Source organism: Dermochelys coriacea, chromosome 6 (genome assembly GCF_009764565.3).
Source record: "Dermochelys coriacea isolate rDerCor1 chromosome 6, rDerCor1.pri.v4, whole genome shotgun sequence".
In the NCBI taxonomy this organism is placed as follows: Eukaryota; Metazoa; Chordata; order Testudines; family Dermochelyidae; genus Dermochelys; species Dermochelys coriacea.
In genome coordinates, this window is record NC_050073.1 from 112,194,668 (window position 1) to 112,266,756 (window position 72,089).

The window sequence follows — 72,089 nt, forward strand, 5'->3', positions numbered from 1 at the left end:
CTCCTCTCCCCCCGTTGGCCCCACCCCCTGGCCTGGCCAGAAGCTGAGCTGTGGTAAGAGCTGCCCAGGAAGCGCTGACCACTGTGGGGAGCCCCATACCCTCCATCTGCCCGGGGAAGCATTCCCTGGGGGGGCAGGGATACAGGCTAGGGGCTACTCTCAAGCACCCTTGCCCAGGGCAGGTGGAGGGTTCAGGGCTCACCATCTCTGCCTGGGCGGCTCTTACTACAACCTAGGGTGACCATGTGTCCTGTTTTGCCTGAGAGGGTTCCCTTTTTAAGCCCTGCCCTGGATGTCCCGACTTTTTTGGCAAAACTGGGCATTTGTCCCAGTTGCTCTTGCCAACTGATGATCAGGTGGCAGAAGCAAATGGGACAAATGTCCAGTTTTGCCAAAAATGGGTTGGGAGGGATGAGCAGAGGGGCTTGGGTCAGCTTCACATGAGGGAGGGAGGAGGGAATATGCTCACCCTACCACAGCTGGGCTTCGGCTTCTGACCTGGCCACGGGCCAGAGCCTCAGGGAAAGAGGAAGAGCAAGGCAGCAGAGCCTGGGGGGAGAGAAGGAACAGGGGGCAGTACCAGGGTTCCAGCTCTCCTGCATGGGCCCCCAAATTGTCCAGGGGCCCTGGGCACAGACACTGTGGGCCTGTGCAGTAATCAGCCACTGCAAGGGCCGGGCACAAACTAGCCCTATAACACACAGATTTAAAAAGAAACTGACAGGAGTCGTAAAAAAGAAAGCTTAGCTGAAATATTATTTGACACTTTAACTGGAGCAGCTGCTCTCATCACCAGCAAGGACAAGAACCTTTAACTAGGATTTTAAACTAATCATTTATGTCTCATCCATCTCAGTTAGTTCATTGAGAACTGTTGGGGGTTGTAGGCAGATTTTTAGCCCTTCCAGAGAGCTTCACAGATATGAAGCAAAAACCAAAAAAAACAAAAAATGGTTCTGCAGAAAGGCTAAATGTTTGCTGAGCGATGAAGGTCTAAGATATGAAATGTGGTAAAAATATGTCACGGAACATCATGTGAAACCCAAATGCTATTCACAAGCGGTCAGAGGCAGCTGCCTTTTTAGTAGCGGAAAAATGCATCTCTTTTGGAAGCCTCGCTACATAACATGGCCCAGAGTGGGTCTATAACCAGAAAAGACCAAATCTAGCAAATCACAAGGTCTTACCCTAACATTTTCTTGAGAAAGGGACGGCATTTGAGCGTGCAAGGCACAGGACAGCCATGTACACACTGGTGAAGACCCTAACCCTGCAACCACTAATGCATATGCTTAACATTACACACGTACATAAAGTTGCTCACAATCTAAATCAGTCTGTGCTTCAGCTCCCCATTTGTAAAATGGGGATAATAAGCCTTCCTGTCTCCCACCCTTTGTCTGTCTTGTCTAGTTAGACTTTAACTCTCTTTTGGACAATATGTCACTTAATATGTGTTTGTACAGTATCTAGCACACTACAGCTCTGCTCTTAGTTGTGGCCTCAATAAGTTACTGAAATGCAAATACTAATGTTTCAGCATTTGCTGGGTCAGGACCAGAGCAAATTGTTTACATCAATTTTTCTGGAACAGTTTTGGAAACTTTTAACTTTTCTGGAACTTTGGGAGCTTATTGACCTTCCGAAGGCGATTTTGGGCCTGTTTCTGAGCCTTTGGGGAATTTTCTGAGATGGTTTTAAACCACTTTATAAACGTTTTCTGAACCTTTCTGGGATACTTTTAAGGCAGTTCTTGGCCCTAATATGCTCCCACAATCAAAAGAGTAAATTAATAATGGCAGTATGTATGTAATGTCTGCATCTAGAGTATAAGCCCTCTGGGACAAGTGCCTGTGTTCAATGAGACAAACAGGACACCATTGGCTGTAACACAGATAATGACCAGAAACCTACCATTATAACTCCTGTTCACTTGTGGGGGAAGCTCAGGGTGTTGGCAACTTCAGAATGTGGCCCCTGTTGCACACTAAAAACTCTCACCCTCTTTAGTGGGAAGCGAGGGTGTGCAGGGAATGGAGGATTGGACCTCTGAAGACCAGTTACAGGGAAATCCAGGTTTCTTCAGGAACACAGTCAAAACTGATGCTATATCCTCACCAACTTGTCTCCAAACTCAGGCTTAGTCTAGCAGTCTGAAGGTGCACTTGGGGGTCACATCCAAGTAGCTGTGCTGAGTGCTGGGTGTGTGTGTATGTGTATGTGGAAGTGGGAGTAGAATCTTCCTCCCTATGATGAAATGGGACCTGTAGGCTTTTAGGCAATACCCCTGTAGCAGGAAAGGCTGGAAAAATGCACATCGCCACAAATTTCCAGTGTTCCTCTTTCCTGAATGTTGCCATGCTGGGGACTTGCATGGAACAGAGCCCTGTACTGAGTTCCCCTTTTTGTCTAGGTCATGGAGTCCAGAAGGCATAGTTAGAAACTTGTGATAAATAGCGAGGTCACATCCTTGCATTTATATTAAAAGATCCAGCAATTCATCAAACTTGATATTTTTAGTCATTTGGAGATAAAATGTCTTAGTGCTGATGCATACAGTACCCCTTTTGTGCCTATAAAGAGAAGTGGAGGTTTGAATTACCCATGTAGTGCCTGATGCAATGCCCACTGACGTCAATGGATGTTGGATCAGACCCTTGTAACATCCATGCCCCTAAATTTATGACATTAAGCCAACTCCAATGTTAGTAACTGGAAGTCAGCTTTTAATTTCAGTTCAATGCAGCTTTACCATCAGAAATACAACATCAGACTGACATTTCCAAAACGAGCAGATGATGCAGATGCCCAATTCCCATTGATTTTAATCAAATTTGGGAGGCCAAATCCCTTCAGTGGATGAGAATCTCAGCCTTAATGTCTTAAGCTTAAACAACAAGGAGTCTGGTGGCACCTTAAAGACTAACAGATTTATTTGGGCATAAGCTTTCGTGGGTAAAAAATCCACTTCTTCAAATGCATGGAGTGAAAATTACAGATGCAGGCATAAATATACTGACACATGAAGACAAGGGAGTTACCTTACAAGTGGAGAACCAATGCTGACAGGGCCAATTCAATCAGGGCGGATGTGGTCCACTCCCAATAATTGATGAGGAGGTGTCAATACCAAGAGAGGAAAAGTTGATTTTGTAGTGAGCCAGCCACTCCTCTCTTGGTATTGGTCCCTCCCCAGTAACATTATACCTGTTTGTTAATAATGGAAGGCCTGATTTTCCAAAGACTTCATGAGAAATTTTAGGTATTCAGCACTTTCTAAAAAATCAAATCATAAATCTGCGGAAGATTTAGTCTCTTGTGTCTATATTCAAGCACTGGAAAATAACATTGCTAATAAGAAACACATTAGAATTCATTCTGTTACCCAGCAGCTCTCTATTCTTGGGGAACCAGGGTGCAGTACCCAGCCTATCTGACTCACGAAAGACCTTTTCACCCCCAGCCTCTGCTTGAACCAAAACCAATCAGAAGACTTACAAAAATCAATGAAAAGGCAGTGGGAGACACACCTAAATGCCTAGGACAAGGGTGACAGGATTAAGGAAACTCCCCTAGCCTCATTTGCATCGAAGATGGGACAGGGAGGCATCTCCATTAGCATACAGAATAGAGAACAGAGATTCCAAGGCAAGAACCGGAAGAAACTCTGAGACCAGAAAAGCAGTGAAGCACTGCATGATGGGGGATCTCTGCTCCAGATGTTAATGAACCCACGCCTGCACACACCCTTCTCAGTAGTTATCAGACCAATTCTAGTAACAAATCCTTTCTTGGTATTCAAAATAGTGAAGCTCCCTAATTGCATTGTGAGCTCCCTCCAAGGAATACTGCCCATAGCCAGGAATGATCAGCTTCCATTGTCTAGCCTGAACAAAACAACTTTGATATACTCCTTTGAGCCATTGGTTTACCCATAAACAAATCTACTGTTCTCCCTTGAACCATTATTGTTTCTCTACAAAAACCCCTAGGCATGCTCAAGTAAGTGCTCTGATGCCTGGATCCAAAATCTGCCTCTGTTCCATTGGGATTTCATCTTCTGACTAATCATGCCGGGGGCTCTGCCTGTCTCTCAGCTACCACCACCACCACCACGGAACCACAATCAATTAGATTTAATATTATAACTGTTTTGTTTGTTTGGCTCCCCTATCGTTATTACCTGGAAAGAAATAATTTTCATGATTAAGCTGGTTGCTTCTCTCTCTCTCCCCCCCGCTCCCCTCATGAGTGTTTTTTAGTTTTCTCATTCGTTCCATAGCAGTGCTCCTCACCAAAGCTAAAAGATCCCCGCAGCACCCCAAAATCCTATGCTGATCAAGTGGGTTACTACCAGAACAATTGTAATGTGGAAGTGGGGATAGAGACGCGTTGAACCCAGGACATATGAGGGTGGCAGCTTGGAAGTGCTGCTCCACCCAGTCTGCTGAGTCCAGGGGCATATGAGGGTGGCAGATTGAAAGTGCTGCTCGACCCAGCTTGCTCAGGTGGGCTCTATTCCAGTGCGGTGCCTGTGGCATATGAGGGTGACACAAGGGTGACAGTAAGGGGGTACGGGCCAGTATGGCGTACCAGTAAAAGGTAGCCACCAGGACCGGCCCATACCACTGACTTTAAAGTGCTGCTTAAAGCGCTGCCCCTTTTGCGCCCCCACTGGGTCCTTACCAGCAGGGTTGCCAATGGGGGGGGGCCCAAAAGGGGAAGCGATGACCCAGCTGGGGGGCACAAAAAGGGCAGCAATGTTAAAAAGCTGCGCGGCAGTGCTTTAATATCGCTGCCCCTTTTCCGCCCCCCACACCCGGCCGCTGACGGTGGGAGGGCAAAAGAAGTAGCTGCCCCGGGGCCACGATTTAAAAAGGAACGGGGCTCTGGCCGCCTATGCTACTACCGTGGCTATGCCAGCTGGAGCCCCAGGCCCTTTAAATCGCCGCCGGAGCCACGGGCAGCGCGGGCTAGGGAGCACAGATGGACTGTCTGGGGGATACTGACCCCGAACCCCACCCCTTCCACCAGAGTCCTTGCCCCTTTCGGGGGGGCCAGAGCATCCCCTTACTGGTAAAATCTACATTTTACTTTCACCCCTGGGGTGACAGCTTGGAGGTGCTGTTCGACCCAGCCTGCTGAATCCAAGGGCACATGAGGGTAACAGCTTTGAAATGCTGCTCGACCCAGCCTACTGAGTCCAGGGACATATAAAGGGCCAGCTTGGGAGTGCTGATTAACCCAGTCCTCTCAGACGCGCTCTGTTAATGTGTGTGTATTCCTGTGATTCTGAGGCTGAAAGAACCCAGCCCTGGGGAATCTAGGTCCTGCAGGATAGCTCCACTGGGCAGGAACTTGCAACAGGGAGAACTAGAGCTCTATATGAAAACTCAAGTAACTCAAGCAGTACATTGACAGAAGTACAGAACCTCCCCCCATCCCTCCAGAAGAGTAACCCTAATAAATGAGCATACCCCAAAGTAATGGGCAAAGCTGGTAACAATTCCAGACTTCAAAGATATATTTATCTTCAGAAACAATCCCCAAACAGCACTCAGCCTTCGCCTAAATATTTTTGGGAGACAGACATTTTGAGGATAGACACCAGAAGATAAATGAAATAGATAATAGAAAGAATAAACATTAAAAAAATATACTAAATTCAGGTAAAGTCCTGCTGGCTCAAAGATATATTTTTCAAAATGTAAAAAAGCCTAGAGAATGATACATTTAAATGGCAATAAAAGTTACAATAAATGTTACAGCAGATATACAGTCATATCTGATTCAGGTTTAGTCCAGAAGGTAACATTAATTAAATAAAAGAAATACGGGAGCAACAGTTCAAATAAATTACAATGACATTACTGTATTTTAGAAGAACACTGAAAGTCTAATTTAAATAAAGAAATATGAAGAATGTTTCAAGATAAGATTTCATGTCATCTTTTGCCCACTTTACTTATGGACTGTAGGAGTCTGAAAGGCATGAGATCTTATTGCAGACCATGTGCTGCAATCTGACAATTATTTGTTTTAGTTTTTTGTTTGTTTTTAATTTGTCCTTATGAGATATACTGGGTTGAAGGCACTGGACACTATATATCTCCATTTATTCACAGGTACAGTGTAGCCAGCAGTAATGAAAGTTTCCCAGCACTGTCTCACCCATATACCACTATCATGTCCTGGGGAGCTCTTAACTAGTGCCAGAAGGTAGATCAGTCTCTGTTTCTCAATACCTTGCTGTTAATAAGGCAGCCAACTGTGCTGTGGACTCTTATCTGCTAGGATCTGGACCAAACACTAATACTGAAGGATCAGCTCCCAGCTTAGACCCTGCAGTTCTATTTGCAAGGGACTGATGGCAAGCCAAGCCCTGCAGATATAAGGTTCAAGTTTAAACTGTAGAGGAATCATCGAAAATAGTCATAAATGTACTAGATGCTACAATGTCTTGCAAGATTTATCAAGTACAGTACAAGATTAGAACAAACAAAGAAACATTTGAAATAGATGTTTCCATGAATTCCAGACCTGTACAGTAGCTTGATGGAGGGGTTTTGTCTGGATGCTCTAAGCTGGTCACTTATGGTAACTCTGAATGCAAGGAACTCTTCTTGATTTCTGCCTTCCCGCTGAGGATGTCAGGTAAATTAAATTCAAATGTTTAAACTTATAAGAAATATTTACAGGACTTTAATTTGGGTCTACCATTTCAAGTGTTTAACCCCAAATACTACTGCATGCATGCATGCAAATCCTGGGATGTTCCATCTCGATTAGAACCCACAGAGTCCCCTTCAAAGATGAAAGCATACGAGAAAAGGATTGAGCCTGAGAATAAATTTGTTAAGTTTTAGTTTGACTTGAAGGAAACCAGTCAGTTGACTGTAGCTGCTCGTTGCAAAGCGTGGTTTAGAATGAAAATACTAGCGGGCTGTGGTTTAAATAAGTTGGGAGGCAGACATCAGATCCCTCGTCTGATAGGATTCACACTCCTCTGACATAGCCTCCAGGAACTTAGTGCTGGGGCCATGCATTGTTACAAAGCCACATCAAAATGTTGGGTCAATATCCCCATGTTGTGATACCCCAACATCTCTTTTGGGGGGCACCTCAAACACTGCCAGCAGAACCCTCATTAAGGCACTGTTGATGGTTGACATCTCTATGGTTCCTTTCAAAGTGTGGCAATTATGGTAAATTTTGATTTTCCAATGTCTGTGCTACTTCCTGTGATTCTTTTGAATTTTTAAACTTGAGGCTGGTATTGATGGATGACTGATATCTCAATTTTGTCATACTCTTGTAGAAATCTTTTCTAACATGTTCACTAGCCAAGATATAGATGATTGGATCAGCAATGCTGTTAGCAGTGGATAAGCACAGAAAGACTGCAGAAGTAGAATATATGCGAAGTTCAAATGCATACGAATTGTTCTGATGCAAAAAAAAGTTTATGGATCTTATCAGGAGCACCAAATGGTAGGGACCAAAGCAGATCAGAAAAATGGTGATGATGGCCATAGCCAAGTACTTCACTTTGGCTTTTTGGCGTTTGCCCAAGCTGCTGCTTGTTTTGGTACTTTGGAAAATTTTGTAGTTTGTGAAAATGAGGATTGTGCAAGGACTGGCAAATCCAACTAGGAACCTAGCAAGGTTGAAATAAGCCAATTGTAAGTTGAGTGGTAAAGTCTCAAAGCAGGTTGTATGGTTTGAAGTCTGCTCGCCATCTGGTAAAATAAATACTGGGCAGTGGATTACTAAAACTGCAGAAAAGAGAATGAGTGTGATGAAGACTGCAGTTCTCTGATGCCTCACCCCCTTGGATTCCAAAGGATACACCACTGCTACATAGCGATCGATAGAAATGCAACACAAGAGCAGAATGCTGATATATATGTTGCAGAAAAAGATATATCCTGTTAGCTTGCAAACTTTTGGCCCCATCTCCCATTTGTGTTTGTTTTGTACATAGATAGTCCAGAGGGGCAGGGTACTCAAGTACAGCAGCTCGCACAGCGATAAGCCAAAAATGTAGATGGCAAGAATGTTCTTCCTTCGGATTTGTACAAATGTTAGCCACATAGTAAAGCAATTTGCTGGAAAACCTAAGACAAAAACAATACTGTAGCACATAATCAGCAGTATCCTGCTGTCCTCATAGGGCATTGATGGGCACTGGACTTCCAGCTCGGATTTATTCATTATGGGGACACAGTGGTGTGCAGAAACCCCAGGAAAGCTTTTCCCGATTTGTGTTCCCTGTGAATCAAAAGACACAATGCAAAGTTAGCAGCTGTAAAAGACTGTTAAAAATGTGACAGTAAAGGTAATGGTCTGATAACACAGGGCTAGATTGTGCAGCCCTTCCTCACCTTGATTTCACTGGCACTGCTTACCTGAAAAGGTGCTCACCAGGACAGTTGCACAAGCTAGCCCATAGGGAGTTTGTGGATGCTGCCATGTTGCAGGTGGTTTTAAAACAGAGCTACTCCATTGAAGACAAAACTGGTGTAACTAAGTGGAGGATCAGGCACATTGAGTTTGTGACTTCTTACTGTTTGTATTGCAGGGGTGCCTAGGAGCCTCAATCGTAGACCAGGGACGGCATTGTGCTAAGCACTGTACAAACACAGAACAAATGGACCGGCCCAGCCCCAAAGAGCTTACAGTCTAAATGAGTTTACATTTTCTTTCCACAGGGCCCACCTGAGAACTACTCTTTTGTGACTGACCTAGTACATAAATCAGAGAATCTGTGACATAAATGAGACTGCCTTTTTCTAATTGCCTGGTTTTGTGATCAGGTTTCTTTCCCCATTTCCCACAGATCTGCCACAGGCAGCAAGAGTAGTGCCAAATGCTTAACAGACTCCCCCGCCTCCCCCCCAACTCTTTGCCTATACACCTGACTTCTGATTTCAAACCCTAATGGATCTGTAGGTTAACAACCTGTTTAAGCTTTTCCGTTGCTGCCTGCTGTCCCAGTGCTTTGGCAGGGAGATACGGGAAAAAATGATACCCATGTCCTATGGAGGAAGAAGCAACAGAGAAAGCAGGAGATTTTGGGGACTGATTGCCAACACAGGGCCACACTGAGCACCAGTCATTTTCCCAGTTATGTATAACACAGGATTAATTTTCACACTGTTTCTCAATTAGCCACATTATTTTAAATAAATCCCTGAAGCGTGGTGTTCACTGCACATAGTACAACCTGGACCGTTTTAGTTCAATAAGGAATAGGAATGCTTCTCTCCATTGGAGGTGCTCCAAACACTTCACAAACTTTAGGGCTCCGTTGCACATTGGGCATGATGAGGAACTGCACTATCACATGAGAGACTGTGAGTTGGAGCTCCTGGGTGTGCATGGGTACCACACCCACTTCTAGACCTGTGATGGGATGCAGCCAGCTTCCTCCAGCATGCCAGGCCCACTCCAGAAGTTGGTATGTAAGGGGAAGAGCCACAGCTCCACCACTTCCCTACCCACCCCGTATCTTTTTGATGGTCCACGTTCAGAGAAGCAGTAGACTGCTAATCTGCTTGTGTGACATTATTAATACACACTGTGACCATATAGATCGTTGTTGCAACCAAGGTCCTATAGTGGCATCAAATCTTGTATGAAGGAGGCCAAGTAAGGTGTCTATGAAAAGGTTATGATTTGCTGGTTATGATTATGCTGTCTGTATGTGTGTATCATTTTTGTATTTGAAGTTATGAATATCGTCTATGTACTTGTTTCTCAATGTGTTTGATTCTAAGTAGCATTAGTGAAGCATTTAGTCAGCTTCTTGAGAAAGGAATCTTCAGATTAAGTGCCCAATCAAGAAACACTTAACTGACAATGGACCTTGGGAGGCTCCAATCCACATATGAGGAGCCTCCCTGGGAACAATCAAGGCAGCACGTGAGCAATGGCTGCTCTATCTGTAAAGAACTAAGTCATGCACATGTGACTTGTCCAGGTGACTCCAAACTCCACTTTGCTGCTGTGATTTTCCACAGTAAGAACAAAGGTGTCCTTCCACATGGCAGAGAATATAAAAGGCCCTGGAAACCCCTCCACTTTGTCTTCAATCCTGTTTCTTACCTCTGGAGGAACTTTTACTACATTGAAGCTCTGAACACAGGACTGAATAACCCATCCAAGCTGTGGATGTACTCCAGAGCCTTGATTTGAGCCTGCAGCTTATTCCATCACTGCTACGAGCCTGAACCAAGAACTTTGCCATTACTGTATGTAATTGATTCCTTTAACAAAGTTTAGCTCTCATCTATATTTATTTTTATGAATAAACCTTTAGATTTTAGATTCTAAAGGATTGGCAACAGCGCGATTTGTGAATAGGATCTGACTGGTATATTGACCTGGGTCTGGGGCTTGGTCCTTTGGGATCGAGAGAACCTTTTTTCTTTTACTGGGGTATTGGCTTTCATAACCATTCATCCCCATACGGAGCAGTGCTGGTGGTGGTACAAGGGAACTGGAGTATCTCAGGTAATTGCTTGTACGACTTCTGGTTAGCCAGTGGGGTAAAACCGAAGTCCTCTCTGTTTGGCTGATTTGGCGTGCCTTAAGAGTAAAGGAGCTCCAACTTTGGGCTGTAACTGCCCTGCTCTAAGCAATTTGTCCTGAATTGATACTCTCAGTAGTGTCCTGCCACATACAGCTTTGTTACAGCGGCGTAGTCATGCTAGGATCCACAGAACCAGGTCAATTAAGCTTTGGATCAGAACCCCATGCTAGCCAAATTGGAATTTTGGTATTGAGAGTTTTGTTGGTTAAAGATCAGTGATCATGAGCCAGAAAGCATCAGCAGAAGCAATGAAACTGCAAGCCCTGAAGGAAAGCCTGCAATTGGAACATAAACAAAAACTGGCAGAAATTCGAATGAGAGAGAAGCAAGCCTTGGCCCAGCTGGAAGAAGAAGCAACTGAAAGATAGAAGGAAGCTGCTGAAAGACAGAGAGAAGCTAAAGAAAGAATGGCTGAATTGGAAAGAGAAGCTTCTGAGAGAGAGGAAAGGGCTCATAGCAGGCACATGGAACAGCTGGCTGCTGAGGAGAGGGTTCGCCAGATGCAACAAAAAACTGCCAGACTAAAGCTCCAAGTCAAAAAAGCAATGGAAGAACAGCAGAAACTGTATCATCTTGAAAGTCCAGTTTATAACAAGGTTGGTATGCTATATTACTCTGAGCAGTTTTCTGTGTTTAACCCATGCTATGACCTGGTGGGAAATAGCTGTTTGTCGGTGCAAAAAAGCAATTTGTCCTGAATAGATACTCTCAGTAGTGTCCCACCAAAGGCAGCATCATTAGTTTGGCCTTTATGTGACCTATGCAAGGGGAGAGGAGGTTCCTTCTGCCCAGTCCTTGCCCTCCTCACAATGTGCCAAGCAGAACTTGATCCTAACTAATTAACTCTCATAACATCCCACTGAGGCAGGTAAGTATCAGAGATGGGAAAAATAAGGCACAGGGAGGTGAAGTGCCCCAAGTTGCACTGGAAGCCCGTGTCTGAGATGGGATAAAGCCCAGATCTTCTACCTGCCAGCCTTGTGCCCTGTTCGCTGGGAGCCAGATTCTGGTTCCCTCACTCCTGGGGAAGAGCACCATCCTCCACAAGAAATCTCACTGAGTTCAGCGCAGCCTAGCACGACTCACTGCGGGAGGTTATCATAAGCTGGCACTAAACCACGTTGCCTCTTTAATAAAACAAAGCCGCTGCTCAGTCCCAAAGCCACCACCATGAGGAATGCAGAAAACAGACACACGCAGCATCCCCCTTTCCACAGACTTGAGAGCATCAAATGCTCCCCATCAAACTGCAGAGCAAAGGCACAAGTTAAACTCCAGGTGCTAGTGGGGACTGCAGAGGCAGATTCCTGAAAGTAGTTATCATGTAGGGCCAGCCTGTGGTCCCCTGCTCACTGGAGCCAACAGCGATACTCATAGAGAAGATTCGACTCATCAGGAGGGGATCAGAATTTGACCCATTACAGATACTGCTGCCCTTTAATGCACTGTTGTTGCTCTCACTTAGGGCTTGGATTCTACCCTCCGTTCCCAGCTACTCACCTGGAGAAACCAATCATTTCAGTGAAGTGAGGTAGCACTTCAGGCGAGTAAGGGAGCTAGTCAGGCTTTTCATCAGAACGTGGGCAGCACCTGTCTGACACTTCTTGGAAACAACAGGAAGTCACGGTGCAAATGGCCCTCGCTTTTATAAATAAGTTAAAGACACGAGAACAAAGAGAAGAATGTAAACAAATGTCGGAAGCGGAGGCCAAGGAAAGGAAGAAAAGCCAAGTGCTCTGAACAGGAGGGCTAAGCACCCCCCGGGCAGCCACTAATGTCAAGAACTAGACATGGGGCACGTCATCAGCGTTAATCACCCTGGCCCACGCAAGTGAGGAAAGGCTGGCCTATAGCATTCCATCTGTCCACCTAGACACAGCCCAGTGTAAGGGGATGTGGAGAGGAGCCAAAGTGTGTCAGATTTGGCCACGTGGAGTTCGTGGGCATGTACAGGTAGCATACTTACCGCTCTGCTCCTTTACAGCTTGCAGCTAACTGCCCCCTGCTCAGTTGGCTTGCTCTGCAGCTCAGTGCACGAGGGCTTGTCAGGAACAGGGCTCCATCTCCTCCCTGCCATTCCTTTGGCCCTTTGGGGCATCCTGCCCCCCTAGGGTTTAGGCACAGAGAAGACCCTGCACTCCCCTCATGCAGGGACTGCTGTTTTGCCTGGCTCTAAAAGGTGATCATTTTTCAAATTTTTTCACTACATTTTTCATAAAATTATGATGAGGAGAAAAGAAACCATGGAAAGGACTGACAAAAATCTTCATCAGGATCTCTAGAGAAAATGCTGAGAGGTTTCAAAACGGTCAAAATTTACAAAAATTATAAACCCTCTCACCCCACCTAACCCAGTAAAATACTCATTTTTTGAACTATTTTGTTTTCTTTTAAGCAGCTCTATCCTGGCCTTTCTGTGGGATGCACAATTGGTTTGGGCAGGTTCCCTTTACTCCTGGATTTTCTCTGACTGTACCCCACTATAAGGACCAGGCACAATCTGGCCTATAGGTTTTTTCTCCAGGGATTTTTTTTAATTCATACAAACAAAAGCAAAGGCTGCTGTTGCAGGTGTCATTGTTTTGGGGAGGTTTAACAACCATCACTCATAATCAGGCGAGTGCAAAGGGCTATGGTTTAGCTCGGTAGGATCTCATGGTGTTTGATGCTAATCCACATCCCAAGACTCAGGTTCAAACTGAGCCAAAATCTCAAAGCAAAACAAAACCACAGCTACTGAGCGTCACTTGATTTTGTTTGATTAATGTCACATAGTTTCAAAACAAAACAACCAGGTCTTAGAACTGCGGCGCATTCACTCAGAAGGTTCGTGAATTTTAAGCCCTCTTCCAAAATACCTGCCATGAGCTTGAAATTACACTTAAACCAGGCAAATTTGGAGTAGTCTGACCTCCACTCCAGGCATGGGGCTCGATTCTGTGCTATGTCTCCAGAGAGAGAGCTGTAGCACAGAAAGCACAGCCCAAGAGAGCAAAGGTGGCTGAAGCATCCTTCAGGTTAAGTTAGAGCAGCCTCAAGGGCTGGTCTAACTATGGCAGCCTTCCCCAGGCTGCCTATTGACTACTCCACAGCCCAGAATCCCCCCATAATGTCAAGCACTACAAGCATGCCCCCACCAACTACACTGGGGCCTGAGAAGGGAAGCAGCACACCAGTATACTACTCATGTGTGGGAGGTAAGTTCTACGCTGGCTCCTTTGTGGCCCCTATATAACACTGGAATGATGTCTAAGAGGGCAGAATCCATCCCACTTTTGCAACATTTTAAAAAGATGAGATAAAAGCAAATGAGCATTTTTAAAAAAGGTATTTGGACAAGTTGCAGAAGTAACACAAGCTTCCCTAATGAGCTGGCATTGTTAGGTCACCTCCCATCTACTGTGTTGCATCTGGCTCCTAATCCTGTAAACACTTAAACACACAAAGAAGTTTACTTCACTGGGGCTATGTGTAAGTGCTGCTATAGAATATGGGTGGTCCAGCGGTTAGGGAGCTAGTCTGGGACTTGAGAGCCCAGAGTGCAATTCCTTGCTCTGCCACAGACTTTGTGTGTGAGCACGGGCAAGTCATTTAGTCTCTCTGTGCCACAGCCATAAAAGGGGGATAACAGCACTATCCTACCTTGTGGGATGTGGTGAGGACAAATACATTACAAGGGCTCCGAAACAATGGTAATGGGACCCATAGAAGCACTCTGGATAGATTAGGCCCGTAGACGGTAAGCTACTTGGGGTAGCAAAGCTCTACATGCATCTATAGCACTATATAAATAGTAATAGAGGTTTTACAGGAATGTAAGTCTGTGTGTGTATATATATAGCTCTGCGTTGCTCACCACAAGCAGAGGTTTGCTTGCTGTCAGGAGTGTCTGAGTGAAGACGAATTTCCAATCATGACAAATGAATGGGCAAAGTATCGGAAGGAACTTGTGTGCCAGGTTCTGACACCCTCACTCCTAAAAGCCTTGCTCCTAGAGTAGTCCTGGCATTGGTGGAGGGGTAAGGTGCTACTTAGTGTGAGCAAGGAGATCAGAATCTGGCTGTGTGTTTGCAGAGGAATTAAAGAATCAGCTCTATGCAAAGGAAACAAACTAACTGAGTTGGCTGAGCTCTCTGCATCTCCCTTTGTTGCACACCATGCTCCACAGAATAGGCATTAGGAGCCAGGAGCCACTACATGAATCAGATTGATTAACCTCTGCCCCTAGCAGGGGCCACAATGCTTCATGTTTCTTTGCTGGAGAATGGAACCTTCCTGTTCCCAGTGTGTTGATCCAGATACGCTCAAGGGGGATTTAAAATCCCCCCCCCCCGCTTTTTTTTTTTTTTTAAAAACATCAAGCATCAGAATGACTCGACAATGAAGCAATGGTGATTTCTGTGAGGGAATCTACTGACAACTAAGCAATTTTTTGAGGCTGTCAAAACTGTTCTATATAGGTTCTTATACTGTGCTAATCAGCATAATATCTGAGAACCTTCCAGTAGTGCATTAAGCACAATGTGACTCACATCTGTCATGTGTTATTTGTTCTCTCCCCCTCTCCCTGGGGGGCGAGATGTGCACAGTGGAGGGTCTTGTTTTGGTAGGGTTTCAGGGTATATTTTTAAAACTGTGGCTATATATTTATATTAAAGGAGGCAGGTCAAAGAAATGTGCCTTGCACTTGGAGTGAAAGGTGGTGAGGTTGGTGATGGGCCTTAGTTCCTGGGGGAGTACACTGCACAGTCTGGGAGTGCCTGCAGGAAAGCCCTGTCTCCTGCTCAGATGAGCTTTACCCTTATTCTAGAGAGCTCCATTGGGCACGAGGAGCAGAGCTGTTGACCATGGTCTTTATTCCCGAGCTTTATGTGGTCTTTTAGATACCTGGTCCCAGGCCATGGATCCCCTTGAAGATAAGGACCGAGATCATGACTTTGATTTAAAATTCTATGGGAAGCCAGTGCAGAGAGCGGGAGAGAGGTATGATGTGCTTGTGGTAGCCCATGTTGCTAAGGAGATGCACTGAAGCATTCTGTACTAGCTGGAGTTTCCTAGGTGCTGAATTCTTCATGCCCAGGTAAAATGTATGTTTAATTATTTAGATTTAATTTATGACTGTGGCATTGCTAGTGATTTATGACCAAGTCCCAAACATACACTTGCCTAGAAGTTGACATAGAAGGTCTCAACCTCAGAACAAATGCTGTATAATAAACTTATAAAAAAGAAAAGAGTCTATTATTGTTAGTATGGCAGCACGCAATGACCACAATCAAGTAGCAGGTCCCGGTGCAGTAGGCACTGTACAAACACCACAAAACCAGTTCTGTCCTAGAGAGCTCATAATCCAAGACAACATGTAGCCAATGCATAAACTATAAAGCATGGGACAAGCTAGCAGGAGAAACCAGTGTATCTGCATACTCACAGTGGTTACTAATCTAGTTATTGCCAGTCTGACCGTTTTAAAGTTATAACAATGCAAAAAGTAGCATTTTTTTTGCACATTTGTTGAAGTAACTGTTGTTTATTTAATGTCACCTTTCTGCACTGCCTACGCCCACCTGTTGCTAGTCACTGAAAGGATGCATTTCTGCCCAAGAATACCTGCAGTGTAGCAGAGAAATCAGCAGCAAGATATAAGCCAGAAGGAAGTGGTTATAGTATATGGTGCCCTTTTGACCTGATGGACAAGGTACTGCTGAAAATAAGCCATAAAGCAATAACCAGGGCTAGGTAAGCCTTCAGTAGAGGTCAGTGCAGAGTCATCCATCCTCTATGAGACCATCAGGAATCATTGTTCCTCAATGGCCCCTGGAGCAGCCTGACATTCCTCATAAGGGGTGAGCTGCTCTCTTCCCCTTCTTGGTCATCCAATGAGGGAGAATCACTGCCCTGGCTCCTTCCCGTACCTCCAAGCTGTTTTGGGGATGTTGTGGCTGGACCCTGGAAGGAGATGAGTACTATTTCTTTGAGTCTATTTAGGTCTCTGCAGAGAGCGATGTGCTTATTTTTTGGCCTCGGGCATAGTGTTGAAACAAAAAGGCGGATGTCAATAAACATTCTCCTTAAACAACTGTCAGATGTCCACGAGAAAATCTAAGGTGGTAAGAAAGAACTTTGGTGCTGGTATAGGAGCAGGCAAAGAAAAATGAGCCATTAAAAGCCTCTTCTGGAGACACAGGCCCAGATCCTCAAAGGCACTGGTTTCAATGGAGCCTAAATACCTTTATGTGGGCCATGATCTTTGATGTCATTTTGTAGTTTAGGTCCACCCTGGACATTCTTTTCACAAACAGTGCACCTTTAGAAATAAGCCTTTCAAAGCACTAGTGGTGTGTCACCAAATGGGTCTAAGGTGGCCATGTTTCAGAACCTTATAGTCAAGTCTGAAGGGGAAAGTGTTTCCCACAAGCAATCTTCTCCTCTGTCACTGTATAAATATAATTGTTATTCTGCACTTGTGCCATATCCAGCACTCACGTTTATATCACTGAGTACAGTAGGCAAATATCTCAAAAAAATGTTCCTAGACTATTCTTTCAAATAAAAAAAATGACCTATTTGAGTTGTGTTTGCACTTTTTTCATATTTACTTCCTGTGAATAGTCTAATGAGCAAGTTTACCAGCAGCAATGTTAATGCAATGGTTGAATTTGAGTAAATGGTAGAGATTTTTTCAGAGGCAGTGAACTTTAAACTTGTAAACATGAGTACTTGCATCAGAATCATGTTCCTAAGAGTGATGCCCATCCAATCAGGAAAACAAAAACATACCATGTGATCTAATTTTCAGAGTAGCAGCCATGTTAGTCTGTATCCGCAAAAAGAAAAGGAGTACTTGGGGCACCTTAGAGACTAACAAATTTATTTGAGCATAAGCTTTCACGAGCTACAGCTCACTTCATCGGATGCATGCAACCTAGGTAACCAATCAAAATGAACTAGACAGCTCAGATTTCAAAATATTCACACAAGCTGTAAACAAGATGGAGCACCAGAGTTATTTATAGAAGCGTTTGACAAATAATTCAGAATAATGAATAAATTCAAGAAAGTCAGCAGCAGCTCTGGGGTAACTCCTGCAGCTAAGAAAAGCCTACACGTGTTGACTAAATGATTGGCTATGAATTTTTCATTCTGTTCTCTCAGTGAGCATTCTGCATAAGGAACAAGTACAAAATAGCCAGTGGAGAGCCACACTGTAGTGCAGACCAGAGAGGCAGTTTGACTGCCCATCAACATTGTGATGCATTTATAAGGGTTACAGGTGAGCTGTGATGCGAAGGTGTTACAGGAAGGCACTTCAAGGTCCAGTGATAGGAAAGTGTGCTGTTACACAAGATCAATTGTTTACATGACATCTAGCAGCTTCCTCCGGTCTTTCATTTGAAATTTCTGGTCGTGACGTGTGAACCTCAGAAGCACTGGAAGCCTGGCTAAGCATCTAAAATCATCTTTGGTGAGGTAATCATTGCTCTTCCTCAGGAGATTCCCTTTCGACATCGATGGGCCACTACAGTAGTAGCCTGTCTGCTTTATTGTGCTTCAGCAGTTTCGCTTAAATGTAGGTGCACTTCTCTATTCCCTTGGGCCTACTGCACACAACTCAAATCAGAGGAGCACATGTAGGTTCCTGCCCTTTTGGTGAGACTTGCTAAGATGCTCACCTTGGCCATGATTCAACAGAGCATTTAAGAATGTGCTGGATTATGGATTTAATTCATAAATCAGACTCAGTAATCAACATTCACAGCTTTGTGCCGGTGTAGGGTGAGGGTGATACTTCAGATATGATACTCCAAGTACTTCACAATTGATTTCATTCGAGTTCATACTGAGACTCTCATTTTGAAATGTTGCTTTTTACAAAGAACAGAGAAGTTGTTCATGGTTTCATTTTGAGAGGTTGAGCAACCACAGCTCTGATTGACTTAACTGAGAGCGGCTGTTGCTCAGCCGATCTGTGAAGTTGCCACCAGTATTTCACAATTTATTCACTGCCAGAAGCATTTTGCATCAGCTCACATCTGATTAAGAAAGAGAACCTAAACCCAGAGGGAAATGGTTTAAAAAGATGATCTATTTTATTTGTATCTATCATTCATTAGATTTCCAAACCTCTCTCATGTGAAAGAACTGTCTTGATCTGTAGAGGAAAAGGGAGTGGGTTACAAAAATAGATCCTGTTACGAAAAGCAAAAGAAGTTGCAGGCACTGCATGCTACCGGAAGAGTTAGGAGGGTGTACCACAGTGGAACAAAGTACTGACCTGAAAGTCTTTGGATGGACTCATTTGGAGAGAAGGAAGGAGAGAAGAGAAAAAAAGACATAGTAAAGATGCATCTACACTTGGAGCTAGAGGGGTGATTCCCAGCTCCAATTGAGCTAGCACAAGAAAGCTAGAAGTGTAGCTGGGGTAGTACAGGCAACAGCGAGCAGCAACATGGGCTAGCCCCCTGGTTGAGTACAAACTGCCTGGATCCTGTGTGTACATACTTGGGGCGGATAGCCTGTGCCACAGCTTGCCATGTTACCATGGCTACCCTATTACTTTTAGCACACTAGCTTGATGAGAGCTAGTGCAAGTATGTCTGTGTGAACTGGGTATCACCCCCACCCCTACCCCTCCCGCTCCAAGTGTAGACACAGCCTGAGATCAGTACTGTGAGTGGAATCAAATCTGTATAAGAGTTAAGGGGAGAGACAGGGCGGGAGAGCTAAAATCCTGTATTGGAACTATTTCTGTTTTAGCAGATGTCACTGCTAAGTTTTGCTTCATGTTGGGAAGTAGACAGTTCAGATGGCAAAATTTGAGATCTTCCATTGCTGTATGCAGTGCTGTGGTAGCCGGGTTGGTCTCAGGATTTTAGAGAGACAAGGTGGGAGAGGTGATAGCTTTTATTGATCCAACTTCTGTTAACAGAGGTGGCAACCTTAGAGAGTAGCTGATTGGAACAACAACAAGTTGGTCCAATAAAAGGTATCACCCACCTTGTCTCTCTAATATCCGGGGAGTACCACAACACTGCATATGGTTAAGAGGGATGTATTTTATTTATTCCTGGCTTCCTAATCATCCCTACATGTGAAAGGCTGTCATTGGGAAAAGAGAATTTGGGATATTTATATGGCACATAAAATATCCACTGCTACAGTGGTTAGGATAAAAATCCATCCCCAAACATTTGGAAAGGATTTAAATCCTCAGGTTTCAAGACAAAAGCCAAACTAGCTAAAGGTAGAGAGGGGTAGTTTCCTCTTTGAGGTTTCTTGCATCTTCTTCTAAAGCAGCTGGTACCAACCAATGTCACAGACAGGACATCTAACTAGATAGACGAGTGGGCTGATGCAATGTAGCAATTCCTGAATTCCTGTGTTCTGTCTGGAATAATGACAGTGATGCTAGCAAAGCAGCGTCACTTGCAGTCTGTGCCTTTTCTGAATCCTGGTTCCAGCCCAATAGCGGATTTCAACCCTGCCTGGGGGAAGCCCCCTTCACTGGCTGCCTTTCCCACTTGCCCCACTCCTGGGGAAGAGCAGCCAATCTGGGCTGCTGTAAGAAGCAGACTGATCTCTCTCTCTCTCTCCTCAGGAGCCAACACTATTCCCATAGGAGGGGAGCGAGGAGACAGAAAGCAGCGAGCATCTCAGATTGTCTCTGCTCCCTCCTCCCCCTTCCCCTTCTATAGAGCAAAGGGACAGCTCCTCTGCTTCTGTCCCCTCCCTGCACCATCTTTCTTGGGATGGGGGTGAAGACCCTCTGGAGGAGCAGAAATGTGGCTGGGGGGAGGGGAAGACAGAACGGATATGGGGGAAAGAGCTGATGCGGGGCTAGGGGACAGGATTGATGTAGGAGTTGGAGCAGAATTCATTGCTGGGCAGGGGGACAAGCAAATGTAGGGATGAGACCTCCTACACTGGGGACCAAAATCACCTTGATAACTGTAGGAGAGTTGACAACATAATTGTTACACACTGGGGGTAGGCAGGGGTGGGATGTCAAAAATCAAAACAGATAAAAACCCCACAATAATTTTTTAAAAATCATGATTTGTCTAACATCATTTTATACCATTGTAGTTGGCAATACGGTGTCCTTCTTCGAGAACTCATAAAAGGCATCAGAGGACTTGGCAATTTTCTGGCTGTGGGACAGCAGGGGCTGATCTGATTGTTTGTGCCTAAAAGGTTGTCAAGAGCAGAGGTTCCCAAACTGGGGGTCGTGAGGTTATTACATGGGGGGGTCGCGAGCTGTCAGTCTCCGCCCCAAACCCTGCTTTGCCTCCAGCATTTATAATGGTGCTAAATAGATAAACAAGTGTTTTTAATTTCTAAGGGGGGGGCACACTCAGAGGCTTCCTATGTGAAAGGGGTCACCAGTATAATAGTTTGAAAACCGCTAGTCTAGAGAATGCATTGCAACATGAGGAGAGAGACTTTGCAGACAGGAAAGTAACCAGGAGTCCCTGCAATGTCATCCTTGGCTGCAGACTGAAGTTTGAAACCAGGGAAGTTAATGGGTTAAGGAAAGCAAAGCATCTGAATGGGTCAAAGTAGCAAAAGTGAGGATAACCTAACACTCTGTACCAAACATAGGCTCCTGTGGTTTGCCAACATCACACTGTTGAATCACACCCTCCTTAGCTGCAAAGAAATTCGCATATGAGAATACCTCTAATAAGAGTCTTGACAGTAGAGAATATGCTAATAATTTCCTGCAGATAAGACAAGATGTCTGTAAATGTATCAAGCAGGACTTGATAGCAAAATTCTAGGTGCCACCTCCTCAGCTCATTCTTGGACCACAAAGTTTTGCAAAGAACTCAACATGTGGTGTTCCATCAACGAAACATCTAGCATCTCTGAAAGACCTATCAGAGGTCATCAGGTCAAACACTGAGGCCCTGCTCCTGCAAAGCACTCATGATGGGTATGGGGGCACTAGGTAATGAATATTGCTCTGAAAATGGATTTTAGCTGTAGGGTTCCTGAGATGGAGGGTAGGAATGTCAAGGGGGCATGCAGTTTCAGCTAGGGTTGCTCCAGGTTTTCCCAGGATTGTCCCTTTTTTTGAGGTGGGCATCCTGGAAAATCTGTTCAGCTGCCAGCTGTTTTATGGGCTCAGGGTCATGCCACATATCCTTGTTTTTTGTACCTCAAAGGGGCAACCTTAGGGGATGACTGACTGAGACAAACCAGTCTCAGGCAAAAGGAAGACTTCACAGGTAGGCCTTCTAATAGAAGCTGTTGAGATAAATGACAATTTGGTTCTGACTTACACAGGGAGGGTGGGACTTTGAGACATGGGAGTCTCCCCTGAGAATAAATGTCTACACTGCAATTGGGAGGTGTGACTGCAGCATGTGCAGATGTACCCAAGGTAGCTCAAGTAACAATAGCAATGAATCCACAGAAGCATAAACAGTTGCATGGTTCACCCAGGACCCAAGGTGCATGCTTGAGTGGCCACCCGACCTGCTGCCACCACTTCACTGCTAGATGAAAGCTGGCTGGAGCATGCCTAAACAGGCTGCAGTCACACCTTCTGATTGCAGTATAGGTGTACATGGAGAAGGAAAAAAACCAGACTCTGGGGCAGGTGCTTTCTGGAAGCCAAACTGAGATCAGGCTGGTTCCAGGAGCTCCTGGGCTTCCTAGAAGAATGGGAAATTGGGCCAGTTCTGTTCCTGTAACTCCAGAGGGAAGTCGGTCTCACTGAGCTCATAGTGAAGAATAAAGTTAGCTGAATCGAAACATGCATATAGGCTCTTTTAAAATAATCTTTGCTGATGCTTTGTTCCATCTGCTAAATGAACCTACTTGTTCTTAGAAGGTTGTTTGTCACTGTGTATCACTGGCCCCAGACTCCCAGGGGGAAGAGACACAGATGTCCAGTCCGACCTGCATGGGAAAAAGCAATTGGCTTAGGTGGGGTGCTGTACCCAGATCAGGTGTAAGAGTGGGAGAATTGTGTAACTCTGTACTGGGATAAGTAAATGCATGAGACCTGACACCTGGGAAGAGGGGCACTCTGGGACAAGCAGGGCAGGCACCCCCGTAACCCTGATAGCACTTACGCACGTGTATCACTTTTCTCAAATGCACAATGCCATTGATTCCACAACATTTTCAGTTCCATTACACGTGTGCTGAAGTGCTTTACAGGAGCAGGGATTGAAAACATTTTTGAACCAGATTTGTCAGCCTCTGCTGTGTAATAAATATTCACGTTACCATTACCTTAAATGTACTCTGAGTCATAAGAACAGTAGGCCTCTGTTTTATGGTTTAAGGGCTTGATCCTAGGGAGTGCAGAGACCTCTCTACTCCCACTAAAGTGAACAGAAGAGGAGTCCAGTACTGTGAACTTTGGAGGATCAGGTTTCAGAGTAGCAGCCGTGTTAGTCTGTGTGCACAAAAAGAAAAGGAGGACTTGTGGCACCTTAGAGACTAAGAAATTTATTTGAGCATAAGCTTTTGTGAGCTACAGCTCACTTCATCGGATGCATTCAGTGGAAAATACAGTGGGGAGATTTACAGTGGAGGATCAGGAGCCAAAAGCCCAACCTTGCTTCCACTGAAGCTAACAATACCAGGGTTCTAAAACTGTCTCAGATTAGGGATCACATCTTAATACACAAATTGCCTCATGGACCATTGCTCCTCCCATTCAGAATCACGCAGACCATCTCACCTCCCAATGGCCATCAAGTAACATTCCCAGAGTAATGTTCCCTCTAATTTTTGACAGGCCGTTGTGCAAAAAATTTCTTCTGTGCAAATTGTTGTGCTTCTGTGCAAATTTTTGTGTGTGCGGTGTTTCGCCGTATGTGCAGGGTTTAGGATCTGTGTGCATGTGCAGACGCACACAGCTTAGAGGGAACAGTGCCCCAGAGGAGCTACAGCACTTGCTTCCATGGAAAAGTAATAGCAGGAAAGCACTCCGAACACAGAAGCTGTGAAACTCAAACTGCAGTCACCTCTGTCCACAAATCAGTTCTAACTTAACCTCCCTATTGCAAATCTTTTAGTTAACTCCCATGCATGCTGCCTTTGAACAGACGCCAAGAAACAGGCATTGTTCACCTTGCATGGGCTGTTTTCCCAGTTGCATTTGGCAGACAGACTCCCACGCACTCTGCTCTTACAGTTCTTACCCGTGCTTCAACGGGCCGGGCAGATCTTGTCCAGCCTGTGTTCTCCCTTGCACATCTGCCACATTTGTGCTTAGGGAATCCATTGCTCTGAAGAAGCTTCCCCCACCCCCTTTATTTTTCCCCATGAAACTTGTTTTCTTGACTATTTGTTGCCCCATCAGTCACTACTTCCTATCTGAGTGACTATGCAGTGTTGCTGTAGACATGTCGGGTTCCAAGATATTGCAGAGACAAAGTGGATGAGGTAATAGCTTTGATTAGATTTCGAGTTTACACAGAGTTCTTCCCCAGATCTGGTGACACAGCCAAACACAAGGTGCAACAGATTGTTTAGCATTAGTAGTTAACATGAATTCTAAGAGACCATTCAAGATTAAGGGGTCAGTTCTGGGGGGAAAGAAAGGGAGGGGGAAAGTGGGGATCAGGGTGGGGGAAGGATCATTGTTAGTGGGTTATACATTGTTATAATAAGCCATAAATCTAGCGTCCCTATGCAGTCCATGATTTTTAGTGTCTAACAAAGTTATGAATTTAAGCTTCCAGACTTGTCTTTTGAAAGTGTTGTGCAGGTTTTCTTTGAGGATGAGGACAGATAGGTCAGATATAGAGATCGCTTTGTGAAAAGTCTGGGATGTACACCTTAACACACAAAACCACCTTCACCACACAAGGACACTCTGCCAAAGGAGAAGATTGCATCCTGGAATGGACCACTCAAATACACTGAGAGAACTGGTTTCAATACAGAAATAAAATCTTCTCTGACCACACCCACCTAATTGTCACCTACCACCCCACACTAGAACCCATATGGGGCATCATCAAACAACTACCACCCATACTCAATGGGAACCCCATTCTGAAAGAAATATTTCCTGAACTCCTCTTCTGTCCTTCAAAACAACCCCCACAAGCTCATCATCAGATGCAAGCTCCCCACAGAACAACTCAGAGCAGCACCAGATGCTACAAGAACAACAGATGCAAAACATGCAGATATTTCTCTACTGCTACACTGATCAAAACACTCCACGATACACCCTTCAAGATCCATGGACCTTACCCACCCTTACTCATGCTGTGCACTAAATGCTCCAATAACAACTATGTAGGTGAAACCAGACTCTCTCGAATGAACTTACACAGGAAAATGATAAAAGGCAAAAATACCATTGTGATGCTCTGTACCTCAGAGGAACACCCTGTTCCCCCATGTTCATCCTTATAATATGATTGTGTGGTATCCAATGAAAAATTTGTCATGTTGGGTATCTTTGGAAGGCTCATGATGCACTGAGAATTGTTGTTATAGTGATGTTATAGGTTGGAATTTCATGTATATAGTTATGAGGTTGAAAGTGTGTCCTCATGGCTTAAAACAAGCCCAAGCAAAACTCTCCAGGAGCAGAGGGGCAGTTCACTCCTCATCAGGGCATGTATGGGACAAACCCAGCCCGCCTCACGGGAACAAAGGACGCTGGCCTAGGCAGCAACAAAAGGATCTGTTGGACTCTCAAGTGAGTCATCCCCATTCCCTAGGTCAGTTTGAGATTAAGATGAGGTAACGCTCACCTGCTTCTGAAGGGGGGGGTGGGAAGCCAAGATGGAAGAAAGAACATGATAAAAGGGAGAGACGTTTGCCATGCTCTCCATCTACAGATACCACCACCAAGCGACTGAAGTGCTGATCAAAGGGGAGAGCCTAGCTGAAGGGCAACCAGCCAGCCTGTAGTGAGAAGCATTTAAGTTTGCAAGGGCACTGAAAGTGTTAAGATCAGCTTAGAATGCGTTTTGCTTTTATTTCATTTGATCAAATCTGACTTCTTGTGCTTTGACTTATAATCACTTAAAATCTATCTTTTGTAGTTAATACATTTGTTTGTTTATTCTACCTGAAGCAGTGCGTTTGGTTTGAAGTGTGTCAGAGACTCCCCTTGGGATAACAAGCCTAGTAAATATCAATTTCTTTGTTAAATTGACAAACTCATATAAGGTTGCAGCATCCAGTGGGCATAGCTGGACACTGCAAGACGGAGGTTCCTAGGGTTGTGTCTAGGACCAGAGATATTGGCTAGTGTCATTTGGTTGCACAATCCAAGCAGCGGCTGGCCAAAGAGTGCTCACTCCTGTAGCTGGGAGCAGTTTACCTGCTAGAGGCTGTGCATAAACAGCCTGGGAGTGGGAGTTCTCACAGCAGAGCAGGGTAAGGCTGGCTCCCAGAGTCAAGGATTGGAGTGACCTAGAAGATAACTGGTCCAGGTAACACCAGGGGAATGTCACAACCGTCTGATCTGTGGGTGAACACTTTCCTCAAAGTGATCTCTCTGTACCTAACCTGTCAGTCCTTATTCTCAAAGGAAACCTGCATAACACTTTCAAAAGATGAGCCTCGGAGCCTAAATTCATGATTTTGCTAGACACTAAAATTCATGGACTGAACAGAGACATTATTTATGGCTTATTACAACAATCTATAACCTACTAACAGCACACCCTCCCCGCCCTTTCTCCCTATGACTGGACGGGTTAATGCAGGGGTTCTCAATCTTTTTCTTTCTGAGGCCCTCCCAACATGCTATAAAAATTCCATGGCTCACCTCTTCCACAACAACTGTTCTTTTGTATGTTCAGTAGCTTAAAAGTCAGGGCCAGGGTTAGGGGGTAGCATTCAGAGCAATTGCCTAGGGCCCCACACCATAGAGGGCCCAGCAAAGCTAAGTTGCTCAGGTGTCAGCTTCAGCTGTGTGCAGCTCAGGGTTCGGCTTCAGCAACTCTAATGATGGCCCTGCTGTTTGGTTTATTTTGGCGGACCCCTTGAAACCTACTCGCATCCTCCACCCGGGGTGCCTTTGATCCCTAGTTGAGAACCGCTGGGTCAACAGGCCACTTCACCTTGGATAGTCCTTTGAAATACATATTTCTACTAAACACTCCGTTCCACCTTGTATTTTGCTGTGACACTCTGTGTACATTTCCCAGACCTGATGAAGAGCTGTGTGTAAGGTCGAAAGCTTGTCTCTCTCACCAACAGAAGTTGGTCCAGTAAAAGATATTATCCCATCCACCATGCAGCTGAGTGACTGGCATTTTCACTGTCTCATGCTGCCCTGCCTTTTGCATCACCTGTTACTAATTCTAGTTTTTCCTTATTTGGCATTATTTAGACCAGCAACCACTTGCGCCTAAAGAGACCATTGATTCAAACACACCAGTCTCTGCTTAACCTTGTCCTCCCCCTTGTCCAGTCAGTCACTTGTCACCTTTTGTCCACATCCTAGACTGCAAGCTTGCTGGGGCAAGGACAGTCTTTGCAGGGCCGGATTAACCTTTTGTGGGCCCAGCGCCAAACATATTTGTGGGCCCCCATGGAGGCAATGGAGCATGGCGCAGGGAGGTCAGTCCCCGGAGCGAGGGGCTAGCCAGAGGCAATGTGGTATGGCATGGCAGGGGCGGTCCTGCTCTGCCCAATGCGAGGGCACTATTTACAAACCAGTAGTTGCCAGATGCACAGTGGCCCACTTGGCCCTGAGCTGCCAGCATGCCCCTTCCCTTCGGAGTTGGGCCTATGCCACACCACACAGCCCCCCGCTGCCCAACACCCTCTGACTCCCTATGGCCAGAGCCCCCCCGGACACACTATGCCCAGCGCCCTGCATGACACCACCCCTACCCTGCGCCCCTCTGCCCACAGCCCCACCACAACTTCCCAGCATCACCCACAGAACTCCCACTCCCTAGTTCCCCAACACACACAGAACCTCCCTGCCCCTTCACAGCCCAGCACACCCCCATACTCCCCACAGACCCACTCTTGAAAGCCCTGCCTCCTGGCTGTACTCACTGGCCCTGCTGGGAGGTGACTGTGTCTGCCAGACTAAGCTGGCAGCACAACCAGGGCTGGTCCCAGGGCCAGGAATCGCGCTGTCCCCTCAGGAGTGGCGCGATCAGCCAGGCCAGGACCTGCTCCGGCCAGGGTCCCCAAAGACACATTTGCCTGGAGGGACCCAGCCAGCCCTTGACACTGTTCACCCCCCCCCCCACACACACACACACCTGGCTGAGACAGGCCAGGCTTCTGCAGCCATCCCAGGCGGCTCAGCTGTGGGGAGACAGGTGGGGCCCCACAGGTGGCGGGAAGCAGAGACTGCCTGGAGCTGGAGGTGCACTGGGGTCCAGCCTGCGGGCTGAAAGGAGCACGAGGTGGGGGCAGGGGGCGAAGAGGAGCCCGCGGCCAGTTGGCGGAGCAGGCCGAGAGGAGCAAGTGGTGGGTGAGTGAAGCCTTCTGAGCATGGGCCCAGCTCCATGGAGCCACTGGAGCCATTGTAAACCCGGCACTGAGTCTTTTTGTTATTTATTTGTACAGTGCTGAATACTATGGGACCCTGATTCATGACTGGAGCCTTTAGGCACTACAATAAAGCTAGTAATTTAAAATCCCAATTACCAGTGATTTCCAATGTATCCTTCCCTTGCCAATACCAAGATCACAGCATTCTTCTTCTCCATAGAGGGCCACTATAAAGGCAACCACACTCTTTTCAGTCCTCCATCCTTTGGAAAGATCATGCCTGTTCATGGAATGAAATATCCTAATATTTGGACAGTTGTGCTTGATTTTATGAGTTTATATTTCGTCCATTACATTTGCTGAAATCGAGGTCGGGGGTATTTACACAGAATGCTGGGAGAAAGATCTCATGTATCATGTCAACAATAAAAAAAATATCAGTGATATTTCATAGAATATCAAGATTGGAAGGGACTTCAGGAGGTCATCTAGTTCAACTCTCTGCTCAAAGCAGGACCAATCCCCAAGTTTGCCCCTAAGTTTGCACTGGCAATGCAGTCAACATACATCTGCTCCAAATCCCTGAGTTTAGAAACAAAACTTGAGTGAGCAGGGCTGGAAATGTCAAAGCAATGACAGTCTCCGGGCCAGATTCCTTGGGTCAGCAGATTGACACAAAGGAGCCATAAAACAGGCAGATCTGTCCAGCTGAGGACTTCCCCAGTATTGGGGGAATTTCCAACTACCTCTTCCAACATCTCTTCTTGAAGGGCCCAGCATAGCAGACAGGGCTAACAGAAAAGAACCTGGCTGGAGTGCAGCTGATTTCCAGTAATCCCCTGCTGGTGTATTGTCCCCTAGGTACCACAGCACATTGGCACAGTTTAGAGCAGCCTGAGGATACTATATAAACCACATCAGGGACTGGGTTAGAAGAAAACTAGCCCCTAGAGTTGCAGAGATACAATCAGGTTTTTTTATGACCATGATGGTGGGTATCGAAGGCCAGGGGAGGCTATGCCTTCCATAACCCAGGTCATGGTCCCACTCATGCTCTGCCCTGATGCCCTGCCCTTGCTCTGCCTCTCCCCTGAAGCCAGTGGGGGCTCAGCTCCAGCCAGTGGCCTGGAGCTCGGGGCTTGGGCTGGCGGCCAGAGCTGGAGCTGCTAGGGGTGACACAGGCTGTGCTCAAGCCAGCCTAGAGGTTGGACCAGTTGGCATGGGTGGGGCTCCTCTGGTTGCGGGAGAGGGCAATTGGGGCTGTGGCAGATGGGCAGTGAGCTGGGGTGGAAGGGTCAGGGCCAGGGGGCTAGCCTCCCTGAAGCAGGAGTTCACCTGCTTCCTATGTTTCTGACCCACCCTCAGCTGCACCCTGGTGATATTGGGCACAGCAGCAAATCTAGGTCTAAATCTAAAGGGGAGTGTTCGCTAGCTACCACCCAGAGTGGCTGCAGTAGCAGGCTGTAAACACAGCTGGGAAAGGAATACAGCTCCCTGCTGTTTCCTTTCCCAGCTGTGTTTACAGCCTGCTACTGCAGCCACTCTGGGTGGTAGCTAGCGAACACTCCCCTTTAGATTTAGACCTAGATTTGCTGCTGTGCCCAATATCACCAGGTGCAGCTGAGGGTGGGTCAGAAACATGGGAGGCAAAGAAACAACAGCCACACCTGAAGAGGACAAGAGTATGAGAAATGAAATTCAGAGAGCTGCTGCATTCAGTTTGACTTGTTGTTATGGGGGAAATGGTGTTGCACTCCATTGCATTCTGACAGGCAAAGAAGAGATGCTCTCGGATATCAAAAGCCCTTGCCACCACAATCAGGATTTTTAAATATGAAAAAATGAAAAGAGTGGTATAAACATACTAATTCTGCCCAATGTGTTCCCAACTCACACTTTTATCATGAGACTCGCAATATTTGGTGTTATTCTTTAAGTCCCAGCTGCTAAATTAAGCAATTGCACAAGAATCTCAGCTTTTATTTAAAAGGAAAAAAGTTCAGAATCCTCCTGGTTGCAGGGAAAAGCTTTAAAACAGAACCTGTGTCCTAAATACTTAGAAACCAGAAGGCAAATCAAATGAAGGCAAAATGCATTTAAAAAAACAAACAAACAAAACACCCCCCCCCCGCTTCATGATTCTTAAGCCAGTCTCCCAGTTTTCTGGGGCTGCCTCTTGCTTTTCAAATGTTTGAGATTGGCAACATTGCGATGAGATAAAGATGGGAACAGAGGAGAAACCTAGGTGCCAAGTCAGTAGCTACTGTGCTGCCAGTGAAACGTCGTTTTACTAATAAAATATTACTCCAGCACTTTGAGAAGGGAGAAGGTTTGGCATGGAAATCTGTTCTCAGGACTATTCAGGCAGCGTGACTTCAACGGACAGAACCTGCCTTCTTGTGTTCAACTATGATTTCATCAGATTTAAAGTCTCTGTACTGAAGCTTAAATCAAGTCCCACAGCCAACCCAGAACCAGGCAGTATTTTTATCCCATGTACTATTAATCATCATCAGCCACCACTGACTGAAATCATTCACGCTTTCATTCCCACAGAGGTGTGTTCTTTTCAATGAAGAAATACGTTTCCTATAATAAAGCGCATTTTATTCTTAAGAAGAGAGATCATAAGCACCCCCCGTCAATTGCTAGGATCTCTAATTAAAATAGTACTGACCATTTTTTGTGGTCTTAGTACCTATCAAACTAGATTTTACAGAGGATTTCTACTTTGCAGCCTTATGTAAAAAGAGCCTGTCTAGCATTAGCACATGTGGGCTGACGTGTGGCTGGCTACATTTAAATATAAAGCGTGGAGAATTGGAAATAAAAACAAAACACAAATCACTTTAAATAAAACTAATCACTTGCCTTGCTGTCAGAAGTCAATCTTATTTCTGTCCTTCTTGACGTTCTTTCTTGGAGGAACATTAAGGTGCTGTGAAGCTGACTGCACTAGCACTGACTAGCTTATCAAGTGAGGAACCAACTCCAGGAAGTAACCACCAAGAGTGCAGCCTCTCTACGGAGTAAAACAAATGGCAAGGTCAACAGGAAGAATGAGTTACTTTATGGATATGCACAAAGACTTTGATTCTGTTGCCTTTACTTATGCTATGCAGCACCTTGCTCCTCGTTAGTCCCATTGCCTACAGCAAGAGTTGTTGGGCGCTTGGCACTTTTGAAGAACAAATTACTCATTTAGATGTTTAAATATGGATTTAGGAGACTAATCTGGGCACCTGTATTTTGAAAGTCTCAGGCTTTATTATTACTAAAATAGAGGACACTAATTGAAAGACCTGCAGCAGGAAATTTCTGCATTACCGACACCAAGGATTACACCTGAAAGTATATCGGTTTTCAAAATATGCTTGTAATAGAGTAATTGAGAACAGCCAAACTAAATCTACTCAGCAGTATAGAAAAGAGGAAAGATTATCAATATTTCAATAGGAAAATGTAGTTTCAACAGAAAAGGTGCAGGGGGAACTGACCACTTTGGGGGATACAGAATCTTGTACTATGTTCTGAATCCAGCCCAGGGCAGTAGTGCCTGATAATCCTAGTGCGCTCAGTGCAGTAACAACATGCCTAGAGGACAGGAAAATCTGAGTTTCCATGTCAGTGTCCCCAAACCCCCTTGAATTTCAGGTGCCAGGGTTATCTTCATGGATTGCTGTGCCATGCATTGCTTCCAGAGATTAAACAGCTCGGCCCTCCAGAAGAGGGGTTGGTGCCCTGATAGGGAAAAATGGGGTAGATTCCCTTTGCACTGCCACTGCCTTTTACAGTGGGCCATGAGTCTAAAATCATGGTCACATTGTGAGGAGGAGAGAATGGCAACTCTACCACCAGCCACAAATGAACATTGGCTGGTGCCTTTGGACTGTGTCAGGCCCCATCATTTATCTCTGGGGAAGCCTTCTTCTCATGCACATATCAGCCCATATGGAAAGTCCTTGGTTGTCAGTTTTTACCAAAAATTTTCCCGGGTTTTACATGTAACCCTTCTGCCCATCAGAGTTGGCAGCAACAAGGGCCGGGTTCAGTATCTAGGGGTTCCGTTCCAGTAACGCAATGCAAAACCAACTTGAGCCCCCACCCAGTGACCTGGGACAAATATATACAACCACCCCGGGGCACCACTAAGAGGCAATACTTCCCCTCTCGCAAGCACAGAGTCCAACAACCCCAAAGTCCAGCAACCCAAGTCCTTGGTGAGTCGAGAGTTCAAAAGTTCATCTGCAGAGTTTTAACTTCCCCAGCCTGTGTGGAAATGGGGGAAGTAAAGGGGTCCTTACGTGCTCGAACAACTGACTGCCCTACCTCTCTGTGGGTTTCTGCTGCAGCCTTCACCGCCAGCCATTCCTCTCCACCAGCTGCTCCTCTCCAGTAGCCATCCTGCAAATCGCTCCGTCAGCTACTCCTCCCCGGAAGCCGTCCTGTGAGCTGCTCTGCTAGCTACTTCTCTCAGGTAGCCGTCCTGCAAGTCGCTCACCAATATATCTTCAGGCCCCCTACTACTTAATACAGTACTCAGTGATTTCAGCTCATAGTAGGGGAGCCCCATTGCTGGTGCACCATTAGCCCAAAATGAATTCAGCCCTGCAGTCTGTAACCAGACTCCTAATGGAATCAAAATTAGCTCTGCTATTACACAGTGGAGAGAGAAGAAGGTGAAGTTGGCATTTAGGGCCCTTACAAGGGGCCCATACCACTAAGTACAAATGCCTGTCCCCAGCTTCTCTCTATTCATTGAGTTTTGGAACCCATGTCCCTTGCCTAGCGAGTGCTACTTAGCTGATGGTGAGTCCCTCCATCATAATGTAACCCTTCTGCCCATCAGAGTTGGCAGCAACAAGGGCCCGGTTCAGTATCTAGGGGTTCCATTCCAATAGCACAATGCAAAACCTGCTTGAGCCCCCACACAGTGATCTGGGACAAATATATACCACCCCTGCTGAGCGCCTGTAAGAGGCAATACTTCCCCTCTCTCAAGAACAAAGTCTGAGTGTAACAGAGAGAAACAATGTGGCATTATGTTGGGGAAACACCACCAACAGGATTCATAACCCAACCCATGAGCCAAACCCCTCCTCAAGCAAATTGGGCTGTGTCCTTTCCCTTTGGTTCTTGAATCCAGCAATTCAAAAGTCACCCAAAGTCCCAAAAGTCCAACAACCCAAAAGTCTCTGTCCCTGGTCAGTGAAGCCCCAGAGTTCAAAAGTTTATCTGCAGAGCTTTACCTCCCAATCTGGGTGAAAATGGGGGGTGGAAGGGGTTAAGGGGCACCTTACGTGGTCCAAAGCCAACAGCCCCACCTCTCCGTGGGGCTCCGCTCTGCTCTGCTCCACCAGCCGTCCCACGAATTGCTCTGCTCTACCAGCCGCTCCACTCTGCCAGCTGTCCCGCAAGCCGCTGTCCCACGAACTGCTCCGCTCCACCAGCCGTCCCGTAAGCCACTCCATGAGCCGTCCCGCAAACTGCTCCCCCCTGTTACTTGCTTCAGGCAGCCCTCCCTGCGCCCCCCTGCCCCAGCTCACCTCTGCTCCACCGCCTCCCTGGAGTGCGCTTTTGGCCGCCCCCAACCACTTGGCACTATGCAAATGAGATCAGCCCCTGAAGTTCTTTTCCACAACCCACCATCAGATGTCAGGATAGAGCTCATCCTGACTCTGCTTACACAGAGAAAAGGTCAAATGGTATCTAGGACCCTTAGACAAAACCCACGCTGCTAGGTAGAAGTACCTGTTACCACCCTCTCTCAACTCACTGGGCTTTGGAACCCATGTCTCCTGCCTAGCGAGTGCTATATAGTTGAGGGTGAGTCCCTCAATCAGAAAATGCAAAGTACAGTTCTGCTGTCCTTGATTCACACAACAAGGAGAACAACCCTTTATTATTCCTGCCGCAATAACAAGGAGATTAGGGATCCCACACCAGCCAAAAGTGACCATTTAGGCAAGCAATCCCATCATGCTGAGCACCTGGGCAGGGTGGGTGTTTCCATGCAAACAAGATCAGTTCCTGAAGTCCTTTTCACAGCTCACCATTAGATATCAGCGGAGAGCTCATTCCGACTCTGCTTACAAACAAAAGCCACTGTTCATTTTTTGCTATTTTTCATCCACATTTTGGAAGTCATAGTACTAGTATGACTAGTACTAGTATGACCCTAGTACTTCCCAGCCCAGATCCCTGCTTCAAAAGGAGAGATGGCAGCTCGGTAACCTGGATGGCCCCAGTTACCAAGCTGCTATCTTTTCTTCTGGAGTGGGAAGCTGAGTCAGAAGGATTGGAATGACGCAAGCTCTGGTGTACATGTCAGTCCCATGCCTACCAAATGCACATTGCCAGCATTTTAGGTAACTATCTCTGCTAGCAGCATTCACAGCAAACATGAGTTAGCGAACTCCTTTTTTGACAAAAATGAGTCAAACATGAAAAACCATATTCAACTATGTTTCAGAACGTGAGATGACTCTCAAAGTTAAAAAAATCCCCGAAGAGTGATATTTACCCCAAAACCACAATGTTAATTTTTTTTGCATTATTTTTTAATTTTTGTAATAAACACTCATTATAATTTCCCAGAAAATTTTGAACAAAATAAAAACTGAAAACAAAGAGCCTTACCCATATGCTATGCTCTGGTGTCTCCTATAAGGATGTTCCCAGCCATTCCTTGGCATCACACCACTGGGAAATACCACTGGAGCAGAAGGAAACTGACTCTCCTACCCAGGTGGCTGTGGTGTGGGACAGTGCTTCAAAAAAGTGCCTAGGGGACTGCACTGCATGGTGGGAGGAGGATGCCTGCAAAGCCACAGTTATCTATGTGTAGGAATAAGATAACATCTGTGGTGATTCAGAGGAACGGGGCATGTGGTATTTCACAAGATCACTGACCCACATTCCTGCAGCTTTTTAATGATGTAAGAGAGGAAGGATGGGCCAGAGGTTGGAGCATGTGACAGATTTCAATTGGTCCACTGAGCTGCTGGGGGGGCGGTGGGGAGCTACTGCCTCACCGGCAGGCCTTGGTCACACCTTCTGTCACTAGGGAATTAGCGGAGGGAGGTGTGCCGGCGAGAGTCAGTGGCACACCCCTCAGGCAGGGGGAGCATGGGCAAGAGTCAGTGGCGTGCCCCTCAGGCAGGGGGAGCACCGGCAAGAGTCAGTGATGCACCCCTCGGGCAGGGGAGCACCGGCAAGAGTCAGTGGCGCACCCCTCAGACAGGGGAGCACCGGCAAGTGTCCATGGCATTGTTGGGATTCTGCTACCCAAGGCGGGTTTGCCGGGGTAGGGGAACGCAGGCCCACCCAACTCCACTGCGTTCCAGCCCAGGGCCCTGACAGTGGTGGGAGGAGAGGGTCCCGCCACTGAGTCAGTGGGGAGCTGTCCGCACCACGCTGACCAAATACACCCACCACACTGTGCAGTTCTGCCCCTGGGCTACTTCCTACCCGGTCTCTCGAGCGGGTCCCTCTGATCCCTACAGCTCGTCAGGCTCATGCTGGCCCGGGTTACAGCCTGGCCCCTGCAGGTCCTCCGGGTACTAGATAGCTGGCAGTCCTGGTTGCCCCAGGCCTTTCTCCAGGTCAGGTTTCTCCTGGCCCAGGCCCTCCCCTTGCTTAGCAGCAGGGTCTGGAGGGAACAGCCAGCAGCCTGTGTCTGTCTCCCTCCCTGGTGCTGCCCTAACTGGGCTAAGGGCCCCTGCCCTTTGTACTTCTTGTTCCACCGCTCCCTTTCCGGGGGTGGAGTAAGCTTGGTCTGGCCCTGTCCACTCAGGCTGAGAGAGTGGCTCTTTACCCTCTGGTTCGGAGGGAAGCCACCCTGGCTCCCTACAGGCACTAGCATAGGACTCATGAGACGCTGGGTTCCCTGCTTCAATATGGATTCCCTGCGTGTCCCAGGGCAAGTCTATAAAGTTTGCAGATGACCCAAAAACTGGGGGAGTGGTTAATAATGAAAAGGGCAGGCCGCTAATTCTGAGCAATCTAGATCACTTGGTAAACTGGGCACAAGCAAACAATATGCCTTTTAATATGGCTAAATGGAAATGTATATCTATGGGAACAAAGAATGTAGGCCCAGGGCCATCCCTACCCATACGGAAAGTATACAACTGGGTAGGGCACCTGGAAATTTGGGGCACCAAATTTCCTGGTACTCTGAGCAACTGCATGTGCTCCAGCCCCTGCTCCACCCCAGCCCCACCCCACTCCACCCCTTCCCCAAAGCCCTGTCCCTGCCCTACCCCGCCTCTTCCTGCCCCTGCTTTGCCCCAGACCTGCCACTGAGGAGTGCAGCAGGGCTGGCCCTGCACTCACTGGTGGCAGGAAATGCAGTGGCCCAGCTCCAGGCATGCTGCCCATGAGTGCTGGGGGGTGGTTCCCCCCTGTCCCCCAAGTCAGCCCCCCCCGTGGAGGCAGGGGGCCTGCGAAGGGCCCCAGAATAGCTAGGGATGGCCCTGTGTAGGCCATACTTACAGACTGAAGGACTCTCTCCTGGGCAGCAGTGACTGAAAGGATTTGAGGGTCATGCTGGATAATCAGCTGAACAGGTGCACCCAGTGTGACACTGGGGCCAAAAGAGCTAATCAGATCCTGGGATGCATAAACAGGAATCTTGAGTAAGAGGAGAGAGGTTATTTTACCTCTACGTGGCATTGGTGAAACAGCTGCAGGAATACTGCATCCAGTTCTGGTGCACAATTTAAGAATGATTTTAATAAGCTGGAGAGGATTCAAGGAGCCATGAGAATGATTAAAGGGTTAGAAAACCTGCCTTATAATGATGGGACTGAAGGAGCTCAATCTATTTATCTTAAGAAAGAGAAAGTTAAGAGGTGACTTGATCACAATCTGTAAGGACCTACACGGGGAACAAATATTTAGTAATGGGCTCTTCAATCTAGCAGAGAAAGGTATAACACAATCCAATGGCTGGATGTTGAAGTTAGATAAATTCAGACTGAAAATAAGGCATAAACTTTTAACATCAAGATTAATTAGCCGTTGAACAATTTACGAAGGGTCGTGGTAGATTCTCCGTCACTGACCATTTTTAAATCAAGACTGGATGTTTTTCTAAAAGATCTGTTCTAGGAATTATTCTGGAGAAGTTCTATGGCCTGTGCCATTCAGATCAGACTCACAATGGTCCCTTCTGGCTTTAGACTCTATGAAAGCCACTTAGCATCTCCACTGTCAGTAAATTGGGGATAACAGCACTGCCCTGCCTTAGAGTGGTGTTCCCTGCCATTGCAGGGGCCTTGAGCACTGGTGCACCTGAGTCCCTCCTACTCTCTGTTTGTAATACTGGGCTGTAATACTTTGGTCTTGTTTCAGTTGTGGGGTTTAATGTGTGGATACTGGGTGGTGCTGGTGGCCTGTGATATACAGGAGATCAGACTACATGGTCTAGTGGTCCCTTCTGGCCTTAAACTCTATGGGTATGTTGCGAGGATAAGCATGCTAATGCCTGCGAGATGCTCAGCTAGGAATAAGGGGGGAGGCTGAATAAGTATCCAAGCTAGTCTAATAAATGTTTCCAGGTATATTTTTATTGTTGTAATGAAAATAAAATGTTCCCTTAAAAAAATAAAAGTAGTGTTTGCCAGATGCTTTCACAGTGGGATAGAGACAGAGCTTTGGGTTCAGCTCAGCTGTGGGAGAAGTTTCGGGGAAAGGATCTGTCTGCAGGTATCACTGTCCCCTCCCTGCGTCACCCCTATTGTTCCACTGGGGAAGTGGGAGACTGTGGAATAGGATGCTGGGGCAGATTCCAGGACAGTGTAGGAGGCCTGGGCTATTCAGATGAGGCCTTGTGTCTCTGCATCAGCTCTGGCTTCTGGCTGTGGTTATTGGCAGGGGCAGAGATGGGATCTCATGCATCAACCCTGTCCCAGTCTGGGCATTGCTCCACTTGCCCTTCCTAGTCTCCATATTATCCTCACCCAGGCACCAGACCTATCGAGGACACTGCAGTGCACGATATGGAGGGGGAAGAATGGTGCAGTAAAGATGTCTGGCTGAGCCCCATTTCCATGCAGTCTATTCATGGGCAGAGAGTCCCCTCTGAATACAGTTCTGGGGGCAGAGAGGCCATGTGGGCGAATGATTCCTTTCACCAAGGACTAAATTTTCCATAAACTTTGACAGTCTCACCTGCAGGATGTATCCGGGCATGAAGTCACTGCACATGGCTAAAAGTCACATGTGCATTCTCAACTATACAGTCTCATACTTGCTTGACTGTGCATGTACTAGTGGTCACGTGCACACACAGACATGTGGGTTACCCCAATGGACGCATCTGTATGTTTGGTGAGTTAATTTTGTGATGGCCCATTGAAAATTCTCTCTGGAGAGAGATGGAAAAAGATAGTGTGTCTCAGAGATCAAGGAACAAACCTCACTGGTACCCCTAAGACATTCCGACCGGCTCTGGAAAGGTCACATTATGGCAGTGTGATTAACCAGCCCCTGCTTCTGACCACTTCCCCTTCCAATGAATCCCAAACTGACATCACAAAGTCATTGTTCTTGACGTCACAGACCAAAATGTCGAGAGTCAAATTTGTCAGACGCGTTCAGAGGATATTGACAGGGCTCTTATTACAATTGGCAACTTTTCCAGGACTGCAGGAAAAAGCAGGGCTAAACTTAGTTGTTCTTTAATTAGGAGTGTTTCCATTTCCATCCAGTGTGCGAAACTGAACAAAGCAGTTTAATTGGTGCTTTAAAAATATAATACACGCAGAAATATTTCATACCTACCCTGGATATGGTATCCAGGCAGAACAGTCCAATTAGGGAGAAATTTAGGAACCAGGGGGATTCTGGCCTTGCTCCAAAGCCCACTGCAGTCAATGGAAAGATTCCCATTGATTTCAATGGGCTTTGAATCAGGCCCTGCAAGAATACTGGCATTTAGGGCTACCTTTAATTGTTATGCAGTGTTTAAATATCATGTAAGTGCCTTTGAAATACAACATGAATAAAAGACAGACTAATTAAACAGGTCTGTAGGGATGTCCCTTTCTAGACTCTCTTCTGCAAGTTGCTTACAAGAGTGCAACAGCTGCCAAAATGATAAGAGAAAAGAGCCAGGGACCTCAAAAGCTATTTTTCTTCTGCTATACAGTGAAATACATTCAAATAATCCATGTGATTTTCACAGCAAACAAAGGGAAAATCCTTGGGTGCCACTGAGAGGAAGCCAGAGATTGCTGTTAGAGGTTAGCAGGGGACGAAACTCTCAGAAGGCTTCCATGTGGTGTTAGCTCTGTGTGCCTTTCTGATCTAGAAATTTTGCAGGAGGTTTGGTACTTACTTATTCTGGTCAGGTGGGAAATGCCACAATAAACTGCTTTTCTTGTTTTTTTGTTTTTTGTTTTTTCTTTCTACTTCCATCTGTGGCCAAAATCAAGAAGTTCAGAGACGTGCAAAAATAAACATAAAACGGTGTTGGGGGGGATTTTTTGATGCAGTTATTTTTTTAGTCAAACTTCAGAAAAGGCTCAGGTTTGGTGCATGTTTTGCAAGGAGCTGCAAGTTGGTTCTTATTTTAGTTTATTATTTTAGATGGTACCACAGTGCATGGTAACAGTCTCACCCAATGTTAATCTTTTGGCAGATTTAGAGTCTTTTTGCACTTATATCTTCAGAAGGGCATCAGAATGGCTCTACTTCCTAGTTTTTCCACCTGGCAGATACACATATACCCCACTGTGCAGCTGTCCCCTATAATGACCTAATTAGATCAATGGTACTTCTCTGCAGGCCACAGCCAGTCATTCTGAAAACAGTCTGCGGCTCATGCAAATTTTTCTTAGAAAACCAAAGCTTTTGGAACAGAATGGCATTGAAGAATTCTTAACTAATAAATAATGAATCAATAATAATTTTACCAAAAAAGAAATTCGGAAGGACAGCTCTTAGGCTAAAATTCTGCACCGGATTTATCCTGGTGCAAAGGAGAGGACTTTGACTTCTTTGTTAGTGTGTCCTGCATACAACACACCAAGATACAGTCCCTGCACAAACATGCCTGATAACTTTAAAGTGAGGAAACCGAGGGCTCTGTAGACTCAGTCAAAGTTTTACTACTCTTAAGAGATGAGGATGACTCACTCCAAAAATATGGGCTTGATAGGAAAGAACAGATTGCCCCATTTCCTTTTTAGTCATTTGCCAGGTCATTAAACAAGATTTCAGCAGCAGACCAATCTGGAGCTAACATACATCATGGAGACACTGATGAGATAGCCTGGGATCCCAGAGGAAAATGTCTTAAATAAAGGCAAGACAGGAAGGGGGCGTAACCATATCCTCATCAGCATCCTGTCTTCTCTTGGACCATGTAGAGAGCTCTCCCCCAGGGCAGTGATTGCAGCAGGACTAGGGAGGATCAGAACATGTCCTTGTTCACTCATCAGCCCTACAGCGTGACAGGTGGAAAATTGTTTCTATGTGAATCTCTACAGGCACAATCCAAGCCCACTGACACCAGTGGGAGCTGCTCCATTAATGTCAGTGGGTATTGGGTCAAGGCCTGGATATAGGGTGACCATATTTCCCAAAAAGGGAAAATGGGATACCACATGGGGCTAGCCCAAACTGCCTCCCTCACCACGCAAGGCTGGCCTGAGCCACTCATCTGAGCCCTGCTCTTGCTCCCCTCAATGGGGCTGGCCTGAGACGCTCACCTGCACCCTGCTCCCTCATGGCATTGCTGCTTGCCCGAGCCCTGCCTGTAGGGTTGCCAGGCATCCGGTTTTCGACCAGAACACCCGGTTGAAAAGGGACACTGGCGGCTCTGGTCAGCACTGCTGACTGGGACATTAAAAGTCTGGTCAGCAGGGTTAAAGCAGGCTCCGTGCCTGCCTGCCCTGGCTTTGTGCAGCTCCCAGAAGCAGCTGCCATGTCTGGCTCATAGTCGCAGAGGCGGCCAGTGAGGCTCCACACACTGGTGCCACCCCAAGCACCAGCTCCGCAGCTCCCATTGGCCAGGAACCATGGCCAATGGGAGCTGTGGGGACGGTGCCTGCAGGCAAGGGCAGCGCACACCATGCAGAGCTGCCTGGCCACCCCTGCGCCTAAGAGCTGAACATGGCGGCCGCTTCTGGGGGCTGTTCAGAGCCAGGGCAGGCAGGGAGCCTGCTTTAGCCCTGCTGTGCCACCGACTGGGAACCAACTGAGGTAAGCACTGGCCAGCTGGAGCCTGCCCCATCTTGGAACCCCCTCCTGCACCCTAATTCCCACCTAGAGCCTGCACCCCACACCCACTCCCACACCTCAACACCCTGCCCAGCCCTGAGCCCCCTCCTGAACCCCAAACCTCTCATCCCTGGCCGCACCCCATAGCCCACATCCCCAGATGGAGCCCACACCCCCTCCCACAGTCCAACCTCTGCCCCAGCCCAATGAAAGTGAGTGAGGGTGTGGGAGACTGAGTGACAGAGTGAGTGGGGATGGAGTGGGGGTCAAGGGATGGGACCTCAGAGGAGGGATGGGACAGGGCAGGGCCTTGGGGAAGGAGTGGGGTAGGGGTGTTCGGTTTTGTGCGATTAGAAAGTTGGCAACCCTACCTGCCTGCTCCCGGCCCGAGCCCTGCCTACCCCACTGTGTGGGACTGGCATTGCTGCTTGCCCCCCCCCATACATTCCTCCCCACTCCACTTTTTTTTGACAAAAGTGGGCATTTTGTCCTATTTGCTCTTGCCAATGGATCAAATTGGCAAAAGCAAACAGGACAAATACCCACTTTTGCCAAAAAAGTAGGGACGGCCGGGACAGAGCTTACAGAAGGGGACATATGGTCATCCTACCTAGATAGGAGTGCTGTTAATGTAGCTACATTAGAGCTGCCAAAAAAAGCCAAAGGCTTCTGTGCAGATGGCAATGGCCTTCTCCAGGGTCTGCCACATCTGTGGGAGCACCCTGTGGCCAGTTCAGGTGTAGGGAGTGGAGAGAGGCAAGTGTTGCTCCATGATGGATAAACTGGTTCAAAATCTCTAAGAGGCAATGCTCACTGAGGGCTCCTCCTGTCAGCTCCCTCCCACAGGTTTTTCTGCAGGAGGAGCTGGTCGGACCTAGCGCCATTACTACTGTGCTCCTGCTGCTCATGGCAGTGAAACAGAATGAGAGGTGCAAATGCGTAGATTTTAAATGCACTGGTATTTTAATGCAATGTCTATTACGTTCCCACTGAATTAACAGGTGAGCCTGTCCAAGCTCTACTAGGTAAGATGATTACACTTGTGCACAAATATTTGTCAGATTAAAACAGTATCATTCATCGCACATAGGCGCTTCAGAACTCATTTTGCCTTTGACCTGTGTAACAACACGTGGAACTTCATCCATTGTCACACTAGGAATGACATGGTTTCTGTCCCCAGGGAAAAGGAATTCCTTAAATCAAAGCACTGAGATTGGAGAGTTAATCCTGTCTGCACTGGGTGAAATTCTTCCTTCTGCACAAAGAAGAATTTCATACTCAGTTCAACTTCCTAAATCCTATCCCAGCATGCACTGGGATTAATGTATCATCTGGGAAGGATTCTCCTGGGCTAGAGTATTCTTTGGTTGTTACCTAGTCCTTGTGAGGCATCCAGAATCTTACTTAGACTGGAAGCTGTTTGGGGTGAGGACCTTCTGTGTTTGCACAGCACCTAGCACCGTGGGATTTTGGTCCATGACAGAGGCTTGTAGGTGCTACCACAATACAAATAATAATAAACTAATAGTAAGGCTGTGACAGTAGTGTGATATGTATTACATCTGAGATCAAAATGTGAGTCACAAACAGCCTAGGTCAAATGAACTAATGTTATCTGGAACTCATTGGGATCCCTGTTTCCCATTCATGAAAGGACACTGTACGGGGAGACTTTGGCAAACCAGTAAAGTGCCTGAAACCATTGGGGCTTATTGCTAAAAGCAGCCAAGTCAGCAGGCTGTAAATTGGCAATTCAGCACTCTCAGTTTGACCAAGGTGGGGGGGGGGTTGGGGAGTTGGGAGTTTTGGGTGCCACAGAAAGGGCAGCTTGACCCCGCATCCTTCCTGATAAGAATTGTGTTGAAGTGGCTGATACATGCATTTTCGAAGAGCAGGATGTGCCCCAGGAATGTCTATTGGGGCCTCAAGGCTGCAAACTCTGGAAAAACCCACACCTGGTTAATTGATAATCAGAAGGAATCTCTTGCTTGACTATTGAAACTGCTTACTTAACAAGTTTTCTTTAAGGGACATGTCATTCTATTACTAATGTATAAATAAGGGGGAAAAGTGTGAGGTAGTGGGACTTTTTTTTGGACTCTCCCTCTGGATACATCTTGCAATCCCTACCGGCAGACGAAAGATTTGGCCACTGGAAGCCTGCCGCTGTGCCACTCGAGAGCCACACTCAGCTTTGGTAATTATCAAGGGTTGGGAGTGTTTTACTAACCTTTTGTGGAAGTGTGTTAGTGCTTGAGACTAAGTAAAGTTTAGCTTTAAGTGAAAGCACTCTTGTGTTGTTCTGTTTGTGCCAGCCATCTATTGGTCGGACGGCCGTGTCTCCCCTGATTCATTTCCTGACACCACCTTGCACAGAGTAAAAGTTACCAAGAGCTTTGGGTTGAAAGAACTTCGGGTAACAACACGTTCCCAAGCATGCATATCAATTTATACTGTTATTTCCACAGGATGAACTGCTGTCAAAGGGACAGTTTGCTCTACTTGCAAAATAAGGCAGTGTCAGATCGAACTTCAGCTCACAGGCCATCAACCAAACTAGCTGCACGAGTTCAAAGCTGTGCACTGCCTTTGCATACTGATATGAAGAACTTTGCCAGTGAGAAACACGTGTGGTTCTTTTTAAAAAAACAAAACGAAACAAAAAACAACCTCCCTCCTGCTCCCCACCCATTACGGGGCAAAAGTAGCTCCCCAGGTCAAAAGGGCACAGTTTCAAGAGATTGCCTGCGTGCATTGTAAAACAGTAAATGTAGTGTGCAACACTTTAATTTTTGAAATGAAAGAATCTGGACTGCTCAGGCGAGAGGTGTTGCTGGAAGGATTGCGAGCCAAACTCCTACTAGAGCAGTGTCTCAAACTTTTGTAAAAAGAAAAGGAGTACTTGTGGCACCTTAGAGACTAACAAATTTATTTGAGCATAAGCTTTCGTGAGCTACAGCTCACTTCATCAGATGCATTTGGTGGAAAATACAGTGGGGAGATTTATATACACACACACAGAGAACATGAAACAATGGGTTTTATCATACACACTGTAAGGAGAGTGATCACTTAAGATGAGTGATCACTTAAGATCACTCTCCTTACAGTGTGTATGATAAAACCCATTGTTTCATGTTCTCTGTGTGTGTGTATAAAAATCTCCCCACTGTATTTTCCACCAAATGCATCCGATGAAGTGAGATGTAGCTCACGAAAGCTTATGCTCAAATAAATTTGTTAGTCTCTAAGGTCTCAAATACAGACTAACACGGTTGCTACTCTGAAACCTGTCAAACTTTTGTATTGGTGACCCCTTTCACATAGCAAGCCTCTGAATGCGACCCCCCCATATAAATTAAAAACACTTTTTTATACATTTAACACCATTATAAATGCTTGGGGCAAAGCGGAGTTTGTGGTCGAGGCTGACAGCTCATAACCTCCCATGTAATTATCTCCCAACCCCCAGTTTGAGAACCCCTGTACTAGAGAGCTGATCCTGCATTTCTTGGATGGCCTGAACTTGTAAGGAAGCTCATTCATCCCTGTTTGTAAACAGACTCAAGTCAGCTGCCTTTTTTCCTTTACTTTATAAATCCAAGTTTAACCTACCTTATTTTTCCTGGAAGACTCCATGCAGAGCTGGAGAACTAATCAGACTATACCATCACAAACACCAACCAAGGGGAGCTTGATCAGTTGAGAGGGGAAGTGTCTTTTATTCTGACTGTCCAAAACTCTTTGTTTTTGTTATATGCCAGTTTAATTCATGCCACCTATACTGAAAGAAAAGAGGCATGTGTTAAGGATTCAAAATGCCCCTCCCCCTTTTAATCAAAGGCTGAGCAACCTCATAAGGAGATCCCATTTTCTAAACAGGGCACTGAAGTACAGACAAATTAAATGCTTCATCTGAAGTCTATGGAAGAGTCAGGAATTGAACCTAAATCCTAGCCTGCTGCTTTAACACAAGACCATCCTGCCTTTTTACCATACAGTGCAGCTGCATCATTTTGAAATTGTAGCCCTGTACTGTCTTCCCCATGGGTCTGTCTGCGCTTGACAAATGGCCACTAAATGTGTAGCATAATTACAAAGGGCCACTAGTGCATATGTTGCATCAATTCCCCTGTGCATGGTCAGGGAGTCTTCTGCTGTGATTACATAGCAGTGACTCTCCAGAGCTGATTGGCAATAAGACAGTCACTTATTAAATCCAGGCCTTAGAGAAACACTGATACATATTGTCCTTGTTCAAAAGTCAGCAGAATTTATTATTAATTATTATTATTATTGTAATGGTAAGTTTGTACTGTACAAAAGGGGTGTGTGTAGCTTTCAAAATCCTGTGTCATGTTTGGAGGAACTGCAGTAACTGCACGAACAGCCTGCATCTTAGATTACCAGAGCTCTGGGTACTTATTGTTGTAATGCACGCGGGAGAATGCTTTCAGTTGGAAAGCAGGAAATGTTCTGCAAAACCCAGATAAAATGGAAAATAATAGTTTGTAAATGGTTTGATCTACTTATTCATATGCACAGAACCAGCCCTTCAACAGCCTCAGGAAAGGGAAACAGGAAGCAAGGGGAACGGAAGGAAATTAGGAGTTCAGAGCAGCAAAGTTTAATTAGGGGTCTGGACTTAAATACTGGAATCCTCTCTCCAAAGCAATGTATGTTATATGACTTTGCAGTGCTAAAGTCTTTGATCATTCAGGTGTCTGCAGCGAGGAAGGGTCTGCGGATCCACTCTTACTTGCTCTGTAATTTAAATCACTCAGAGTCCAGATAATCTCCACTATTACATCATCTTTAAAAGCCAAGGTGAACAGGCAGGAATTAGTAGCTCTCTTTGGCAGTCATAGCAAAAGCAGACAAGGATCAAGTGGGCTGGAGCCCGACTAACCTTCTCGCCCCTAGAGACATCTCCTCTAGCTCAAAGCTTGTGAAGCAGATCGGGGGCAGTGTGGAAACACGCATTTCTGGAGCCCATGATACACACAGGAAACTGATACCATCTGTCACCTTGGCACCTTTCATGAGTGTTACATTTACTACCAAAGAAACCCAACAGTGCATGGGAAACATATCTGAGGACTCCTGAACACTGAAGAATAAGAGATTTCCTGTGTGTTAGTACAAGTCTTATTAGTAAATCCCATATTTTAAATGCAGCATTTTCACCTTGATTCATAATCTTTAGTGAACTTGTGATGCTCTGTACCTCGGGGGAACACCCGGCACCCCCCTGTTCATCTTTATAAAATGATTGTGTGGTATCCAATGCAAAGTTTGTCATGTTGGGTGTCTTCGGAAGGCTTATAATGCACTGAGCATGGTTGTTATAGTGATTGATTGTTACAGTAATGTTATAGTTAGGTTATAATTTCATGTATATAGTTATGAGGCTGAAAATGTATCCTTATGGCTTAAAGCAAGCCCATTCAAAAACTCTCCAAGAACAGAGAGGCAGTTCACATCCCATCAGGACATGGATGGGACAAACCCAGCCCAGCCTCACAGGAACAATGGACACTGGCTTAGGCAGCAACAAAAGAATCTGTTAGACCCTTGAGGGAGTCACCCCCTTCGTTTGGGACTGCGATGAGGTAATGCTCACCTATCTCTGAAGGGGGGGGGGGGAAGGGCAAAGCCAAGAGGAGAGAAAGGACCAGATAAAAGGGAGAGACATTTTGCCATACTCTCTGTCTTCTACATCTACAGACACCACCACCACCAAGCGACTGAAACACTGATCAAAGGGGAGAGCCTGACTGAAAAATAACCAGCCAGCCTGTGTTGAGAAGCATCTACGTTTTTAAGGACATTGAAAGTGTTAAGATCAGCTTAGAATGCATTTTGCTTTTTATTTCATTTGACCAAATCTGACTTGATATGCTTTAACTTATAATCACTTAAATCTACCTTTATAGTTAATAAATGTTTGTTTAGTCTACCTGAAGCAGTGCGTTTGATTTGAAGCATGTAGGAGACTCCTCTTGGGATAACAAACCTGGTGCATATCAATTTCTTTGTTAAACTGACTAATTCATATGAGCTTGCAGTGTCCAGCAGGCATAACTGGACACTGCAAGACGGAGGTTCCTAAGGTTGTGTCTGGGACAGGAAATATTGGTTAGTGTCATTTGGTTGCACTATCTAAGGTGCCAGAGGCTGTGCGTGAACAGCCCAGGGGTGGCGGTTCTCACAGCAGAGCAGGGTAAGGCTGGCTTCCAGAGTCAAGGATTGGAGTGGCCTAGCAGATCACTGGTCCAGACAACACCAGGGGGGAACGTCACAGGACTTCAGAAAAAAAATCTGACTAGGGCTATGTCGGCACTACAGAAGTTAGAGCGGCGGAGCTGTACGGCTGCAGTTGTGCCACTTAAGGTCTCCTGTGTTGCCGTTCTGTGCTCTCCCACTGGCATAATTAAACCACCCCAAGGAGCGGTGGTAGCTATGTCAGTAGGAGAGCATCTCCTGACAATATAGCGCTGTCCACACCGGCACTTTTGTCGGTGACACTTATGTTGGCCAGTGGTGTGGTTTTTTCACACTCCTGGCTGACAAAAGTGTTGCCGACGAGAGTGCTGGTGCAGACAAAGCCTCAATCTAGATCAAGTGAGAAAGTTAACGGTATGCATTCTCTTGAGACCATTCCCTATTCCTTCCCCAAACTAATCCCCCAAAGCAGCCAAGGAAAACCAATGTTAATTTTCTTGATATTTCTAAAGAAAAACAAGCAGGAAAAAATATTTAAAAATCACCCCCCAATTTTGTAGGGCTTCTTTAGCCATCAAAAAGGATCGGGACACACGTATGATTTATCAAAAATATCTTTTGAAATCATCCTTACAAATGCTGTGATTTGAACCCAGGAATAATTTTCTCACAGTGTGATTAGCAACACTGGACTTCTTATCAGAGATTTGGAATTATGGATTACTTCCATGTATTCACCACAATTCTTTTAAACAATGCTGGAAATGCAAGTTACAGCCCCAGTTTCCAAACAGTGCTATTATGACCTGCTAGAGAGAGATTTTTGAGGACATTTGGGAAAGAACTTTTTTAAGCAGAAAGATTCTTTATTCTTGTATTAAAATAACTGTTTCATTCCATGCTCTACTGACACTAACAATTCTATTAGTTCTGTAAATAGTGACCCCACAATGAGTTATAAAGCGTAGCTTTACATGGTGCATTTTAAAACACAAAGGTGGAGAATAAGTGCCTATCACATCTTGAGAAGTACAAGTATCTGATAGTGTAACAGACCTTGTAGAATGTGGGGCTTAGTGGACAGAACACTAACTGGGGCACAGGGAGACATGGGTTTAGCTCCTAGCTCTACTACGGGCCTGCTGGGTGACCTTGTGCAAGTCACGTCCATCCCTGTGCCTCAGTTTCCCCATCTGTTAAATGGGGATAACGATACTGTCCCCCTTTGTAAGATATTTTGATATGACTAGTGCTATATAAGAGGTATATATTTTTTAATATTGGAGTAATAAACATGGGGTGAAATCCAGGCTCCACTGAAGTCAATGACAAGATTTCCACTGACTTCAGTAGGGCTAAAATATCATAGAGTCTTGTCCTGAGTGTCTATCTCAGGTAGCCACACAATCAGAACCTATTAGCCAATCCAGTCCAGTCTTTTAGCAAGCCCATTTCACAAATGTACATTACAATGTGAGCAGAAAATTGTAAACCAATCTGAGAGCTCCTTACGACTTCAACTTATGTTGATGCATACAACAGACAAGTCAAAACTGTGTCTGTTTCTTCCTTTGGTCATATGGCTCTTGGGAGCCTAATTAAAAAAAAAAAGAATTAGGATTTTTCCCTTGCTAAGAGGGACTTCTTCTCATCCTTCATTGGGAGGGGGACACTGCAGAACCTTTATTTGAAGTCCAATTGGAAGCACTGAGAAAGACACTGGAAGGTTATTTTTTTAAATTGATATAGAGTTGAAAGGCCCAGATATCAAAGGGCCTCTAACAATGTGGACCCACATTATACATGCCAAGGGTCTATGTTTGTGTGTAGAAATGTGAGCATTGTGTGTAGAAATGTGAGCATGTGTAAAGAGGCACAGCCACTAATATTGCAGGCACATGGTCAAGCACCTTTTGAAAATACATTAAATCTACTACAGCCAGGCAATGACTTTGCTCTAGACTTTGGATATGGCTCCACTGAAGCTGGAGGTATCACTTCCAGCTCGGGAGATACATCCAGGGTAATTCTGACTGAGCTAACATGCTAAAAATAGCAGTATAGCTGTGGCTGCGTGGGCAGTGGGATTGTCCCAGGTATGATTGTATCTAAAAATAGGTCCAGACTCAGAACAGCCCCCCTGTCCCCCTGCCAGTGCAGCCACAGCTACATAGCTAATTTTAGTGTGCCAGCTTGATCAGAGCTAGCATGGGGATGTCTACTCGAGGTGGAATTCACAGGCGCCAACTTTGTCATTTCTCCAGGGGTTCCTCGCTTAGCCCCAGACCTCACCCCCACTCAACCCCTTCCTCCAAGGCCCCACACCTGCCCTGCCTCTTCCCACCACTGCTCCTCCCCCAAGCATGACCCATCCTTGCTCCCTCCTCCCCTGCAGCGCCTCCTACCCGCCGCTGAACAGTTGATCACTGTGGGCAGGTGGCACTGGGGGCGGGGGGGGGGGGGAGGAGCTGATCAGCAGGGCCACCAGTGGTTGCAGAGTATCCACTATTTTCTTTCTGTGGGTGCTTCAGCCCCGGAGCACCCACGGAGTCAATGCCCATGGTGGGATTTACACATCTAGCTCTAGTGTAGACATCCCATTAGGCTCAGAGAAAGCTGCAGCTACAGGGATCAGTATTAACCATTGACATATCATTCACCCCACAAAATATCCTGTTTCTCATGTGCTAACGTGCTTTGTGTTTAACAGCCACTGGTGATTGCAGCTCCAGGCAGACTTTCCCTTCAGCTGACCTACTAAAGGCTGAGATAGCGCTAGGTCTCTTTTAAGGTCCAATTATTATTATATGACACCCTATCATTATGCATTATATTGTGGTAGCATCTGGGAGCCCTAGTCCCGGACCAGAGCCCCATTGTGTGAGGCGCTGTCCAAACACAGAACATAAAGCAGTCTCTGCCTCAAAGATGCAAAAACTCTTTGGGTCCCAATAAAGCAAAGCACTTAAGTAAATTCTTAGGCCCACCTTAAGCAGGGCATGTGCTTAAGTGCTTTGTTGAACTAGGGCCTTAGTGCAAGGCCTTCGCTAAGGAGTTTTATGTGAGCTGCTGTAAAAAGTAAAGGAGTACTTGTGGCATCTTAGAGACTAACAAATTTATTAGAGCATAAGCTTTCGTGAGCTACCGCTCACTTCATCGGATGCATTTGGTGGAAAAAAAAAAAATTTTTTTTTTTTTTTCCACCAAATGCATCCGATGAAGTGAGCGGTAGCTCACGAAAGCTTATGCTCTAATAAATTTGTTAGTCTCTAAGGTGCCACAAGTACTCCTTTTCTTTTTGCGAATACAGACTAACACGGCTGCTACTCTGAAAGCTGTAAAAAGTGGCTCCCTGGTCTAAGAAAACAAAATGGGAATTCCGTGGTGGCCCTTATTAGCATGTGTCAGGATATTTTTAAAATACTGTTTTTGTCTGCGAAAACTGGCTGGACCCTCAGCCACGGGAACTTCAGCTAATCCTGTTGTGTGGAGTTCTTAGTGTGTTTAGTTCTTAGGCCCTGCTGATCAGTTCCTCCTCCTCCCTCCTATTGCCTCTCACCTGCCACGGATCAGCTGTTCAGCGGCATGCAGGAGGCACTGGGGGAGAGGGGGTGGAGCAAGGGTGGGATGCGCTTGAGGGAGGGGGTGGAATAGGGCCAGAAGAGGCGGGGCAGGGGTGGGAAGGAGTGGAGTGGGAGCAAGACCTGGGGGAAGAGGTGGAGTTGGGGGTCAGGCCAGGGTCAGAGCAGGGGTCGAGCACCCCCTGGCAATTCAGAAAGACGGTGCCTCTGATGTGGGCATAGGAATATAGGAACTGGGAATAAGGGTCTCAGTTTCTCAAGCATATGCACGCACATGCTCGCTCTTTCCCTTCCCTTCTTTAAATCCTTGCTTAAGACGCACTTCTTTCTGCTTCCCCGCACCACTGGTCTTTCTTCACTCTCACTTCCCTGAGCAGTTTTCCCAGGTCTCTTACCAAGTTTGTCTTGTGTCTCCCAAAATACAAGGTAAAATATTTGGGGCAGGAAATGTGCCTTATTCAATGTTTGCAAAGTGGCACGTTAATTTCAGGTTTCATTTTGATAAAAGGTTTCAGAGTAGCAGCCATGTTAGTCTGTATTCGCAAAAAGAAAAGGAGTACTTGTGGCACCTTAGAGACTAACAAATTTATTAGAGCATAAGCTTTCGTGAGCTACAGCTCACTTCATCGGATGCATTTGGTGGAAAAAACAGAGGAGAGATTTATATACACACACACAGAGAACATGAAACAATGGGTTTATCATGCACACTGTAAGGAGAGTGATCACTTAAGATAAGCCATCACCAACAGCAGGGGGGGGAAGGAGGAAAACCTTTCATGGTGACAAGCAGGTAGGCTAATTCCAGCAGTTAACAAGAATATCAGAGGAACAGTGGGGGGTGGGGTGGGAGGGAGAAATACCATGGGGAAATAGTTTTACTTTGTGTAATGACTCATCCATTCCCAGTCTCTATTCAAGCCTAAGTTAATTGTATCCAGTTTGCAAATTAATTCCAATTCAGCAGTCTCTCGTTGGAGTCTGTTTTTGAAGCTTTTTTGTTGAAGTATAGCCACTCTTAGGTCTGTGATCGAGTGACCAGAGAGATTGAAGTGTTCTCCAACTGGTTTTTGAATGTTATAATTCTTGACGTCTGATTTGTGTCCATTCATTCTTTTACGTAGAGACTGTCCAGTTTGGCCAATGTACATGGCAGAGGGGCATTGCTGGCACATGATGGCATATATCACATTGGTAGATGCGCAGGTGAACGAGCCTCTGATAGTGTGGCTGATGTGATTAGGCCCTATGATGGTATCCCCTGAATAGATATGTGGACAGAGTTGGCAACGGGCTTTGTTGCAAGGATAGGTTCCTGGGTTAGTGGTTCTTTGTGTGGTGTGTGGTTGCTGGTGAGTATTTGCTTCAGATTGGGGGGCTGTCTGTAAGCAAGGACTGGTCTGTCTCCCAAGATCTGAGAGAGCGATGGCTCGTCCTTCAGGATAGGTTGTAGATCCTTGATGATGCGTTGGAGGGGTTTTAGTTGGGGGCTGAAGGTGATGGCTAGTGGCGTTCTGTTGTTTTCTTTGTTGGGCCTGTCCTGTAGTAGGTGACTTCTGGGTACTCTTCTGGCTCTGTCAATCTGTTTCTTCACTTCAGCAGGTGGGTACTGTAGTTGTAGGAATGCATGATAGAGATCTTGTAGGTGTTTGTCTCTGTCTGAGGGGTTGGAGCAAATGCGGTTATATCGTAGCGCTTGGCTGTAGACAATGGATCGAGTGGTATGATCTGGATGAAAGCTAGAGGCATGTAGGTAGGAATAGCGGTCAGTAGGTTTCCGATATAGGGTGGTGTTTATGTGACCATTGCTTATTAGCACCGTAGTGTCCAGGAAGTGGATCTCTTGTGTGGACTGGTCCAGGCTGAGGTTGATGGTGGGATGGAAATTGTTGAAATCATGGTGGAATTCCTCAAGAGCTTCTTTTCCATGGGTCCAGATGATGAAGATGTCATCAATGTAGCGCAAGTAGAACCACTAACCCAGGAACCTATCCTTGCAACAAAGCCCGTTGCCAACTCTGTCCACATATCTATTCAGGGGATACCATCATAGGGCCTAATCACATCAGCCACACTATCAGAGGCTCGTTCACCTGCGCATCTACCAATGTGATATATGCCATCATGTGCCAGCAATGCCCCTCTGCCATGTACATTGGCCAAACTGGACAGTCTCTACGTAAAAGAATGAATGGACACAAATCAGACGTCAAGAATTATAACATTCAAAAACCAGTTGGAGAACACTTCAATCTCTCTGGTCACTCGATCACAGACCTAAGAGTGGCTATACTTCAACAAAAAAGCTTCAAAAACAGACTCCAACGAGAGACTGCTGAATTGGAATTAATTTGCAAACTGGATACAATTAACTTAGGCTTGAATAGAGACTGGGAATGGATGAGTCATTACACAAAGTAAAACTATTTCCCCATGGTATTTCTCCCTCCCACCCCACCCCCCACTGTTCCTCTGATATTCTTGTTAACTGCTGGAATTAGCCTACCTGCTTGTCACCATGAAAGGTTTTCCTCCTTCCCCCCCCTGCTGTTGGTGATGGCTTATCTTAAGTGATCACTCTCCTTACAGTGTGTATGATAAACCCATTGTTTCATGTTCTCTGTGTGTGTGTATATAAATCTCTCCTCTGTTTTTTCCACCAAATGCATCCGATGAAGTGAGCTGTAGCTCACGAAAGCTTATGCTCTAATAAATTTGTTAGTCTCTAAGGTGCCACAAGTACTCCTTTTCATTTTGATAAAAGTAACAGTGATGAGTAAACCGCAAATGGCTCAGTTCCCATGCAATAGATGGATGCTAATTTGAACTGCGTGGGTTTGCAAAATTAGGCTTGAAAGCTCATGAGAATAGAACTTCCCATGAGCTTCTGGTCCTTTCTGCTTCTGATTAGATGAGATATAACGTGAAAGAGAACAAGCTTCTCATGTTGCATTTGGGTAACAGCTTTCACTTCCAGTCCCAGTCAGATTCTAGAAGTGTATGTATTAGAGTAATATTTATGACTGTTATGCTGGCTAAGGTGCCAGCATATTCTAGGGTCCCCATGCCTCATTTCAATACTGACAAACACGTAACTGGAATCAATCATGTGTTACTAGTGGTAAATAGGTATTAGAGTTAAAAAGAATATGCTTAGTGTTCAGGGTTTATTGAACACCTGCAAATTGTTCCATGCATTAATCATAGAAGTATAGTACTGGAAGGGACCTCCATAGATCATCTAGGTACCCTGCACTCAAGGCAGGACTAATAACTAGATGATTCCTAACATACGTTTGTCTAACCTGTTCTTAAAAACCTCTAATGACATAGATTCCACAACCTCCCTTGGCAATTTGTTCCAGTGCTTAACTACCCTGATAGTTGGGAAGTTTTTCCTAATGTCCAACCTAAACCTCCCTTGCTGCAATTTCAGCCCCCTGCTTCTTGTCCTATTCCTAGAGGTCAAAGATGACAATTTTTTACCCTCCTCCTTATAACAAGCTTTTATGTACTTGAAAATTGTTATCATGTCCCCCCATTTCTCCAGACTAAACAAACCCAGTTTTTTCAATCTGTCTTTCTAGGTCATAGTTTCTAGACCTTTAATCATTTTTGTTGCTCTCCTCTGGACTTTTTCCAGTTTGTCCATATCTTTTCTGAAATGTGGCACCCAGAACTGGACACAGTACTCCAGCTGAGGCCTTATCAGCACAGAATAGAGCAGAAGAATTACTTCACGTGCCTTGTTTACAATACTCCTGCTAATACATCCCAGAATTATGTTTGCAACAGAGTTACATTGTTGACTCATACTTAGCTTGTGATCCACTATGATCCCCAGATCCCTTTCTGCAATACTCCTTCCTTGACAGTCATTTTTCTTTTTGTATGTGTGCAACTGACTGACTGTTCCTTCCTAAATGGAGTACTTTGCATTTGTCCTTATTGAATTTCATCCTATTTACTTCAGACCATTCCTCCAGTTGTCCAGATCATTTTGAATTTTAATCCTATCCTCTTGCACTTGTAACCACTCCCAGCTTGATATCATCCACAAACTTTATAAGTGTACTCTCTATGCCATTATCTAAATCATTTATGAAGATACTGAACAGAACCAGATCCAGGACTGATCCCTGTGGGACCCCATGTGATATGCCCTTCCAGCTTGACTGTGAACTACTGATAACTACTCTCTGGAAATGGTTTTACAACCAGTTATGCACCCACCTTATAGTAGCTTCATCTAGGTTGTATTTCCCTAGTTTGTTTATGAGCAGATCATGTGATAAAGTATCAAAAACCTTACTAATTCAAGATATACCACATCTATTGTTTCCCCCCTATCCACAAGGTCTTGTGACCCTGTCAAAGAAAGCTATTCGGTTGTTTTGACACGATTTGTTCTTGACACATCCATGCTGACTGTTACATATCACCTTATTATTTTCTAGGTTTTTCAAATTGATTGGTTAATTATTTTCTTCATTATTTTTCTGGGTATTAGAAGTTAAGCTGACTCATCTGTATTTCCCCTTGTAGTCCTTATTTCCCTTTTTTTTAAAGATGGGGATTATATTTGCCCTTTTCCAGTCCTCAGAAATCTCTCCCGTCTTCCATGACTTTTCAGAGATAATCGCTAATGGCTCAGATATCTCTTCAGTCAGCTCCTTGTGTATTCTAGGATGTACTTCATCAGGCCCTGGTGACCTGAAGACATCTAACTTGTCTACATAAATTTTAACTTGTTCTATCCCTATTTTAGACTCTGATCCTACCTCATGTTCACTGGCATTCACTATGTTAGATGTCCAATTGCTACTAAACTTTCTGGTGAAAACTGAAACAAAAAGGTCATTTAGCACTTCTTATCTGCTGTCCCACACACAAAAAAAAGCCCATTGACACCAGATGAACTATTGTGGAACATCAGAGGACAAAATATTTTGTTGATTGCTGTCCTCCATGAAAAGGAGACATAAAAGTGATTTCTACCCATCAGCTAAATTTGCAGCTTGAAGCAGAAGGGGGGGAAGGAATAAAATGCCCTAACAGAGAAGGACCGTATCTCTGTGCTGCTTGGACTCTGTGGGAGGTGCAAAGTTTCTAGGCATAGGCAAGAGATCCCTAGAATTTAGTTTGGGTTAGCCCTTAAGGACATATATAGCTTGCTTACTATAGAATCTTTTATTACTTCTTGAAACTTTACATTGTAACTCCTTTGTGTGTAAGTATGCTTACCTGCTTTAGCATTGTAAATAACTCTTATTTCCTTTTCCTATATAATAAATATTTTAGATAATTTATTATAGGATTGGCTACAAGCGTTGTCTTTGGTTTGAGATCTAAAGTGCAAACTGACCTGGAGTAAGTGACTGGTCCTTTGCAACTGGAAGTAACTGAATATTGCTCTGATCTTTGGCATAAGGGGACATCTATCACAAAGGAACACTCACCTGGAAGACAGGATAGATCGGCGTTCCCAAGGAACTGTCTGTGACTCCATATTTAGGCTGTTAAAGTGCCTGAGAAGTTTGAAATCTAAGTTATAGAAGCCACAGCCAATTTGGGGTTTGTGCCCTGTTTTTTGACAGTCTGCCCTGAGGTTGGCACCCACTCTTTTGAGCCTTTGCAAGACAGCATAACAAGGATTATCATTTATTACTTGTATTATGGCATTGCCTACATCCCACAAGTGAAAGTAGGCAGAATATATCGGAGAAGTGTTGGCTGTTCAAGTGGTGTGAAATGAAGGCTTTAGTTTTGTGGAATACTGGGTTATAGTAGAGTGGAAGTGGGGGGCTGTCTGAATGAGACAGCCTGAATCGCACAGGAAGAGGGGCTAATATCTTGGTTGGAGACTAGCTGGAGAAGTCAGGAGGACATTAAATGAACAACACAAGGGGAAGGGTGCTAAAAAAAGCAAATAGGGTACAAATTTAGTGTCTTGTGAGCAAATTGAACCAATGTGACAAAGAAAGTGAAGAGAAGAAATGTTTAATTTGCTTCTATCCCAACGCTAGGAGTCTGGGTAACATGCAAAAGGAATTGGAAATTGTCACTGATGTGACAAAATTTGATACTATTGGCATTGCTGGTGAGATAAGTTGCATGACTAGAAAGTTAAAATCTCTGGTTTATAACCCATTCAGGAAGGATAATGTGGTTAAAAGAGGTGTGGGGTAGGGTGTGGAGAGGATGGTGCTCTATGTTAATGACATCATTACTGTATTAGATAACTCATGCACAGGATCTTGCATATATGTGGACCAGTGTGCTAAGTAACGAAGTCCAGGAAGAGGTGCTGGTGGAGGTATGTTTTAGACCACTGAAGCAAACCAGAGAACAGGATGAATTATACCTGAAGCACTTGTCTGTAATGTGTGGAAAGAAAAACATGGTATTATGGGGATTTATGCCAAAAGTCTCATGCAGTCAGTAGTAAAACACCATTAGTTTCTGAAAATTATAGATGATGATTTTCTATTTTCTAACACAAAAACTATTGTACCCAACATGAGGTAACTCTGTTTCATACTTTATGATGGATGAAAATGAATTCATCACTGGACTGGAAGGTGGTGGTTGCCTAGGGACCAGTGATCATGACCTGATTATGCTCTACATGGGCAAACAGATGACCGTCACAATCAACAGTATATATATGGTTCTTCAAAAAGGCTAACTTCCCAAAGCTGAGAAAAATTATGAGCAAAATTGATTGGGAGGAAAAATGTACAGAGAAAATAAAATTGAAATAAAATTGGGAGCTCTTTAATTGAGTTTATAAGATGGCTAAAAAGTCACAATTCCACAATCAAAAAGGAGGACAACTTTGATTAAAAGCCCACCCCTACTTTAGCAAAGAAGTGAATGTGGCAATTAGAAATAAAAGAGTAACAACAACAAATGGAAAAAAGGGCAGATAGCAATGAATATAAATTAGAAGTTATGATGTCTCAAAATTGATAAGGGAAGCTAAAGACATCTGGGAAAATGCATTGCTGACAAAAAGAAATTTAAGTGGGAACAAAAGAAATTCTAGCAATGGCATAGTCCTATAAATAGATAGAGATGCTAACACTATTAGTAATCATGTAGAAAAGTCAGAAGTGTTGAATAAATATTTCTATTTTGTATCTGAAAAGAAACAGGATGACATACTCCTATTCATGAGGATGATGAAGTACTTTCCAGTCTGTTAGTAACTGAGGAGAACATTAAACAGTATCTACTAAGGATAAACATTTTAAAATCAGCAGGTCATAGTAACTTGCACCCAGAAGTCCTAAAAGAGCTGGATGATGAGATCTCTGACCTGCTGATGTTCATTTTTCATAAATCTTGGAATAACAAGGAAATTCTAGAAAACTGAAAGAGTGTTAATGTTGTGCCAATATTAAAAAGGACAAATGGAATGACTTGTGTAAATATAAGCTGGCTCACCTGATATCAGTTATAGACAAAATAATGGGAAAACTGATATGGGATTCAACTGATGATTTTATTGCTATCTTTTAATTCTTTAATACTACAAGAAGGATGTGGAAAAATTGGAAAACGTCCAGTGGAGAGCAACAAAAATGATTAGGGGGCTAGAGCACATGACTTATGAGGAGAGGCTGAGGGAACTCAGATTGTTTAGTCTGCAGAAGCAAAGAATGAGGGGGGATTTGATAGCTGCTTTCAACTACCTGAAAGGGGGTTCCAAAGAGGATGGATCTAGAATGTTCTCAGTGGTAGCAGATGACAGAACAAGGAGTAAAGGTCTCAAGTTGCAGTGGGGGAGGTTTAGGTTGGATGTTAGGAAAAACGTTTTCACTAGGAGGGTGGCGAAGCACTGGAATGGGTTACCTAGGGAAGTGGTGGAATCTCCTTCCTTTGAGGTTTTTAAGGTCAGGCTTGATTTAGTTGGGGATTGGTCCTGCTTTGAGCAGGGGGTTGGACTAGATGACCTCCTGAGGTCCCTTCCAATCCTGATATTCTATGATTCTATGATATGATATGAGTTGTAAATATCCCAAATCCCTACGTAAAGTAATTGTACTGTGCCCAGTTCTTAACTGATGTAAATTGGTAGACTAGCTCCATAGAAGTCAATGGAACTAAAAAAAGAATGAGGAGGCCTTATGGCACCTTAGAGACTAACACATTTATTTGAGCATAAGCTTTCGTAGGCTAAAACCCACTTCATTGGATGCATGCACAAAAGCTTATGCTCAAATAAATTTGTTAGTCTCTAAGGTGGCACAAGGATTCCTTGTTCTTTTTGCTGATACAGACTAACACAGCTACCACAGTGGAACTACAGTGAGTTACCCTCAGCTGTGGAGCTGGTCCAGTTGTATGCTGGAAACCTGAAATGGGATTTTCTTTTGACCTGTTATCATGATAGCACCGTCTGGTATATTTTTAACAAGTTGGGATTCCCCCTATTTCTTTAAATTCAACCGAACTCTCACTTCCTTTAACCATTTTCATCAGACTCCAGTCTCACCCCACTCCCACTCAGTTGAAGAAACAGCTCTGAAACGGAGCCGTCTTTTTTTTTTTCTTCAAGAAACCCTGTTTTCTTAGTGCTTTCTGGCTTGTTCTTTCTCATCTGGAAATCCCCCATAATTATGCCATGAATAAACTTTCAAATAAACCCCAACCTCAAATGAACTGAATTTCAGTAAGTGATATTGAATGTCATTCAAGTTAGTAAATCAGTTTGCTGTGTAAAGGATTTGGTGGGTGACTGATATTACCTGGGTTCTGGAGGTACTGTACTAAGTTTACTTGCAGTAAAAAGGCTGCTAAACTTTTAGGACTCATTCAGTATAAAGGAACATAGTATATGGCAGCTGCAAGATAGAAATGTGTTTATTCTGACAGCAAATAGAATAATACAATGGAGTCACAGACAGTCTTCTTAGATACTCCAGTCTATTTTGCCACCCAGGCAAGCTGGACTATGTGATAAATGGTCACTTATACCAAAAAAAAAAATCACAAATATTCCAGGTGACACCCAGCCACAAGAGACCTGTCACTCACCCAGCTTGATTTGCATCCTGTATCTCACACCAAAGACAACACTGATAGCCAATTCTATAGTAAACTAACTCAAGGTTTTATGGGCTATGAAAAAGGAATGAGAGTTATTGAGCAGTTAAAGCAGGTAAAAATATATGTACATGTGAGTCAGAGTCTATAATTTCAAAAGCTAGCAGAGATGTAGTAATTTGCCAGTTTCCCAAAAGTCTTTCAAGGCAACTCAGAGTAACTCTGCGAATCTCTGTCTTCTTGATTGGTTATTCTGTCCTGTTAGTTCATCATCTCTCGATTGTTTGTATTCTTTTCATTGTGTCCATACGTATAGCTTCTTCTCACAGAAAAGAAGCTGACAGTTCGGCTACCCACGTGGTCTCTTTCCTTGCTTACAGACAGCATCCAGCTTGAAGCAAATACACACCAGCAACCACACACCACACAACAGAACCACTAACCCAGGAACGTATCCTTGCAACAAAGCCCGTTGCCAACTCTGTCCACATATCTATTCAGGGGATACCATCATAGGGCCTAATCACATCAGCCACACTATCAGAGGCTTGTTCACCTGCACATCTACCAATGTGATTTATGCCATCATGTGCCAGCAATGCCCCTCTGCCATGTACATTGGCCAAACTGGACAATCTCTACGTAAAAGAATAAATGGGCACAAATCAGACGTCAAGAATTATAACATTCAAAAATCAGTTGGAGAACACTTCAATCTCTTTGGTCACTTGATTACAGTGGCAATTCTTCAACAAAAAAATTTGAAAAACAGACTCCAGTGAGAGACTGCTGAATTGGAATTAATTTGCAAACTGGATACAATTAACTTAGGCTTGAATAAAGACTGGGAGTGGATGGGTCATTACACAAAGTAAAACTTTTCCCATGTTTACTTCCCGCCCGCTGTTCCTCAGACGTTCTTGTCAACTGCTGGAAATGGCCCAGCTTGATTATCACTACAAAAGGTTTTTTCCCCCCCGCTCTCCTCCTGGTAATAGCTGACCTTATCTGATCACTCTTGTTACAGTGTGTATGGTAATACCCATTGTTTCATGTTCTCTGTATATATAAATCTCCCCACTGTATTTTCCACTGAATGCGTCCGATGACATGAGCTGTAGCTCATGAAAGCTTATGCTCAAATAAATTTGTTAGTCTCTAAGGTGCCACAAGTCCTCCTTTTCTTCTTTCTTTGATGACACACAGAGGAGTGCATTTACAGTCTTTTATCTCTGATCATCACACACCATGACCATTTGCCTTCACATGGTCAAGAATTAGCACTTTCCTGTTAAAAGTTCGTCATTTGCATTACCCAAGGCTTCTTTCTCATGTGATGGCTTATTTAGTTACAGGGGTATGTATATACAATGTAAATGTTTGCTATTACATGCTAAGGTAGTGGCTCAACCTTTCCAAACTACTGTACCCCTTTCAGGAGTCTGATTTGTCTTACATAACCCAAATCTCATCTCATCTCACCTCACTTAAAAGGGGGTGGGGATAGCTCAGTGGTTTGAACATTAGCCTGCTTAAACCCAGGGTTGTGAGTTCAATCCTTGAGGGAGCCATTTAAGGATGTGGGGCAAAAATTGGTGTTTGGTCTTGCTTTGAGCAGGGGGTTGGACTAGATGACCTCCTGAGGTCCCTTCCAACCCTGATATTCTATGATACTTGCTTACAAAATCAGACATAAAAATACAAAAGTGTCACAGCATACTATTACTGAAAAAGTTCTTACTTTCTTCTTTTTACCATATAATTATAAAATACCTTGATTGGAATATAAATATTGTACTTACATTTCAGTGTGATACCTGAGCCTGTTTTTCATTTGTGAGACTTGTCTGAAGCCTAAGCTCCAGGCAGCGGGGCTGAAGCATGTAACTTAGCTTCATGGGGCCACCTATGGCATGGAACCCCAGGCATTTGCCCTGCTTGCCACCTCCTAATGCCAGCTTGGCACTTGCAACTTCCAAAACCTGTACTGTGGACCCCCACCACCCCAGGGCTGCAACCTCAGGCTAAGGAACACTGATCTAGATGAGTTGAGTACCCCGTGGAAGACCTTTGACTATCCCCAGGGGTACACGTACCCCTGGTTGAGAACCATTGTTCTAAGGTACGGATAAGTGAAAACAATGCAGCCTCCCATTAATGTGCATGAAGTATAAACACCAAATACGTTCTTTTGCATTTAACAATCACTTTGATCTGTACTGACACATGAGTGAACTGGCCTGACTTCAAGCTGTGAGTTTTTCAGTCTTTAGCTGACGCCTATGGCCTTGGCATGAGCTGGCACCTGGTCTGCCAGCATCACACAGTGTATTATGAAAGAGCCACTGACAACTCATGGAAAACACTGGAAGATACTCTGTTGAGAACACTGCATGTTATTTGCTCTCTGTCTTCACCTCTTTTTAATTACTAGGGATGTTTGCAGGGAGGGAGAGCAGCTGATATGGGGAGCTGCCATTGGCTGCTGAGCACCCACTATTTTTCTCCCGGTGGGTTCTCCAGCCCTGGAGCACCGACAGAGTCCGTGCCTATGGGTAGAGCTTTTGCCATCCCTACACAGGTTGGGAGACAGTGACATTACTTACATGAACTGTGACCGTATAGATCATTGTTGCAATTACGGTCCTATAGTGGCTCCAAACCTTGTACAAAGGAGGTCAAGTAAGGTGTCTATGAAAAGGTTATGATTTGCTGGTTATGATTATGCTATCTGTATACAGGTATCGATTTTGTATTTAAAGTTATAAGTATTGGCTTTATACGGTCTATATTTCAAACATGTGCTATGCTTCTGGGTGACACCCCAGATAATTTGGCATCAGCACTGGCTAGCCTGCTTGATGGCCCATCAGCTATACAACTGACCCATTGAGAGAAGGCAGATACACCTCGTGACTCAGCAAGGCATGCAGGGACATGCCTATGGACAGAACTCTAAGGTTTTTCCATGCCATGTGCTGGGTAGCTTGTGTTTGGAACAAAGGAAGCACAAGCCACATGGCAAAAGGACTATAAAAGGCAGCTGCATCATCTCCATTTTGTCTTCAGTCCTGCTTCTTACCTCTGGAGGAACTATGCTACAAACTGAAGCTCTGAAGAATGGACTGAATGACCCATCTGAGCTGTGGATGTACTCCAGAAACTTAACTTAAGCCAGCGGTTTATTCCATCACTGCTACAAGCCTGAACCAAAAACTTTGCCATAACTGTATGTAATTGATTCCATTTAACCAATTTTAGCTCTCATCTATATTTCTTTCTTTTTATGAACAAACCTTTAGATTTTAGATTCTAAAGGATTGGCAACAGTGTGATTTGTGGGTAAGGTCAGACTGGTATATTGACCTGGGTCTGGGGTTTGGTCCTTTGGGATCAGGAGAACCTTTTTTCTTTTACTGGGGCATTGGTTTTCATAACCATTCATCCCCATAAGGAGTGGCGCTGGTGGTGATACTGGGAAACTGGAGTGTCTAAGGGAATTGCTTGTATGACTTCTGGTTAGCCAGTGGGGTGAGACTGAAGTCCTCTCTGTTTGGATGGTTTGGTGTGCCTTAGTAGTGGAGGAACCCCAGCCTTGGGCTGTAACTGCCCTGCTCCAAGCAATTTGTCCTGAGTTGATACTCTCAGTAGTGTCCCGCTAGAGGCCACATCATTACAAAGACCCTGTTGTGCAGAGAGCCACTCCTACCCTCTTTCTAAGCCCTTTTACACTACCAGAGCTGTGTGTGAAGGGGCCTCTGGTTAATTGAGAATTGGACCCAAAGAAGCAGGAGACCAGTCCAAGCACAGAGAGACCCAGGCAGGAGGTGCAGAGCCTAGAGAAGAAAACTGGGAGAAACTTAGGGAGCAAGTGGGGAAGGAAGAAGAGAGGACAGTAGAGAGATGTTGGGCCTGAAAGTGAGGACAAGGAACCAGTAAGAGACAGGCAGTCAGTTAAGGGATTTGAAGGACAGGGTGATGGGAATGGGAGACTTCTTCAGCAGTGGCATTTTGGATAGGCAAAAAGGGAGGTGTGGGGAAGGAGGAAAGGAAGCTGTTATAGAATCAAGGGGAGAGATGAGCAGGCATGGGAGAGGGATTTCACTGTGAGCAGAGTAAGAAAATGGCCACATTTCAGGGATATTTAACAGGCTGAAGAGTCGGGGGGCAACAAGACTGAAAGTGGAAGGGGATGGAGAGGCTGGGAAAGAGGACAGCAGATTCCTCACTAGTGTTGGAAAAGGAGGTAGTGGGGAAGAATTAGGTTTGGTTGTGAAAAATCACATTTGGGGTGGGGGTTAGGGTTGGGACATCCAGGAGGACAGAGCTATAGATGCCCAACTAGTCAGGGAAGCAGAAGTCAGGCCTATCAGGTAGATTTAAGAATCATCTTCAGAGAGGTGGTGGTTGAAATCAGGAATACAGAGACATTTGCCAAGGAAGGGACTGAGGACTGAACCTTAAGGGACATGGTCATGTGGGAAATGACTGGCACTGCTGCAAGATGGGCCAAAGAAGCAGCTGTAAGAGGAGAAACAGGAGAGAGCTGCAGAAGCCCATAGAGCAGAAAGAGCTAAGGAGAAAAGGCTCAAGTGGGCTGGAAGCAGCAGATGGATCAAGAAGAAAAATAGATGAACACTTTGGAGTGAACTAGGTCATTCCTGACCTTAGTGAGTCAGGGCAGCTGTGGTGGAGTAGGGAGGGCAGAACTTGATGGGAGGGCGCTGTGGAGAAAAGGTTTATACAGTGTGAGTAGTTAACAGTCGGAAGAGCTTGGAGGCCATGGGAAGGAGGGCGAGGGGACAAGAATTAGATAAGCAGGTGACCACCACTCAAAATCCTAATCAAAGTTAATAGTGCTATTCCATGCCTGCTGCCTGAGTGGGAAGAATCTGCAAATGTACTAGGTGGGACAGAAATTCTTATAGTTTTACAATTGGAAATTTAGGAATAAATTGATTCTTTTGGAGAAAAAATTAAAACAAGCCTTTAAACAATTCATTAAAAGGGGACAGTTAAGTAGTAATTTCTAATTTACTAGAAATTGCAAATCTCTCCTCAACTCAGCATCATAATACGTGTTTGAACAGTGATACTCAAACTGCGGCTTGTGAACCGCAGGTGGTTCTTTAATGTGTCTCCTGCGGCTCTTTGCAGCACATGATATTAAAACACTGTGATTTAGGTATTAACCAATCTAAGTTTTTAACAAATCAGGATGCTTTTACTATGCTTTTAGCCAATTGTAGTTGATAAAATAATAATATTTGGTCAGTCATTTAGCTGTGAGAATAATATTTTATATACATACACACACACACACACATATACATGCACACACACACACACACACTATTGTGGCTCTTTTAGATTATGTTGATCACTGATTTGGCTCCTGAATAGGGTCACCATATTTCCTTATGCTGAATACGGGATATCTGGTAAAATTATTCATATTCAAGCAAGTTGAACGTCAATCAGAACTATGCAGTACAAACATTTAAATTATCAAATTGACTGAGCCCCTGTTAAAAAGAAATAATGCATACTTGGATTCTTTTTATTTACCTTCTTATCTTTAAGACTTTAGGGTTCAAACGGGGAAGGATGACACACACACACCCTACCTCCCCCCCACACACACACTGGGAGAGGCGACACACACACACTCCCATACACCTCTCTCACATGGGAGGAGGGGGGTGATGGACTGACCAGATTCTCCTTGCCTGGCGCTCTCTGCCCTCCATGCCTGACTGGGCCCTCAGTACGGACCCACCGCTCTTGGTACCTGGCGCCATGTCTTCCCAAGGCAACACATGGGGGATGGACGCAGGGTCACATGCCCTCCCTCTGCAGATTTCTGCCAGGGTTCACACCAGTATGGGGCCAGCAGCAGCCTTTCTGCACTGCGTGGGAGGGAAGGGATGGGAGCTGCTTTCAAGCCACAGGGGAGGGAAGGGATGACCTGGTAGTGTCTTTGCAGAGCTCATCTGCCCCCCTCCCCCCCACCACCACACACCCCCTTTCCCCCCTCCCCCCATGTGGCTGAAAGGAGCTTGTCCCTTCCCACATGCAGAGTGTCAAAAGGCAGCTAACACCTCCAGGTTGCTGCTAGCCACCGACATAACTCAGCCACCCCCAGCTACGGGGGGGGGGGGGGTTAGGCCCTAAGGATGCATTATGCAACAGGGCCCAGGGAACCTGACTGCAGGGGCTTCAGCAAACCTGGCCAGAGATGTGGCTCAGCAGCAAGGGTGCCTAGGGGACGGAGCAGCCCTGTGCTCCCTGGGGGCAGGACCCAGGATAGGAGGGGCAGATGAAGCAGGTGCTAAACCCCTCCCACAGGGGCTTCTGTGGTGTCTGCAGGTTTGGGGCATGAATAGGCTGGAATTCACTTTCCCCCCCAACTCCAGAGCTTAGCGGAGGGGAGGAGAGACTTCCCCGTGCCAGCTCTGTGTGGGGCTTTGGCCAGAGGGTCTTGGGCTTTCCTGGGGGGCCAGCCCAGCCAGAGGCAGTGGGGGAAGGAAGGAAGGAGCCTGCCGGCCAGGCTATCATGAGCTGAGAGCTCTGACCAGGGGCTGGTTCTCTACACAGTATTGGGAGCGGGACATGCTCTGCTGGGGGATATATGGAGGAGCAGCGGGGCTGGGGGTGAGGGCATGAAGGGGCAAGGCAGGGAGAGGACAGCGAGAGGAGGAGCACGTAAAGAACTGATGGATGGGCAGAAGAGGTGACATGTAACCGGCCGCCGCCTGGCGCCTGCAGTGCCATAAATCTGAGAAATCTCAGAAATCTGGCATCTGCCGGCCAGAAATGGGACAGGGGGCAGGGCCCTGCTGGCCAAGAGCTGGCACGCAGCGGAGGCTGCGCTGGCGGACCTGCTGGGGGGGGGGCCGACCGGCCCCTTGCACTGTATCTTCGGCCTGCCACCAGCCTTGCACACCTACCCCATCATTGGCCACTGGACCCCACAACTTACTGCCAGTGGGCGAGCAGCTAGGAAGCCGTGATCCGGCCAGCAGCAGGACCCGTCAGTACTGATGCGGGAAGGAAACAGAAAATATGGGACAATTTGCCCATTTAAAAAAAAAAGTTGGGACACCTGCAGGAGGGTTTAAATACGAGACTGTCCCTTTAAAAACAGGTTTCAGAACAGGATGTCTGGTCACCCTACTCCTGAAGCACTGAGATCTTAGAAGTATAGTATGTTAAACTTATAACAAATAATGTATCTTTCCTAGCAGGACATCTAGTGATTATTCAGGGTATTGCAACCTTGTTAATTAATACTGCAGGGTGCTGCAGACATGAACAATCCCCACTAGAAGGGAGCAAAATTTTCCAGACCAACCTTTTTTTCCTGAAAAAAAAAAAAAATAAAAAAATAAAAATGCAGATTCAGCAACGCCAAAGCATTTAACAAATTCATATTGATTTTGAAAACTTGTTCTGATTAATCTCCCCACCTCCCAAAATTCAGAAAACATCAAAATTAATCCTTTTGATTTGTCATTCCTGAATTTCCTTCAATTTTATTTTTAAAAATTCAAAAATGTTTAGAATATGAAATAAAACAAAAACATTGAGTTGAACCTAAAACATTTAAAACATTTTTTGTAACAGCCAGTGAGCCAAAAAAAAAAATCCATCTCTATCATTTGCACAACAATTATTAACAATTATTTCCTTTAGACTCAGCTGAGCCTTTCCAAAACCTGATGAAAATCAATTCATTTCATGATGCAAAAAGGAAGATTTTTGACATTCATAACATAGGGAACTAATGCGGAGTGTAGTCAAAACGAAAATGACCTCTTTTAGTTCCTGGTTCACTCTCCTGTCTGCATCACTGGGAAATTGAAATGGCAATAACACTAGCTTTTGCCACATCCCTTTCTCTCTTTTGTTCTGTCTCTGGAGGTTTTGAATATTTAGAAACAAAGTCATATTACTTAAACATTCAGGTCCCAGTCCTTCCTTTAGTGCATATGGTTCAACGGGAGTTAGGCATGCGAGATCTGCAGGAGGTGGCCCATAGATTCTAGAGGATTCAACATAGATGGAAGAAAAAAAAATGTGATCACTAGAGATTATGTGGATTCAAAATCCCCCCCCCCCCCGCTCATAGTATCAGATTACCTGGGTTAGGGATTATTGTTAAAAAAGACATAAAAAATTCTCACCACCAATCATCCAGTTACAAGTTACGAAGCTTTCATAAGAAACAAAATATTTGGTCCAAAGTTTGCAGAAGTGGCCAGTGATTCTGGATGCCTGACTTGAGACATCTGGGGTCTGATTCTTAGAAAGCAAGAGCACCCACAATCCCAGCTGAAGTCAATTAGAGCTGTCAGAGATCACCACCCTGGGAATATCTGGCTCATGGTGTCTCAAACTGGGCTTTCAAGTGTAACCCTTCTGCCAGGCCGAGTTGATAGCAGCAAGGGCCGGGTTCAGTATATAGGGGTTCCCTCTCAACAACGCAATGCAAAACCGGCTCAAGCCCCGACCCAGTGACCTGGGAAAATCTTACACACACCCCTGGGTGCCTCAAAGAGGCAATACTTCCCCTCTTGCAAGCACAGAGTCTCGGTGTAGCAGAAAATCTTTACTAACATGAGGTAAACGACATCAGCATTAAATTGGGAAAACACCACAACTAGGGTTCATAAACCAAATGATGAGCAAAGACCCACCCCAGCAAATTGGGCCATGTCCTTTCCCTTCGGTTCTTGAGTCCAGCAACCCAAAAATCACCCAAAGTTCCAAAAGTCCAACAACCCAAAAGTGCAGTCCCTAGTCAGTGCAGCCCAAGAGTTCAAAAGTTTATCTGCAGAGTTTTACCTCTTAGTCTGGATGGAAATGGGGGGGGGTGTTTAAGGGGCACCTCACGTGGTCTAAGGTCGACTGCCCTGCCTCTCTGTGGGGTTCTGCTGCAGCCTTCGCCGTGAGCCCCTCCGCTATGCTCCACCAGCTGTCCCATGAGCCACTCTGCTCTGCCAGCTGTCCCACGAGCCACTCCGCCAGCTGCTTTGCTCCACCAGCCATCCTTTGAGCCGCTCCAGCCATCCTGCAAACTGCTCTGCTCTGCCAGCTGCTTAGCAATATATCTTCAGGTCCCCCCACTACTTAACACAGCACTCAGTGATTTCAGCTCTTTGTGATTTCAGCTTGTAGTAGGGGAGCCTCAGTGCTGGTGCACCATTGGCCAAAAGTGAATTCAGCTCAGCAGCCTGTAACTAGACTCCTAAATGGAATCAAAATTAGCTCTGATAGTCCACAGTGGAGAGAGGAGGAGGTGCAATTGGTGTTTCAGGCCCTCAAAACAAGCACATACCACCAGGTAAAATGCCTGTCCCCAGCCTCTCTCAATTCACTGGGTTTTGGAACCCATGTCCCTTGTCTAGCGAGCGCTACTTAGTTGATGGCGAGTCCCTCCATCATAAAACAGTTCCACTGTCTTTGATTCACATAATCAGGGTAACAACACTTTATTCTTCCTGCCTCAATAATAGAGAAACTGACCACTTCTGCACATATAGCCTCCACGGTTTCTTGTCCAGAATAGTGCTATTTTCCATGCAGACAAGTGAATAACTGTGTTTTTTCCTGACTCAGAGTCACATCCTTTCCAACACAAGAAGACATCACCCAAATGGAAAAACAAAGCCTTACCAAACCAAAATACTATGCTTCCCACACAATTCTTCCCTTCGGAGAGAGGGTGAAAGACCAAACCATATGTAAACAGAGATTAGTCATGTTGCTTAGAGCATGACTGTCAGTGTTCAGTTACTATGGATTTGAGGGCAGTGTAAGAAACTTAATAGAATAGAATAAGCAACTGTGTTTGTTGGTGAAACTCTTCCAAATTTTGGCCTGCAGTAATTCATGAATATGTCCCAAAGTGGAGTGTTGCCATGAAATCTATATTTGCTATGGGGACATCGCTACCTTTTGCCATTTACCAGATGAACAAGTTGTCTCCAAAATAGCAGTTTTTCTCTGTGAAAGTTCACCCATCAACAATACATGGTTCCATAGTTCTGCAGCCCTTGTGACATGATCCGCAGTAAACAAACTCAATTTGCACGTAGCTAATACAGAGAACACCAAATAACAAAAATACACCAAAATCTGAACATGTCTTCCTCCCCTAGAAACGGAATGCAGTGCCACATCATTTAAAGAGCCAGAAGCCTCCTCTGGCAATTATAGCAATTAGATTAGGAAGGCCTAGAAATAACGTTTTGCATGATACCAGTGTTGCTAACATAAATTCCTCTCTCATAGTCAGGTCAGGAGATTTATCTCAATCAGAATGGGCCTGTCATGAGAAACTTCAACCCAAGGGAAACAAGAACACGCAGTGATTTCAACATACAGCTTGGTTAGCTATTCTGTTCTCCACTGACATTCAGGGAGCTTGGGATAGAAATAGTTGACTTAAGCCTGCAAGTTAGTTAGCAAAATAGTCATAGACATGTTCTTCACTGAACACTAACTATTAGTGGCAATAAGAGTTTATCACCCCTGTTCATGGAAAGGAGACTGTAACTGAGTGGAGAATGCAGCTGCCTGCCTGCTGAGAGGCACATAACTGGGGCTGAAGCTTTTGGAGTAGCTTCTGCCACAATTCAAGGTGTAGGTGCCCTGGCTGATAAGTGTAGAGATCACCTCTCTCTCATTCTTTATCTCAAATAAGATCAGCTGGGAAGTCCTTGCTTTGGAACCTAACAAAGAACATGCCAAGATGGCTGTGGCTTTTAAGCCCTACGTGGCAGGTGATGCAGAATTGTCCTTTCCCAGGAAGAGCCCCAGGGAGCAGAGGGACACTGTGGAACCACACAATAGGGAGTCAGAGGGGTAGCTGTGTTAGTCTGTATCAGCAAAAAAAACGAGGAGTCCTTAAATTTGTTAGTCTCTAAGGTGCCACAAGGACTCCTTGTTGTTTTTACAATAGGAAGTGTTTCTCATTTGCCCCCCCTGTGGTCTCACAGGCTGCTCACAGTTGGGACATTTCTGATCTGGCTTCCTGGCTCTCGCACTCTTCAGGACGCAACACAGGACCCATTCGTTGGGATTAGCCCGTGCCCAGCTGGTTTGGTCTCCAGTGTGTTGTGGGATTTTGTTTTCTGTTTTCACAAGGGAAGCCAGCACTAGAGAAAAGGGTTAATTCATGGAAATATTAATCATGAGAAGGTCCTCGGCTTAACAAAATAATTATCATGGAGTAATCTCCTGCCCCAGTTTTTACAACCCTGCGGGTTAACTGGATGGATCTCTCTTCTCTGCAGTATCTTCCTTTCCTAGCCCTTATACATCCTATCAGAGGAACTCTGAATAACATCGTTTTTTTGTTTGGTTTTTTTTGCAGTCACAAGGAAAAACACCTTCAGCCCTTATGTTGCTATTAGCAAAATCTGTGGGCGCTAAGGCAATACATTCTTGACCAAATCATGTGTATACTGCTTGCCTGGCTGCCTGGCACCATACAGGCCCTCTCTCTCTGCAACCAGTTGGGAGAAAAGGGCTCCCTCACTTTGTCAGCTGAAGGCTTGTTGAGCAGATCTGAGCTGCTGTGTCTCTCTCAGGCTTAGGAGGTTTTTCTCCTCATTAGCAGAAATTTGCTTTTATTGTTAGGCTTGCAGGATATGGAACCTGAAAGCTAAAGCAGCTTAATTCTACTTAAAAAGCCCCTGGGGAAGAGCCTGCGTGTGACGGTGAAAGCAGCGCACCAGAGATATTCATTGCTGAATGACAGTCGGCTTGTACTTTTTACTTGGTTATTTATTAAAGAGACCCTGCAGCCAAGTGAACAGACTTGCTCTCTCTCTCTTGCTCTCTGAGCATTTAAGCTGCTCTCATTTACATTTTGTGTTTGTTACGCTAGGCTGGCTTCCTTGATAAATATCTCCAGACGAATGTTGCCCATACAGAGCTCTTGTTCC

General features: G+C 45.3%; 1 protein-coding gene across 2 annotated transcripts; it reads right to left on the reverse strand.

Annotated features, from left to right (window-relative positions):
• Window positions 1-5,675: 5,675 nt before the first annotated feature.
• GPR132 (G protein-coupled receptor 132) lies at window positions 5,676-31,064 on the reverse strand. 2 transcript variants are annotated; one of them, XM_038405900.2, is made up of 3 exons: window positions 22,841-22,976; window positions 22,421-22,501; window positions 5,676-8,271 (listed from the first exon to the last, which is right to left on the reverse strand). In XM_038405900.2, the coding sequence occupies exon 3, from the start codon at window positions 8,212-8,214 to the stop codon at window positions 7,201-7,203; it is 1,014 nt and encodes a 337-aa protein (XP_038261828.1). In that variant the 5' UTR covers window positions 8,215-8,271; window positions 22,421-22,501; window positions 22,841-22,976; the 3' UTR covers window positions 5,676-7,200. The 2 variants fall into 2 exon arrangements, with proteins under 2 accessions (XP_038261828.1, XP_043373699.1); XM_043517764.1 differs by lacking the exons at window positions 22,421-22,501; window positions 22,841-22,976 and adding an exon at window positions 30,918-31,064.
• Between the last annotated feature and the right edge of the window lie 41,025 nt (window positions 31,065-72,089).

Bases quoted from the DNA above. Each gene is read 5' to 3' on its own strand.
- GPR132 (XM_043517764.1), bottom strand. From the start codon at position 8,214: ATGAATAAATCCGAGCTGGAAGTCCAGTGCCCATCAATGCCCTATGAG.